Source organism: Carassius gibelio, chromosome B19 (assembly GCF_023724105.1).
Source record: "Carassius gibelio isolate Cgi1373 ecotype wild population from Czech Republic chromosome B19, carGib1.2-hapl.c, whole genome shotgun sequence".
Taxonomy (NCBI): domain Eukaryota; kingdom Metazoa; phylum Chordata; class Actinopteri; order Cypriniformes; family Cyprinidae; genus Carassius; species Carassius gibelio.
Genome location: NC_068414.1, coordinates 15,708,225 through 15,780,313, shown reverse-complemented (window position 1 = coordinate 15,780,313; position 72,089 = coordinate 15,708,225). Strand labels below are relative to the sequence as shown.

General features: G+C 37.7%; 2 protein-coding genes across 3 annotated transcripts; one reads left to right on the top strand and one right to left on the bottom strand.

Annotated features, from left to right (window-relative positions):
* Positions 1 to 48,433: 48,433 nt before the first annotated feature.
* Positions 48,434 to 51,435, bottom strand: med10 (mediator complex subunit 10). Its single transcript, XM_052584447.1, has 4 exons — positions 50,551 to 51,435; positions 50,310 to 50,393; positions 49,960 to 50,062; positions 48,434 to 48,782 (listed from the first exon to the last, which is right to left on the bottom strand). The coding sequence occupies exons 1-4, from the start codon at positions 50,670 to 50,672 to the stop codon at positions 48,687 to 48,689; spliced, it is 405 nt and encodes a 134-aa protein (XP_052440407.1). The 5' UTR covers positions 50,673 to 51,435; the 3' UTR covers positions 48,434 to 48,686.
* Positions 51,436 to 51,467: 32 nt separating this feature from the next.
* On the top strand, positions 51,468 to 60,959 carry ube2ql1 (ubiquitin-conjugating enzyme E2Q family-like 1). Of its 2 annotated transcripts, XM_052584446.1 has the most exons (3): positions 51,468 to 52,461; positions 52,540 to 52,612; positions 56,880 to 60,959. In XM_052584446.1, exons 1-3 carry the CDS (start codon positions 51,754 to 51,756, stop codon positions 56,921 to 56,923), a joined length of 825 nt encoding a protein of 274 aa, XP_052440406.1. In that variant the 5' UTR covers positions 51,468 to 51,753; the 3' UTR covers positions 56,924 to 60,959. The 2 variants fall into 2 exon arrangements, with proteins under 2 accessions (XP_052440406.1, XP_052440405.1); XM_052584445.1 differs by lacking the exon at positions 52,540 to 52,612 and having other exon boundaries at positions 51,470 to 52,461.
* Positions 60,960 to 72,089: the final 11,130 nt, after the last annotated feature.

Here is a 72,089-nt window from a genome sequence, read left to right as displayed (position 1 = left end):
TGTGTTTCAGCTGTAATCTGTGACCACACACACAAATTAGACTCGCAGAGTAAATCAAAGGCTTTGATTGGCCTGTACCACTGTCTGCCGCCTGGTGTTAATAATGGAGCTTTGTTTTCTTCAAAGAGCACATCTGTTGTTATCGCAACGTCTCTCTGTCTCTCTCACACATTTTCCTCTTAAACAAACAAGTCGAATAGAGAGAGTCATGCAGCGGATGGCAGTCATTGGTTGAGTTGCTGGTTGTTTGGTGGAGATCTGGAGGACAGCAGCAAGGTCAAAGGGTGGAACGTCCTGTGAGACCTTTCTCTCTGATCATCTGCTGCCGGACTGAAGTCACACACAGACAGATGGCTGGACCCCAAAGACCACTGGACCATTAAGCCTCATATTGTCCCTCCTCACTCCAGTATCTGATAGAATGAATGTGTAAGATGTAGGTGAGATTTACCAGGATGAGACACATCTGACAATAATATGATAAAACAACTCCACAAAGGTTTATGATCATAGCCACACTGAAAAAAAATTAATAATTACAATCATTTCAAAGACAAAAACATTCATACAAAGTAGAAAGATCATCATCAATATTTTCTTTAAACATAAGCCAACGTGTTAATTAAATGCACCAAAGGTCAATGTAATAATGTTTTGGAAATTTACAGCTTAATTTCCCCATAAACAAATTTATTTATTTATTTATTTATTGCAAGAAATTCAATGCTAAGTTTAAAGCAAACTGTATTATAATTATTTAAAATGGCATACATATTTCATGTGATTACGAAATTTCAAAAACATGAAGGAAACAAAAAGTCTGAATCATCTTAAAGCTAAACGAAAACAATAGGGAAATATGTAAATAATATTTTGTTTTATATTAATAATATGAAGATGCAATATATATATATATATATATATATATATATATATATATATATATATATATACAGTATATATATATATATATATATATATATATATACAGTATATATATATATATATATATATATATATATATATATATATATATATATATATATATATATATATATATAATGAATTGTTAGTATTAATATTATTATTATTATTAATAACTATAATAATTATTATTATTATTGTTGGTGTTGTATTTTTTATATATATTTATATTATATACATATTTATTTTTTTTATTTTTATTTTCTTTATTTTGTTATCTCCGAAAATGAAATACTTTCTTGAGAATTGCTTGAATAATTTCTTCACCCTCTCGCCTTTTTCACCAGCAGAAGTTGATTTTCAAGGAAACAAATGCTGATTTTTAATGCTATAGTGTTGTTTTGAAAAGCCCAAGTGTTTTTCTTAGAAGCACCTGCTTATGCTAAGAAACGGCAGGGAGGGGAAGTGTTCTGTTCTCATGCACCACATCAGCTTGATTTTGTGCCTTGTATTGGCACAGTTACTATAGAAACAGGGACACGGAGTGTACAGTCAGTGTTGGCCTAAGTAGCACTTGAGCAAAGAAAAAACCCTTTGGAAGATAAACACGACTATTGAAATACAATCTATTTGCTTTGTGTCCTCATTAGTATATAAAGTGCATATTGCAGGGTTATGAAATTAATTTATTATGCTCCACTTGCTATTTTGCAGACAAATAAAAAATTGACTTTATTGATTGTTGCACAATCAGTAACAGCAGCCAAAGCAAACTGTCCTGAGAGCTCTTCATCACGGCCTGGAGCCACATTTGCACAAGTGCTCTTTACCCTTGAGACAAGGTCAAAGAAAATAGACTTGTGCTTATTTCATGACGCAATGACCAAAAAATTCACGACTTGCACTGAGCATCATCACATTGCATCATCTGCCACAAACACTCATCTCCCTTTAGACAAACATTAAAAAGAAACTCCAGACTGAATGGATTCTCACAGAACAATGACGCACTTCTGAGAGAGCATGGAAATCTAACAAATCTCACACGTCTTCTGAGAAGCGCGTCTCTATACACCTGCATTGTAACTCAACTTAAAGGGTGAAAGGCAGGTTGATGAAAAGACGAATGGACCTCCTCAACACGTCACTGTCATGTTAAAACAATCTGTACATGCAAACACACTTTCCTGAGTGGCGGAAAATGAGCTGGAGCACTTTTCTTCAAGGCAATTACAAGGCTTTCTGCTTTTGCCGCATTTTCTGGCACTCAACCTTAACCCTGTCTGAGAAAAAGGACCCTCCATTTACAGTTTCAATACTAACAATTTCAGAACAAGGACCATTGATATGTATTTATAGCCATTCGCTGGTGCATTTCTTAACCAATTACACCTATAGAAAAAATAACAACAAAAAGCCACTTTGATGGTTTGAAGAGCAGCTGATGTTTTTTTTTTGTTTTTTTTTATGCTGATGCAAATGATAATCGTAAATCATACAAAAAATAAAATAAAATAAAATACGTCTGCAAATTTTTACAATAAAAAAAATATTGGTCTAACTGAGGCTATCTGCCATTTTTATCTGCTATCTGCCAAAGTAGAAGCAATATATATTGATAATTCTAAATGTGAAATTCCCCAAATTTACACTTTTATGCATAACTGATTTTAAATCACATAAGATTTATTTATTTATTTTTATTTTTTTTTTGCCTGAGGAACTTTCTCTTAAAGTGATTTGGCACAAGTTGAAGTCTTGGAACTTCTTCCATATTGATCTGCCAGGTGGACGCAGACGGGTTTTATCTGCACCCCCTATGGCTTACACATATACCCCTCATCTGCTACCCACTATCTGAGCCCCACCCCGGCCAGCTGTCAGCGGATGACGGACACCAGAAGGGGTCCCAGTCACGCCTAAATGCATGTCATCATTGGGGTGCATCCTAAAGCCTACGGTCCATATGTTCTTATCTGCTTTTATGACGTGATTTCTGAATACTGTGGTTATTTATGCTTTTTATGTCTTGGTCACCCACTCACATGCTGACGCCATACATTATGGCTATATGACTCTTCTCTATATAAGCACCCACATCTTGAAATGAACATATTCCATTTATTCAGTCTTTTTTAAATGGAAAATAGGCTATGCATTATTTTTCAATCATTTGTTTTACATAATCTAAATCTGATGTTTCATGACCTAAAAATGGGTCACATACTTTAAATACAGGTTTGTTTGGTAAATAGCTTTTCTGCTGTTGTTAGGAAAGGGATTATGTAAAATATAAAACTATTGATTTAAAGTGTGTGTGTGTGTGTGTGTGTGTGTGTGTGTGTGTGTGTGTGTGTGCGCATGCGTGCGTGCGTGCGTGTGTGTGTGTGTGTGTGTGTGTGTGTGTGTGTGCATAATACGTCATTTGCAAAAGAAAAGTTGAGATAATATGCACTGGTGGCTTAAACAAAAGTGCATAACATCTAAGTTTAATAAACATGAGTCAAAATCTGTTATCGCATGGAGAAAATGAATGGGACTTCTACTTCCAGGACCCGACTGTTGCACACTATTAGAAAATATTTTAGCATTGCGAATGGCCAATCAGAATCAAGTATTCTACAGAACCACATGAAAATAAATCTTTTAATGAAATTTTAACTGTTTTACAGTACAGTTTTGGGTGCTATGAACTTATTAATTTCTATGTAATTATCATAGTAATTATAATAACTGGGTAATAACTAGATAATAACCCTGAACCGAAACCTAAATGTATTTACTTTATATTATCCAGTACTTTCTTATATAAGTACACTATAAATACAGGTAAGTGCACTGTAAAATAAAGTACAACTACATTAGACTTATGATCATATTGCATATTGTCATGTTTAAGGGTCATATGTAGGGAAAAACACATTTTATTAATCATTTTTAATCTTTTATTTCAAGGGATTTTTTAATTAATTTTATCAATTAAATTTTAAAATTACTACCACATAGGGTTAATATTTGATGTCAATTGTGAAGTGAAACCTGAACTAAATCTCTGCAATGTGACATCACAACGTTCATCAGCAAAAACTGACTAAAGCAGGGGTTGTGTATTAAATCAGTGTATGTTAAATGTGTCAGTCCAGTGAGCTTAAGGTAGGTTCATTTTGTAATAGGTGCCTTGCATGGCATGGACTCTAGTCGAGTCTGATTCTTCTCAAGGTTTGTCTCCCTCTACACCTAAACATATTTTTTCTCTTGCTAGCTTTAAGGTGTTTGGTTTAGTAAAGCTGCTTAAAAACAACATGCATTGTGACAAATGGTACATAAATAAGACTTGAGTTTAAAGGCAAATAAATAGATGTAGACAAGTTTGTTTTTAACTGAAAACTGCCATTTCTGGCCACTATTCATAAAAAGTGAATACACTATAATAGTGCTTACCTCCCCAGATGTCATCTCACATCAACATCCACCTACTTATTTACCCAGAACTGTTTTGGACCATTAAAAACATTTTAATTATTGCTTTGTTAACTGATGGACTGGAGTGGTGTGGATTAAGTGTGTATTTTTGTGATGTTTTCATCATCTGTTTGGACTCTCATTCTGACGGCACCCATTCACTGCAGAGGATCCATTGGTGAGGAAGTCATGTAATGCTAATTTCTTCAAATCTGTTCACATCTTGGATAAAATGTAAATACAATTTTCATTTAATTATTTTATTTAACATTAAAAAATAGTGGCAATATCTATAATACTTATAGCCGGTATTTTTTTTTTTTTTTTTTTTTTTTTTGCAACAACCCCTCTGTCCATTCTTCCTTTAAAAAGACCCATCATCATTACAGTCCAATCATTGCTGCTTCGCCAATGTAGACCCTTGACAAATCACTCGACGCATAAGAGGGATAGATTGCTTGTTCAGGTAAATGGAAACTGATTTCTTCACTTTGTACTACTAGTCGTTTAGCTATAGTGGAGTGTGTGTGTGTGTGTGTGTGTGTGTGTGTGTGTGTGTGACTGTGTGAGTAGCTACAGCATCCCACAATCCCTCTGATCCTGCTGTGGTTAATGGTGTTATCTAACGCAAATCCAGGCCGGAGAGCATTAAGGCGGTGATTCAGCCCTCTTCATACACTAATGATTCCCTCTCATATGGGTTACCTTCCCTCCATTTAAATCTATCATGTTCTCTTTCGTAATTTGTACTTAACTGTCCACTAATCAATGACAGAGGATGAGGGGAGGGAGGAGAAATAATGCATGACAAACTCTAATGATACAACAAGGCAAAAGAGAGAAAGTGAGATGGAAGGGGAGTGTTTAAACAGAAGGGAATAATTAATCCCTCATTTATTTATTTATTTATTCAAGATAAGATACCCAGTACACACCTGAGCGATCTGCTTGTCTCATGATGACAATCTGTGGTGCCTCAGTGGTGAATCTGTGCTTATGAGGTCAGCGGAGGCCGAGCCAATCAGAATCCACTTATAATTCCTCTTCACTGTAGACTTAAAAGGGCAATACATTTTACCATACATCAATGTTAAATCATTGTTTTTACCCTATAAACGTGGTGAAAATGTACAAAGACAATAAATGTAATTTTACAATAATACAATGTTATTAATTATATCTTAACCAATATTATTTTATTTAAATAAAAAAATAAAAACGATAAGTAGTTTACTGTCAAACTATCTTTTTTTCTCGTTCCCTCTTGATCATATACTGTACAACACAAAAGCTCATCTCAGCACTTTTGGTAAATGTCTACGTCCATGCTATTTTTATTATGTCGTTTCATCTCAATATAAACTTTTATGAGATTTAGTCAGACGGAATAGGTTTGAGGTTAATCGACCAAATGCTGGTGTCTCTGGAAAATAGTGATCTATGACATTGTATTATGTTATTCCTAGTGCTATTATTTTTAAATCTAATGGGTATTGCAACTAATGGAGTTATTATTCTGTATGATTAATTCCATGGCCTAGATGAACATCTTCACTTTTCATTTAAACCTATGACGTCTAATTACATAAAATCAATCAGTTTACTATGACATTGCAATGACAGAGTTTTGCTATGACATCTCAATTAAAAATGGGCAATTAAATGTTCATTTGAATAATTTTACATTTTGTGCTGTAACACATGAATTAGCAAACGTTTCTGTTTAACTCATTGGCTGATGCATCTTCATTCTGCACATGCTAAACGTATCTCTTATTATGTTACTATTTATAAATAAATGCATATTGTTCTCATATATGCTATATTTAAAGGGCCAAACTTTTTTATGTGTGTAATTAGATTTTAATAGGTCAGTTAGCATTTAGAACTATTAGAATTTCTAATAATATATTTAACCAGTTTTTTTTTTTTTATTATAAATTTTCAATTTGTAAAGTTTCTTTATAGTTTAAATTTTATTTTCACTTTTAGTTATTTTAGTGAATCAAGTTAAGCAATCATTGCCTTGGCAACATATATTTTATTTCAGTTTTATTTGGGTTCTCATTTAACTAAAATAACCCTGCAACAAACTACAACAATTCCAGCACTTTCCAGTTTTGCTGCATCACGTTGCATCATAGAGGCAGTAAATCACTGTATGATGTAACATAAACGTCCTGCAGAGTTTAGCTCTAACCCAAATCAAACACACTTGAACAAGCTAATCAAGGTCTTCAGGATTCCTAAGGCTACAGACAAGTGAGGTTTTTTTTCAGGTTTGGAGCTAAACTCCAGGACTGACGTTGCCTACCCGTTCTAGAAGAAACCGTCATAATCTATAGTTAATATATGTGACCCTGGAGCAAAAAACCTTAAGGTTCTGTTTGTAGCAATAGCCAACAATACATTATATGGGTCAAATTATAAATTTTTATTTTATGCCAAAAATCATTAGGATTTTAAATAAAGATCATGTTCCATGAATATATTTTGTAAATTTCCTACCATATATATCAAAACTTAATTTCTGATTAGTAATATGCATTGCCAAGAACTTTAAATTCAGATTTTCATATAGTTGAATATTGCCCAAATATTTCCCTACCCTAACAGACCATACATCAATGGAAAGCTTATTTATTCAGCTTTCAGCTGATGTATAAATCTCAATTTAGAAAAATTGGTATATTGTTTATTGCAGCTTTAATGCTATATTAACCAATCAGCATCCAGGACTGCAACTACCCATTTTAAAATACCTATATTTTACAGGTATTTTTATATGTGTATAAGGATGCAAAATAGACACACAAAACAGCAGTTGCAGCTGCAGAGAGCAGTGAGCCTTAAATATCATGCAAAATCATGCGCTATGTATGTAGGGTCCATTTGGCATGCAATCATCTCTATAAGAAATCAGCGGTGGCCAATTGTCCGAGAGAAAACAGCAATGATTCATGGAACCTGTTTAGCAAACATGAAGCTCACTACAGTGAGACTGCTTCATATTTCTCTGGAATCTCAAAAATGAATCTCACTTGTGACCACAGTAATAACGTGTTTTAATCTGCGCTAGTAACTGATGGTTTGGGTCACTCACCACCTGGTCTGTGGTGGTTTTGAACTAGAGCAGGTAACGTACAGAATGGGTAATTAAAGCGGATGTCAAGTGGGTGATATATGTTTCATTAATCCTCCTCCATAATCTTTTGATCAGCTCATTTATCTTAAACTAGACAAGTGTTATAACGCTTTCACGCGGCTGCAGGAATCTAATGCACGGCTACAGACAGAGAAAACTGAAAAAATGAGAGTGTGCTGACCAGTTGAATTATTAAAACATGTGTGTACTGCCAATGTACAGTTTACTGCAGTCCAGACAAAGGAAAAGAAACAAAAATCATGTACTAAGGAAAAATCATGACAGAAAACTGGTGATTATTATAAACATTATATCAATGTTATTATATCAATTATATCATTATATTCTTTTAACAAATCATAAACAGAAAATTCACAGATGAGTTATATGCACACATAAATAACAAACATTATATAACCTGGCACATTTCACAATCAGTTCTACCCATTCACAAATAAATGAAATGGTGATTTTGAACATCTTTAACCTTGAACACTGACCGCCTTGAGTGCAATAATGAAGCATTGAGACATTGAGTGATGTTCTTGTGTTCACTGCACGACAGATTCAATCTAACGTGATCAATAAAAGAGGTTCAATAAAAAGCACTGAATAAAATTGATGACATTTTATGAATTCATGGCAGGACTGTGACTAAAACCTCTGAATTCATTTGTGCCATTTTTAGCCATTTTTGTAGTCAATGCAAAAAGTCATTATTTTAATTTTTGTGCAATCTATACCTTTAATGTAGTTTTGTAGCTATTCACTCCTTCAGTTTTGGTTCTTTTCTCTTCAGTAGACGCTGTAATGAGCAGATGTTGTGATATACTCTTTGTGCTGATTTTAGACGGTCACACATTGCTCATTGTGTTCATCTGAATACACCTCATCTGCTATCCCAGCAAAATGGGTCAGAGTGATATATGATCATACAGAGAGAAAGAACAGTGCCTGCCTTTCTTCTTTCTGTCTCTCTTCTACCCCGTATTTTTTTTCTCTACATTTGTCATGTTTATTTTTTATCTTCCCCATGGCTTTGATAACATTATGTATCTAATACATTAATGTAATATATATATATATATATATATATATATATATATATATATATATATATATATAATCCAGTTTAGCTCAAACGATTCCAATGCATTATACAATTATTTATTTATCCATTTATTAATCAACCAAAATAGAATTATACTGTATAATTGTTGAATTCAAAATTCATGATCCGAAGATGAACTAGACGAGATTGAGTAATTAATAACAGAATTTTGGCTGTGAGTTCTGCAAGGTTTGTGCACAAATCTAATGTGTTTTTGACACTTTTGTATAAATGTTACATCAATTTCAGAATACAGTGACAACAATTTCATGTTTTTAAAGCATTCAAATAAGGGTTTGCAACATATGGCATCCACCCTGAATACAGCAGATGAATAGACCACATGAAGAGTGGTGGAGTTTCCCTCGCCAATTTTCTCAGCCTCTTGAGTCTTCCCTCCTTTCTGCACACACAGACCTGTGGTTTTCTCTGTAGACCCTCTCTTGTCCCTCTGGTCCGACACTAACTCAGCCTCTCTCTCTGTCTTCATGTCCCATCTCCCTCAGACTATCATACAGCACCTCTTGCTTATCAATTTCTGCCTTTTGTGGGGCTCATACAGAAGTGTTGGACTGACTGAACCTCCACTTAACATGGAGATAGTCCTGCTATAAAACATTAGCATATGCTGGTGCTTAACTAAGCAAGTCTAGACAAGCACCAAAGCAGAACAAACCATCTTTGAGCAGCACGTCAAAGCTAGAAACCAATAATCTGTTTCAAATCCAATATTCACCTGCAACAAGCAAACTACAATGCCCAGGCATAGTAACATATGTATCTCAGGGGATTGTGGGAAGGAGGATGGTAGAGGGAGTGACTGGAAGAATGAAGCAGAATAAGCGAGGGACTATTTTAGTCTTTCCTGACCTTTCAGTGTCTCCTGATTGTGTTAAACTAGGTAATGTAGGTGGCAGGGACAGATAGGGTGATGGAGACACGGTTTGCTTCAAGAGTGGCAGATGTTTGCTGCAGCTGAGTGCACGTTTCCTACATCACCAGGACAGGCCTCATTGATTTCTCCTTTTGTTCTCTTCTACAGTAATATATCTGGAAATTGGCAGCGTGCCTGATTGCTTTACTATACTACCAAATGTATTTGTGGCTACAGTGTGTATTTTATTTATAATACATAGCAGGGTTTAAAAGGGAATAACAACAATGAAAATCTGGACTTTTTTCATTTGAATGTTTCAGGATTTTGATTTTTTTTTTCAGGATCTATCTATCTTTTTATATATATCAGAATCAGAAATCAGAATCAGAATCAGAATCAGAAAGAGCTTTATTGCCAAGTATGTTTGCGCATACAAGGAATTTGTTTTAGTGACATAAGCTTCCAGTACACAGAGACACCAACACACAGACAAAAAAAAAAAAAAAAATGTAGCGAAATAAATAAGTGTATAAACAATTGTGCTATAAATGATAATGGGATAGGATTGAAAAAGATGCAGGGATGTACTAGGATGGAGGGGTAACAAATAAATATAAGGATGTTGCAATTTTGTTTGCATAAGCATAAGTGGGGAACATTTAACTGTTCATGAGGTAGATTGCCTGGGGGAAGAAACTGTTTTTGTGCCTTGCTGTTCTGGTATTTGCGGCTCTGAGACGCCGGCCAGATGGCAAAAGTTCAAAAATGGGGTGACTTGGATGTGAGGGATCCAGAGTGATTTTATGAGCCCTTTTCCTCACTCTGGATGTATACAGTTCTTGAAGGGTGGGCAGGGGAGCACCAATAATCCTTTCAGCAGTCCGAACAGTTCTCTGTATATATATATATATATATAATAAAAACTGCAGTTCATACAGACAATGAGCAAAAATTATGTCCTGTAATTATAGTAATTATAATAGTGTTATGTGATTCAAATAAAGAAACCTCTATAGTCATTAAAATAATATATGATATACGGTATGTATGTACAAAGTATATATATTATAATATTTAATTTTTCATAATGTTAAACCATATGAAGTGATGGCTCTGTTATATATATTATCTATAACTGTGTGTGTGTGTGTGTGTGTGTGTGTGTGTGTGTGTGTGTGTGTTTGTATAGATAGATAGAAAATATATGAATATGTATAAGGAAATTGTTAGAAGTTTATCCACTTTTGTGCCATGCCATTTAAAACAAAGCATCATGAAATATCTTTTATCATCATTAAATTATTATTCTATTTAGGATATTACTCAGAGCCTTGAGCTTATCTTTTAATCCAGCTTTTCAAACTAGCTTCTCAAAAGTATTAATAATAAATGAAAAATCATAATTTTCCTTCTTGGTGGTGGATGACAGAACATCTACTGTCAATGCTGGAGGGCAGCGCAAAAAAAAAAAAAAAGATTTCCAGTGATGGTGTAATTTGAAGACACACATGCAGAACACTCAAACCCTGGTCGGTTTCAGTCCTGAATTAGGCATTTTGTAGCTTTATCTCCCATCAACACAATAAAGAGCTCATGAAATTCTGATGTGATGCAAATGTCACTCTCAGTAGAGTTCAAGGACCCACTGAGTTCATCCACTAACAAAAGCTAACATAATAAGTGACAAATTCATTAGAGGCACTGTAAAAACACTGCAAGACGTGCTGATGCTTGATGCAGTAATTAAACGTGGATGTTACTGATTGTAGGAGGAAAGTCACTGCCTCGTTACTCTACATCACAAAGACAGAGATTCAATAGAGCTGTGATTTTTTTAATGTCTGGACGGCACAAAATGTACGAGGGCGCTTTATCAAGAGTACATTAAATACCTTCAAGACCTTCGTCCTTGGACAACCGGAACAGTAAGTTACAAGGCAACCGATGGTTTAAAAGCGAATGTGTAAGTGGTTTTGGACACAAAGGCCTTCTTTCTCGCCTGGATAGACTTGAGAGGTTGAATGAGCACCTGAATCCACGCATGACGTCATTCTTCTTTGTACAGCAGACAGATCTAGTCTCAGTACTGTTAATGCTATAATGGCAATAAAAGGCCACGGATCTGAAAGGGGAAAGACGAGGAGTCTGTGGGAGGAAGAGAAAGATTATTCCGATTATCTTACTGATCCATCAAATATTATATATTTTCAGTTTAACGCATTGACATGCCAAGCAGAAGAACATATTTGGGAATTGAAGAATTTTGGAGCTTTCAGGCAGACTTGAAAATGAACCAAGGGCCTTTTTTTTCTCAGAGGGCATAAAAGATTCACTCTGTACCAGCTTAATAATACATTATCTATAACTCATCTTCTTGGTGGAGGGAGAATATTTCAACAAAAGCCAGTCTTATGAGTCTATATATAAGTCTCTAGTAGTTATATATGTTTTTCCCAGGCCTGTTCAAGAGAAAGTTGATATAGATGCCATGTTTGACTGTCTTCAAACCATATGGTGTAAATAAATGTAAATACAATAATGTGCAACATGAAAGAAGAATATAGTATTAATAGAACACAGTCTAGACAGCATTTAAGAAAGTGATACAAATCATAATAAAACCAAATGAAAAATACATAATTGTCTGCAACTGTTGAGTATGGCTAAAAAAAAAAAAAAGATGCATTTACATTGATACTTTGCATCTCAGATAATTACATTGCTATATATAATTATAGGACATTATGCATAATACAATTATTAATTGTGAAGCTGTGATGCAAAGCTGAATTTTCAGCATCATTAATGAAATGTCTTTAATGTCACATGATCTTTCAGAATGTGGAACATTTCTTATTATTATAAATGTTGAAAACAGTTGTGCCGCTTAATATCCTTGTGGAAATTATTATTAATATATTTGTGGAATAACTTTTTATAAGCTTCTTTGATTAAAGTTCAAAATAAATTTTATTTTATGTGTCATTGGCTGAAAAAAAAAAGGTCCCAGCCCTATGTGGATCATCTGCCATTTCATACAGTTGATTGATGACTAATATGAGGCAGAGCAACTACTGACTGCGTGATGGAGCCCAGAAAATATCCCTACAATTCAAGTTGTGGGGCAAAATGCCCCTGTTTGAAATTGTGTCTCATATTTACATCACATTTAAGAAATATCACACGAGCTGTAGGCTAAGTGCAATATCACACTAGTGCAAATATGATACTCATCTTATAAAACAGTTCATTAAGTTAATACTGTGACCATACTATGGTGATTTAAACCAAAATATAAAAACAAATCAGAACAGTTCATCCCCGAGCAACCCACAGCGGCATTTCATTTCTTAATCCACGTTTTGAATGAATTTGGTGAACCATTTGGCGTGTTGAACCATTGGCATATGCGTTGGCTTTAAAGTGGCACTGCACAGACTGATCGGTGTATGACATCAGAGTACTGCGAGAGAGATTCAAAAGCACAAAGAGTCGTCTGCTCTCTAAGATCTTGTGTTTCTTTGATGTCACACACCGATTGGTCTGATGGTGATGACCCGCTTCAAGTCGAACAAGTCGAATGATTCAATGAACCATTCATAAAGAACTATTTACTTCACTCCTGAATGAATCAGCCATTTGAACGAATCAAATTAATGAATAAATGAGTCGATGACTTAATCATTAAGACATTTACCACCACCTACATGCAGTTTTAGTTTATTATTTAGAGTATCATTTCATTAAATAAATAATTTAATATGTTCATAGTAATAATAATAAAATTAAAAAAATAAATTACTTAAGTTATAGTTTACCCAATCAAAAATGACAATACTGTCATCATTTACTCATATGGTTCAAAAGAGTAAGCTATATGTAATGCATTTTATCAAACAATATATTTCTTGCTGAACCTACTTTTTGTAATCTCTGTTTGATGCTTTGAACATCAATGACTTTAAATGATCTTTTTAGAGTAATTTCTCCAAATTTGATGTGCGATTCATTAAATTAATTAATCACCACATCATGTAATTAATTAATCGCTTACCAGCCCTAATATTATAGCCTGACTACGTCAGACTTCCTACTTCTGCTCAATTTCATTTCACTTCTGTACTCTGTCTACGAAGCAAAGTGAAGTAGCAGAGTCTGGTATTACCAGGCTACTAATATTACACCAAAATGTTTGAACAGCATATTTGGCATCAACTGATTTAATTAATTAATTGTAATCAGTTTTAGTTTTTATAACTAACTTAAATGGGGCTACTCACGTTGCTTGACATTTACTTCTTTTACTTGTTTTTTATCCCTTTTATTTCAGTAGTCCAAACTTTGTTGATTCACACCACAGACCTTTTTATTATGGAGCGATCAGATCAAAATTCAGCAGGGTGTCTGGGAAACTATTGCTGTGATGCCCATTGAATCAAATGAACCTGCCTGGAGTCAGACGATGAGCTTCTTGGAGATTTCTAACACTTTTCCTTTCCCTTTATCAAACCATATAAATTAAATATCAAGTACCCAAATGGGTGTTCTCAGTCAGGAGGGAGAGAGATTGATTCAGTCTTCATCACAGTGAAGTAAGGAACACCACAGAGACAAGTCCATCCAAACACCACTATATATGGATCGGCTGTAAATCAACTTCTCTATAACCAAAACTTTAGACTGAATTTTTGGAGACTCTGTCTGCAATTCAAAGAACTGGTTTGAGCAACATGATCATATAATATCAAGCATGCTCACTGTCTTTGGATCATCAGAAATGAAACGCATTACTGGTTGTTGTTTTTTTTTTTTTTTTTTTTTTTTTTGCTGCTGTTGTTGTTGTTGTTGAAATAACATTTTAATTTTCAAAACTCTTAGTACTAATCTCAGAACAAATCAAAAGTGCACTTTTTTCCAAACATTTCAGCATATTGTCAATTGTTTTAGTACAATACACACAATCACAAAATATCATTTTCACTAAGCAAAATAAGTGTTTCATCTATATAAATGTTTTATTCACAGTAACTTCCTTTAATAAAGCTCTTATGATCAAACTTTTTATTTGCATGACTTCTCCTTTAGTTTAATACATTTGTCTGTTATTTAATCTAACTCATCTAAATGAATCATAGATATACATTAAATAGATTGTTTATATAGAACATTATTGCAGTTTAGGGAAAACCAAATGCAATTAGTTATTTTTACACTAAAACTGATTTATCTGATGATATTTTGCAAGGGTGTGTGGTTCAGGTGAACTCTATTTTATGGAGACAAAATGTCCCAACAAAGAAGGCAATATCTGAAATCATTGTCCTTTTTTTGGGGTACAATGAAAAAATAAATGTAAGGGTATGTTTAGGAGCAGTGTTTGTGTAGGGTGAAACAGTATATAACCCATTACTCTTATGGGACGTCACCATAATGACAGGAAACCCTGTGTGTGCGCATGTGTGTGTGCCTACTTATCATATTTTGGGAACAAACTGGTACCCAGGAATAAGCAAAACTTCCTAAAAACAAATCACCTAAAACCTTCCTTAGAGGACATCGTCATTTGTAAAACCATGTGTAATGCTATTTGTGAACATACAGGACACAAGAGAGAGGAACTGATCAGAGCTGTATCAGAAGAAGGGAGATAACATTTTACATTATGCCACGTGATACTGTATATAGAAGCATTACCATGGTAAAGACTGTACATTACTGAAACTCATGCTTCATCTGAAAATTCAAATGAATCTAGAATATAGATGGAGTCATCTGACACAGTGAGGACATTTACTGCAGTGACAGTAAACTCTGTTCTCATGGCCATGCAATACCTTCATCACATCTTTTGATAACACACTGAATAAATGCTTTTACAAACATGGATTTATGTGAAATATGCAAGTTAGGAAATGTAAGTGTATTTTCTAACATGATGAGTACATGCATCTAGATGGATGGATGGATGGATGGATGGATGGATGGATGGATGGATGGATGGATGGATGGATAGATAGATAGATAGATAGATAGATAGATAGATAGATAGATAGATAGATAGATAGATAGATAGATAGATAGATAGATAGATAGATAGATAGATAGATAGATAGATCTGACATCTGTTGAATATGTCAGCTCTGACCTGTTATAGGAGGTCCTTCAGTCATATCAGGCTCTTCACAGCTCAATCGATGTGACCTTACAACACTGTCATTGTCTTTCATTGTCAACAGCAAAGCAAAGAAAGAAAACCTCCACAGATTCAGGAATGCTCATTCCTAAATTTCTTTGAGCACTTGCGGGGGTTTTGTGTGCAGGTGTGAGTTTTATGTTTCACTCGCTCATGCAGGAGTTTCAAAGACATGGGCAAATGACTAAGTCAGAAGGTAATGCAGTTATAGCCGAGGTTTGGAAAGAGCGCAGAAGACACTGTACACCAGGTGAGATGTGACTCAATCCCACACAAGTTTTAACAAAGAGGATGAGGTCAATATCCACAGCTGAACAAAACCTACACAACACTACTATACCATTCGAAAGCGTTTTTGTTGTTGAAGCAAGTTAAAAAATCATTTATTTGAGGAATAATACAGTAAAACAGCAATGCCATTAATTAATACAAAGTACTTTATTATTTGAATATATATTAAAATGTATTTTTTTTTAAGGGTCATATAATCCTTCAGAGACAGTGTCATTTTAGCATTATTTATATACTAATGTATTTTTTTAAGAATATATAGACTTTTATTATTATTTAATTATTTGTATATAATTAATTAAATTAAATTAAATTAAAAAAAATTATTAAATTACTTATGTTTCATTTTGTTTCATTTCTAGCAATTGCATGTGATTTTATCTCAAACGTTAATATTTAGGTTGATAATTTTAGTTCAGTCTTAGCTTTTTTAGTAAGTAATTTTAGTGCTTACTTCAGTCAATTTTTCACTTCTACTTTTTTACTTCTACTCTTTTCTACTGAAATTTTTCATCTACTATTTATATTTAGATCATTTAAAATCAAGATTTTCTATAAATAATATTTAAAGCTATTATTGTATTTCAGCTTTATTTAAAAAAGTATAGTTTCTAGATAGAGCTTTTTTTTAAAACTATGCCTGTTCTCCCCTGCAGCTGTATTCAAACACATAATCTCTGTACTTTCTCAGTGTGTACTTTCTCATCAGACAACCTGTGACGTTTAGGAGGGACAAAACAAAAAACACTTATCTGGAATGCAGAATAAAAGAAATTGCTTTATGAAGGCAGTGCCACTGCATTTGGGGGAATGTGGTGAATAGAGCGTGATGAAAGACTATTGACACACTGACCACACAAACACACACAGACACACACACTGAATGCCACCAGCCTTCACAGAGGACTGTTATACAAAACAATCTGAAAAGCCAAACATCAAAAGGATCTCTCAACATTTAGGTCAGTGTTAGGCTCTCGACTCTCAGCCGCCTCTCTTTCTGAAATTAGCACATCTCTGTGAGTCCTGTTGCTCCGAGGGAGGACAGCTCGGATAATGATCTTATGATCTATAAGTGAGACATCCCTGAACACTGCTACAGGCTTACAATACTTTATTATCACCACCAGCCAGTCGTGGCCACCATTAGTGCCTTAGACGGACCATTATGACCATTTAGCAAAACGTCAGCAAATCTGCCACAGGCCAGAACTGCTCTGTGTGAAAGAAGCCATCAGTGAAGACACCTGGGGAATAATGCTGCATTACAGTCAACTGCCAGAATATACATCGCCCCGATTGAAAAAAAAATGATGACTTCCAATTACCAGGAAATTGTGGTGAAAATCTAGCCCTAATATTCACAAACATTTAAAATAAGATGATTGATGTCATGTGAACATGGTGGCACTCAGGTAAAGGGATGCAATAATATGAAAAGGCTATATTGATAATTGCTCATTTTCAGACTCATTTTCAACTGCTCATTTTCAGATCTGCAAATAACTATTTAAAAAAATGCAATTGAAAAATGACTGAAAACTACAGCTCACCAACACAATAAAACAATAAAAACATGATAACAATAATAATAATAAAAACTTTATCGTTGAAAATCAAATCAAAGTAAAAAATATAATATTCACACATTCTGACTTTGAATGCAATGACAGCATTACTCATAACTTAACATTTCCGGATACTTCTTCAGACAATCACACTTTGAGGTTATTCCTTCTGTGCACATATGCTCTAAAATCTGTCTTTTCATTATTCTGTCATCTGTAGGAGCAAAGCTAAGCCTTGGATTGACAGCTGACGTCTGCGTCTAAGTTTCTAAGGGAACACAAACAACCTGTACTCTGAGACCGTTTCTATAAATAGCCAGCATCAGTTTTTTGCTGTGTCACAAGCTCTCGTACTAAATATAGAAGCTTGTGACGCATTATGGAGACACATAGCATGATTTACATAATCGCAGCTGCATCCCACAATTCCCAACACATAGATCTTAACCTTCATGAGTATGTAAATGCAATCCAGCAGTAGATGAGTACATGCATGAGTATATTAGAGATTGCGGGGTCATTTCATTTAGGTTGCTTAAGAGATTGTGTTAGTGTAGCAGGAGGAGAGAGGCCAAGGGGAGTTATGTAACTGCGTGCTGGAGCGAATTACAGAAAGAGCAAGTGCTTCATTGTGACATTTTCCAGGAATGCAGCACTGATGCTTTTGTTACGATCCCTCACTTAAATAAGCCCTCCTGTGCAAAGCTATGTACACAAAAAATCTGTGCACAATGGTATGGTTAGATACACACACATGCACAAATAAGATGAAATTTAAATGGTAATTACATAATACTTTCATGTTTCTGGAACTCTCTGGAACATATGTATTTCCTGACTGTGCATACAGTACTGCATTGACCACAATCCATGTGAGGTTTATTACTCAAACCTGACTGTCATATTATCTTTGCATATGCATTCTCATCACATTCACAAGCCTCACATGCCAACACATTCAAAACAGTGATGGAGTCAAGACCAAATTCAGACCTATTCTAGAACCTTAGGACCTGTTTACATGGTATTAAGATGTGTTTTGGTCGACTGGATCACAAGTAGATGAATGAGACACATCTCTTTTGACCACTTCGTCCATTTTTTAAAATATATTTTCTGCTTCAGCCCAGCAATTGTAAATCTTGTCTGATTAGTGCGCTTCCCAACAACATGTCCCTGTTACATGTTCAGCCAGTAGGTGGAGAGTAAGTGGTCTTTAGTGTCTGTTTGAATGCATTCGACCTCATGAGCGTCCGAGTGCAATCTGAACAAATGTCATTAATCACCCTCATGCCATTCCAAACCCGTAAGACCTTTAAATACATTTTGTGCTCCAAGAAAGCAAAAATAACGACTGAACAATCGTTCTCTTCTGTGTCTGTCTCTGCTGCACATTCACAAGAGTACCAAGTCTAAAGTCATTAATAAAGCTATGAGAATACTATTGTTGCATTGTTTTTTGTTTTCTTTGAGCACAAAAAGTATTCTTGTTCAATTAAGGTCAAAAGTTTACACCCCCCTTTCAGAATCTGCAAAATGTTCATTATTTAACCAAAATATGAGGTATCACACAAAATGCATGTTATCGTTTACTGACCTAAATACGATATTTCAAATAAAAATGTTTGCTCATAATCCACAAGAAAAAATAATAATTGAATTTACAATAATGACCCCATTCCAAAGTTTACACAATACAAGACTTACAATAAAGTTTACTGACTCTTAATACTGTGTTGTTATCTGAATTCTGAAACTCTTTGCTTTTCCTGCATTTTTGTGTATTTGAACCCTTTCCAACCACGACTGTATGATTTTGAGATCCATCTTTTCACACTGAGGACAACTGAGGGACTCAGTATGCAGGTATTACTGAAGGTTCAATGCTCACCGATGTTTCAGAAAGAAAAACCATGCATTAAGAGCCGATGGATGAAAACGTTTTGAATTTGAAGATCAGGGTAAATTTTAAATTTTAAGTTTTCAGCCCCCAGCTCTTAATGCATATTTTTTTCATCAGAAGAATCAGTGAGTGTTTGAATCTTCTGTAATAGTTGCATATGAGTCCCTAAATTGTCCTCAGTGTGAAAAGTTGGATCTCAAAATCCATACATTGTTGGAAAGAGTTCAAATACACAAAAATGCTTAAAACCAAAGAAGCTGTGAGATCTGAAGAATATTTATGAAGAACAGCAGGCAGTTTAACTGTTCAGGACAAACAAGGAACTCATGAACAACTATCACTTATCACTGATTTTCATTTCATTTCAACTGAATTTTCATTTTTGGGTGAATTAACCCTTTAAATACCAACTATCACTTTATGAGTAAATTATGTGATGTAAAGCCAAAGCTTGTGATTTTTGTGTTCACACTATATCAGTGGTCCTCAAACCAGTCCTAGGGGACCCCAACCACTGCATTTTTTTATGTTTCCTTCATTTAACACACTTGATTCAACTCATCAGCTCATTAGAAGAATCTGTAAGACTTGAACTGGGTGTGACCTATGAGGAAGGCGTACAAAATATGTGTTGGTTGGGGGTCCCCAGTCTTCACAACTTTACACTTTTTATAAGTCCTTTATGAGTTATTTGCTGGTAAACATGATACCACCCTATGTATACACTCCCAACAAGTGCATTTATCCAAGCACAAAGTAGTGTTTAGTTGCTTAAGTTCTATCTCAAAACATACATCATAAAAGTTGTCCAACCAGTTTGTGACTACATCCTAAAACCTAAAACCTTATGCTTTGTATCTTTAGGTTCTGTGTTGAAAAGGACAGTGTGAACAGTAAGCAAATCAGAAGAAAATGTATCAGTTTCTTTTTTGCTCTTGACCAAAAGAACAAGACCTAGACCATCTTATGCACATATTGTTTTGCATTGGCAGAGAACATTAAGTATTTGGGTTTGTTTATCGATATTGTACCAATCCTGCTCCTGGAGTTACTCCAGAAATTGCTGCTGACCCCAGGACAGCCTGCTAAATCATCCACCGGCATCTCTCACTTCTCTTGCTCCGTTCGTGTTGAACTTATGAACCTCCATTTCAGCACTCGAATGCCTGAGACATCAATCTTCAGTTTTCTTGTATAGAGAATAACTCACATAGACTCAAACACAAAAATGGTAACATCTAAATTTACTGTTTTCAATCCAAGTCAAAAATATTATTTGACATCACAGAATCACTATTAATACATTAATGCATACCAAAAAAAAAAAAGGTAACAACTTCAGATGAAAATAGAAAAATATACAAAACACTAATTTATAGCTTTTTCAAAATCCTAGAGATTTGCCAAAGTGAGGTAGTTAGATTCAGTTAACCCTTGGAGACAATCATACACCCAGTATGATGTTTTTTCTTGTCATAGGACACAGAAGAAGTCATTGGAATATAGGAATGTCCAAGCTGCTCTTTCCCATAGAAGTGAACAGTGACTGTATGGTGAGATTCTCAAGATTTCAGTGATTAACTTCAACAACTTTAATTCATGGTTCATTTGTCAAGAGGATTTTTCTTTAGTTTTTACAGTGTTTTTTGTCCATTTGGAAATTCAGGCACCCTCTCGGATTCATTTCTTTTTACCATTCTTTGAACACCCCCAACATCGAAATGCACTAAACAGACAACACAGTGCAAACACATCATGCATAAGCAATGATTCCTCATACATATGAAAATATGAGCTTAATAGAAGCCCACCAAATAATGCCTGCCTGACAAGCCATTCATAATCAGGAGGAAAGTATGAGGCTGAATGAAAAGCAATGAAAGACATTATTATATCACCCAGGACTGGGTTATTTGGGGATAGAATGATCTCATAATACCCACGGCCAATGCAAAATTACCTCTAAACTAATTGAAAAACCATTCAAATTTATTACTCTAGTTAAAGGCTGTGTGTGTGTGTGTGTGCGTGTGTGTGTGTGTGTGTGTGTGTGTGTGTGTGTGTGTGTGTGTGTGTGTGTGTGTGTGTGTGTGTGTGTGTGTGTGTATGTGGCTTAAGCAAGCTAAATCACTATTCTGTTTCTCCATAATGATCAGTAATAAATGGCAAACTATTGCCAAGCAATTTTCTTATTAAAGTGCAAACATCCATGAATAAATAACAGTATTCAACTGCAACATTCCCATTTTCTTAAATGTGTTTCTATGCACGTTAAGATAAAGAATATAAATAGAATGTAAAATAAATAAATAAATAAAAGTAGTAAATAAATGTAAAGGTAAAACAGCCCTTGTTTCTCCTGAGAGAAAATAACCTTATCTTGACATATTGTGTTGTTTGTTTTTTTTCTAACAGAAAAACAATATATTACGTCAAGACAAACGGCAGAGCAGAGGCTCCCACGTCATTCGTGAACCGCTGTTTGTGTAGAAGGTCAGATTGTTATCAGACAAGGCCGAATTGAGAGGACGCCTGACACAAACACATTCACACACACCTAAATGATGATCATTCTGCAGGAAACTTCAGAGGACGTGGAGAACAACTGGCACAGTCTGCATTTCTCTAAACGTCCTCCTCACATTGCCCTTCAATCATACCTCCTCCTGAGAGCCATAATTACAGGAGGTGTTCTGCTGTTGTGGTTTTGTACATTTGTCCCCTGAACATGTGCTCTTTTGTCATTTGAACACCTGTGCTAGAAGGGGTGAGACTGAACATCACTGGATTATGTCCATGTCATTGGATAATCCAATACCATTATAGCAACCACCAAAGAATGATCCCTTGCTACAACCTAAAAAAATTCTAGCAACTATATGCCAACACCCTGGCAACAAATTTTGCATGGGCAAGCTTTCAACCCCGTGAAGCCTGGCATATGAAGATTTTTAGCTCATATAGTATGCTATAGTGAAAATTAGGAGCTCACATTCAAAAGAAATCATGAGATATGGATTTAGAGAAAAAAAATCTGAATCGCTAGATGGAAACTCAGAATTCTGAGGATCATCATAAAAGTTGCAGCCTTAAAATTCTAAGGATAAAATTCAGAATTGCAAGATGCACATTTACTGTAGAATTATGAGGGAAAAAAATCTGAATTCCAAGATGCAAATTCTAAATTCTGATAAAAAAAAATTCAGAATTGCAAGATGTGAAATTAGAATTCAGAGAAAAAAATGTATTGCGGGATGCAAACGTCAAATTCTGAGAAAAACAGTTAGAATTGTGAGATGCAAATTCAGAATTCTGAGGGAAAATATTGTAATTGCAAGATGCCAACTCAGAATTCAGGGTGGGAAAAAAATCTGAATTGTGAGATGCAACCGTCAAATTCTGAGAAAAAAAAGTCAGAATTGTGAGAAGCAAACTTAGAATACTGAGGGAAAAAAATCTGAATTGGATATGCAAACTCAGATTTCAGAGAAAAAGGCAGTACTATGAAATGTAAACTTGGGAGTCAATGGGAAAAAAAGTCAGAATTGCGAGACGTAAGCTTTTTTTTATCCTTTGGTGGAAATGGGCTTATATACTTTCCTTTACAGGTTCTACACACTCACACACAGGAAGAGATGTAAGTCTTACCTACAAACGAGTGTATCTGTCACCGAAGCACTACAGTTGGACCAACCAGGAGCTCAAATGATTATGTACTAAATGATTAAGTACAGCCCCTTCAGCTCTTTCCGTCAATGAAACATTCAGAGGCTGGTGTTACGTGAAGCTGAGAAAGGTTGACACACTGATGGACTGTGACTCACTTCAACTGAATCCCTCACATTTATTAATTATGTGATTTGAGGTAATTTCCTTTTCTAAATTCAGAAGAATTTAGTTCCTGAAGTCCAGTTATTCTAATTTCTGTAGTCAGACTACCTTATACAGTACATGGCTGCATTATTAAGTCTGTTGTAAACAGTGTGTACTGTGCATTAACAGGATCGCTTCTATTTGTATGTGAAGTATATTCTGTCTGTGGCACATTTTTCTTGGAAAGAACAATGTCACCTGCAATGTGACAAAAATTCCGTTCATTTCAATTTCAACTAGAAATCAGATTAATACACATATTTGTGTATTTAAACTATATCAGTACATTAATATAATAAACTTCAATGTCTTTTCAAACCAACAAAATCAGACACTTAGGACTAGATTTAGAGCCTGTGTCTGCGCGATGGTCAATTTACTGGTATTTGTGCTCTTATTTATGCTCTTATTTAACATGTTTTGTTTTAGTTTGTATGTGTGTGTGTGTGTGTGTGTGTGTGTGTGCTCACATAGCTAACTAACAAAAGTGATTTTGTAAAAAAGTGTCATCCCTCTCTAATGAAAAAAAAACATACATTTCCTATTGTCTGTCTTTTGACTACAAAGATACCAAAGTGTTTATTTTTATTTTTTAACTTGAACATATCTGAATCATGACAGTAGTTTTTTTTTTTTTTTTTTTTTTTGTAGCTAATGCAACTAAATTCATCTCATTCCTATGAAGCAAAAAAAAAAAAAGTAATAAAAATTCTTAATGTTACATTTTTTGGTCACTGAAATGACTGAAGAGGATTTAAGTAGAATGACTGAAATAGTATTTTCTTGTCAAAACGACTCCAGTAATCTGTTATCTGTAATTGAAAAACTATTTTTTACAGTGTACTCTGCAGTATTCAGTCAGTGTGCAGTACTCTGTGCCTGTAGTCTAGTGAATGATAACCAGTTTAGACCGCAAACAGCTCATGTATAGCAGCATTAATCTCTCCTCTCTCTCTTCCTGGAATCTGCAGTGGTTAAAGAGCTAAATCTTTTAACTTGCTACCTCACTACAGCACACAGCCGTGACTCACCAGCCCAGCAGCCAATCACAACACACCAGCTTATTGCGTTCTCCACACTTCCTGCTCATTCGTCACTTACCCTTCCCAGAGGGGACATCGTCTTCATCGGATGTTCTCTCTCTGGCAGGGAATAAAGCTCCTCATACAGTAAACAGCTTTAGTTCAAACACGCTAGACACAACAGATTGCCACTGAGGCTTATTTCAATGTTGTTAAAGCGATCACGGACAATTAGATCAGTCAACTACATGCTTCACAATGTAAACATTGGCACAAAGCAGGCCATGCGTATTTAGCGCTGTAGTATTTCTGCAGCTGATCAACAGCTGTGGTCTTTATCTTGGGTGTCTGTCATCAACACCCCTAAAAACCTGTTCATCATCTCCTTATCACAGTCTGGCAGTCACAAAACACAGTGTATGGCCCTTTTTAACAGCAGATATTTTGACCTGCAGCCTATAAGCCTGGATGATCTGCTTAGTGAGTGAAGGCCAATAGTGAAACAGTTATGAGTCTTGAGGATAGATACCAGGCTCATTAAATTAGCTTTTAAATCCAGGTTAATTGAAGCTGGCTTAAATCATGTATTTAATTTGAGAAGAAAGCTATGACCAAAAGTTTGGAATAATTTAAAATTAATTCAAATAAATATGAAGATGTTTTGATGTTTTTGAAAGGAGATTATTATGTTCACCAAGGCTGCATTTATTTAAAGCTGCAGGCCATAACTTTTTTTGGTTACAAATTCTCTGAAATCAATATTTGAGCGAGTACATAACCAGCCAGTGTTTACCCCAATTCACAACAGTTAGCTTATAATAATGTTTTCTAATCTTATAATAATGTTTTGAGTGGTACTGGTAGGTTTTCGCAGGAAAAATTGCGCATGTTGCTGCGTCATTATGTCACATCTGTAAACATAAAGATTGAGTCTTGGCTAGTAGGCTACCACAAGAAGTGAATGTGACATACAGCCAAGTATGGTGAACCATACTCAGAATTTGTGCTCTGCATTTAACCCATCCTAAGTGCACACACACACACACACCCGGAGCAGTGGGCAGACATTTATGCTGCGGTGCCCAGGGAGCAGTTGGGAGTTCAGTGCCTTGCTCAAGGACACCTCAGTCGTGGTTTTGCCAGCCTGAGACTCGAACCCACAACCTTAGGGTTAATAGTCATACTCTCTAACCACTAGGCCACAACTTCCTGACAACATGTGAGGATCCTGCAGGTGAAAGATCATTTATAGCCTTTTCTCAAAGCAGCTGGAATAATTAAATGTATCATTTTGATGGTGGATTGTAATCCAGAAAGGATTATTTGTTTATAAAACACGTGAATTAAATTTAATTATTCCAGGTTTAGTGTGCTTCTGATTATTACAGATAGCCTGGGTTTACACATATATTATATATATATATATATATATATATATATATATATATATATATATATATATATATATATATATATATATATATATATATATATATATATATATATATTGTGACGAGTCAGCTGCCTCCTCCCTGATTGTCACCGGCACCCCGTCCTAAATCGCCGCCCTTCACCAGGCTCCCGACTGGAGTGGGTGTGTGAGAGGAGGGGCGCTGGACGAGTCAGGGCTGGCGGCGTGTGATGGGGCACACCTGATGTGAATGGAGCCTCATCCCCGCCGCTGTTTAAAAGCCCAACGCGCCTCTCCTCGGGAGACCGGTCTCTTCCCCGTGCATGCACACTGGTGTCCTCGTGGGTCCAGGAAGGGTGCGTTGAGGGACTCCCGCGCCACAAGAGACGTGAGCAGCCGGACCCGCGATCCGGAGGAGAACCGCACCCGTTTACACGGCCGACGGGCCAGGATGCCGGGCCGTCCATCCCCTACCAGCGCCGCGGCCGACGAGAGAGATGCGGCCGCTAGAGGAAGCCGCCGCCCCTCGCGCCCCGGACCAAGGAGGGGAGCGCGTGCGGCCGCCGGACTCCGCCCCTTACCTGGACCCTTCCTCCATGAACACTGCCCGACCCACACGAACCCCGCAGCACAACGAGGACACCAGATTCCCTGTTATTTTGGACACTTTCCCCTTTTGGCCACTTTTATTCCCTGTGTTTTATGATTTCTGTTAATAAAAGCCTCTCCGAGGCCTGACGCCACGCCCACTGTGTCTGTCTTGTGCTCCTCCCGTGACACTGGTGGAGAATGCGGGCAGGCGGAGCCTAGACAGCGCAGTTGGGAAACGTCTGGTGACGTCACTCCCTCTCGCTTGCAAACGTTCGTGAGAACCCAGACTGGGACGGAGGAAAACTGGGGACAGCCTCCCAGCCACGCAAGGGGTAAGTGACTTTTCCATTGTCATTTTACCCTTTGGTTGGTTGAGGCTGTCACTAAAACCCGGTTTCTCTGTCCCTGTTCTGGTGCGCTGCGAGAGGGAGGACCGCCCGGAGAGGAATCCCCGCCCACTCCGACCGTTTGGAGTCTGGTTGAGGATGGTAGCACTCCCGTGTGGGTGGCGCTCTGGGGACGGGGATGTCGCTTGGGAGGGGGAATGTGACGAGTCAGCTGCCTCCTCCCTGATTGTCACCGGCACCCCGTCCTAAATCGCCGCCCTTCACCAGGCTCCCGACTGGAGTGGGTGTGTGAGAGGAGGGGCGCTGGACGAGTCAGGGCTGGCGGCGTGTGATGGGGCACACCTGATGTGAATGGAGCCTCATCCCCGCCGCTGTTTAAAAGCCCAACGCGCCTCTCCTCGGGAGACCGGTCTCTTCCCCGTGCATGCACACTGGTGTCCTCGTGGGTCCAGGAAGGGTGCGTTGAGGGACTCCCGCGCCACAAGAGACGTGAGCAGCCGGACCCGCGATCCGGAGGAGAACCGCACCCGTTTACACGGCCGACGGGCCAGGATGCCGGGCCGTCCATCCCCTACCAGCGCCGCGGCCGACGAGAGAGATGCGGCCGCTAGAGGAAGCCGCCGCCCCTCGCGCCCCGGACCAAGGAGGGGAGCGCGTGCGGCCGCCGGACTCCGCCCCTTACCTGGACCCTTCCTCCATGAACACTGCCCGACCCACACGAACCCCGCAGCACAACGAGGACACCAGATTCCCTGTTATTTTGGACACTTTCCCCTTTTGGCCACTTTTATTCCCTGTGTTTTATGATTTCTGTTAATAAAAGCCTCTCCGAGGCCTGACGCCACGCCCACTGTGTCTGTCTTGTGCTCCTCCCGTGACAATATATATATATATATATATATATATATATATATATATATATATATGCTGTGCACCTATGCAAAAACCCACCTGCAGCTTGAAAAAAAAAAATAATAATGACCTACACAACTTTGAGGAAACCCTTGGCGCAGACAGGAGAATCAGAACAAAAGATAATTCACACTGTGAAGACAAAGACCAATGCCCTTTTCAGTCTGTGAACACATGCACTTATGCCATCAGATTGTTATCAGCCTGTCATCAGCACAAGCAGTGGGATTGCACACATGGCAATGATGAAATGCAAAGCTCTGTAAATCTTCATGGGATGCATGAAGGTATTTTATGAGCTGATCCCTTAACACGTGCCATATATCTAGAGATCAGAAGAGGATGCTGAAATAGTAACTCTGACCATGTTACGAATACTGCATACAAACATGGGAAGAGACAGCTGAAAATGTCATTTCCAATCTGATTCGCTAGCTTCAGTTCAGATTTACTCACCAGTGAACAACAGGTTGGTGTCACTAGGACAATTTATTAAAGCGTGCTTCTTGATCAGCATAAAAGATGATGATTTAAACAATTAAAAATAACAGCAGAATACCAGTAAAGAAAGTATATGAAATATGTGTAAAAATCAATCAATCAATCACCTTTATTTATATAGTGCTTTAAACAAAATACATTGCGCCAAAGCACTGAACAACATTCATTTGGAAAACAGTGTCTCAATAATGCAAAATGATAGTTAAAGGCAGTTCATCATTGAATTCAGTGATGTCATCTCTGTTCAGTTGAAATAGTGTCTGTTTTAATTTGCAATCAAGTCAATGATATCGCTGTAGATGAAGTGACCCCAACTAAGCAAGCCAGAGGCGACAGCGGCAAGGAACCGAAACTCCATCGGTGACAGAATGGAGAAAAAAACCTTGGGAGAAACCAGGCTCAGTTGGGGGGCCAGTTCTCCTCTGACCAGACGAAACCAGTAGTTCAGTTCCAGGCTGCAGCAAAGTCAGATTGTGCAGAAGAATCATCTGTTTCCTGTGGTCTTGTCCTGGTGCTCCTCTGAGACAAGGTCTTTACAGGGGATCTGTATCTGGGGCTCTAGTTGTCCTGGTCTCCGCTGTCTTTCAGGGCAGTAGAGGTCCTTTCTAGGTGCTGATCCACCATCTGGTCTGGATACGTACTGGATCCGGGTGACTGCAGTGACCCTCTGATCTGGACACAGACTGGATCTGGTGGCCACGGTGACCTCGGAACAAGAGAGAAACAGACAAATATTAGCGTAGATGCCATTCTTCTAATGATGTAGAAAGTACGGTGTTATGTGAAGTGTTCCGGTTCCAGTTTACCTAATTAATGCAGCCTAAAAATCCTTTAACGGATTTGGATATTAAAAGCATATTAGTATGTTATGTGTATGCCAGGTTAAAGAGATGGGTCTTTAATCTAGATTTAAACTGCAAGAGTGTGTCTGCCTCCCGAACAATGTTAGGTAGGTTATTCCAGAGTTTAGGCGCCAAATAGGAAAAGGATCTGCCGCCCGCAGTTGATTTTGATATTCTAGGTATTATCAAATTGCCTGAGTTTTGAGAACGTAGCGGACGTAGAGGAGTATAATGTAAAAGGAGCTCATTTAAATACTGAGGTGCTAAACCATTCAGGGCTTTATAAGTAATAAGCAATATTTTAAAATCTATACGATGTTTGATAGGGAGCCAGTGCAATGTGGACAGGACCGGGCTAATATGGTCATACTTCCTGGTTCTAGTAAGAACTCTTGCTGCTGCATTTTGGACTAGCTGTAGTTTGTTTACCAAGCGTGCAGAACAACCACCCAATAAAGCATTACAATAGTCTAACCTTGAAGTCATAAATGCATGGATTAACATTTCTGCATTTGACATTGAGAGCATAGGCCGTAATTTAGATATATTTTTGAGATGGAAAAATGCAGTTTTACAAATGCTAGAAACGTGGCTTTCTAAGGAAAGATTGCGATCAAGTAGCACACCTAGGTTCCTAACTGATGATGAAGAATTGACAGAGCAACCATCAAGTCTTAGACAGTGTTCTAGGTTATTACAAGTAGAGTTTTTAGGCCCTATGATTAACACCTCTGTTTTTTCTGAATTTAGCAGTAAGAAATTACTCGTCATCCAATTTTTTATATCGACTATGCATTCCATTAGTTTTTCAAATTGGTGCGTTTCACCGGGCTGCGAGGAAATATAGAGCTGCGTATCATCAGCATAACAGTGAAAGCTAACACCATGTTTCCTGATGATATCTCCCAAGGGTAACATATAAAGCGTGAAGAGTAGCGGCCCTAGAACTGAGCCTTGAGGTACTCCATACTGCACTTGTGATCGATATGATACATCTTCATTCACTGCTACGAACTGATGGCGGTCATTTAAGTACGATTTAAACCATGCTAATGCACTTCCACTGATGCCAACAAAGTGTTCAAGTCTATGCAAAAGAATGTTGTGGTCAATTGTGTCAAACGCAGCACTAAGATCCAATAAAACTAATAGAGAGATACACCCACGATCAGATGATAAGAGCAGATCATTTGTAACTCTAAGGAGAGCAGTTTCAGTACTATGATACGGTCTAAATCCTGACTGGAAATCCTCACATATACCATTTTTCTCTAAGAAGGAATATAATTGTGAGGATACCACCTTTTCTAGTATCTTGGACAGAAAAGGGAGATTCGAGATTGGTCTATAATTAACTAGTTCTCTGGGGTCAAGTTGTGGCTTTTTTATGAGAGGCTTAATAACAGCCAGTTTGAAGGTTTTGGGGACATATCCTAATGACAATGAGGAATTAATAATAGTCAGAAGAGGACCTATGACTTCTGGAAGCACCTCTTTTAAGAGCTTAGATGGTATAGGGTCTAACATACATGTTGTAAGTTTAGATGATTTAACAAGTTTATACAATTCTTCCTCTCCTATAGTAGAGAATGAGTGGAACTGTTCCTCAGGGGGTCTATAGTGCACTGTCTGATGTGATACTGTAGCTGACGGCTGAATGGTTGCAATTTTATCTCTAATAGTATCGATTTTAGAAGTAATGTAGTTCATAAAGTCATTACTGCTGTGGTGTTGGGAAATGTCAACACTTGTTGAGGCTTTATTTTTCGTTAATTTAGCCACTGTATTGAATAAATACCTGGGGTTATGTTTGTTTTCTTCTAAAAGAGAAGAAAAGTAATCAGATCTAGCAGTTTTTAATGCTTTTCTGTAGGATATGCTACTTTCCCGCCAAGCAATACGAAATACCTCTAGTTTTGTTTTCCTCCAGCTGCGCTCCATTTTTCGGGCTGCTCTCTTTAGGATGCGAGTATGCTCATTATACCATGGTGTCAAACTGTTTTCCTTAACCTTTCTTAAGCGTAAAGGAGCAACTGTATTTAAAGTGCTGGAAAAGAGAGAGTCCATAGTTTCTGTTACATCATCAAGTTGTTCTGAGGTTTTGGATATGCTAAGGAATTCGGATACATCAGGAAGATAACTTAAAAAGCAGTCTTTTGTGGTAGAAGTGATGGTTCTTCGATACTTGTAACAAGAAGTAGAATTTACAATTTTGGCTATATGAAGTTTACACAGAACTAAATAATGATCTGAGATATCATCACTTGGCTGAATAATTTCAACACTATCAACATCAATTCCATGTGACAGTATTAAATCTAGAGTATGATTTCGACAATGAGTAGGTCCTGAAACGTGTTGTCTAACACCAATAGAGTTCAGAATGTCTATAAATGCTGATCCCAATGCATCTTTTTCATTATCGACATGGATATTAAAATCACCAACTATTAAGACTTTATCTGCAGCCAGAACTAACTCGGATGTAAAATCACCAAACTCTTTAATAAAGTCTGTATGGTGCCCTGGTGGCCTGTATACAGTAGCCAGTACAAACATAACAGGGGATTTATCATTAACATTGGTTTCTCTGGATAATGTTATATGAAGCACCATTACTTCAAACGAGTTATACTTGAAGCCTGCCCTCTGAGAAATCCTGAAAACGTTATTATAAATTGAAGCAACTCCTCCCCCTTTGCCTTTTAGACGCGGCTCGTGTTTATAACAATAATCTTGGGGGGTGGACTCATTTAAAATAATGTAATCATCAGGTTTTAGCCAGGTTTCTGTCAAGCAGAGCACATCTATTTTATGATCAGTTATCATATTATTTACAAAAAGTGTTTTCGTAGAAATGGATCTGATATTCAATAAGCCAATCTTTATCATTTGTTTATCCATATTGCATTTGTTTTTTATTTGTTGAACCTCAATTAAATTGTTAACCTTAACTTGGTTTGGACGTTTTTTGTATTTTCTAGTTCGTGGAACAGACACAGTCTCTATAGTGTGATATCTAGGTGAAAGAGTCTCTATGTGCTGAGAATTAACTGACCTCTGTGACGGGAGGCAGCTAGCAGACGGTCGGTTTAGCCAGTCTGTCTGCTTCCTGACCTGGGCCCCAGTTAGTCAAGTATAAACACTAAGACTATTTGCCATATTTCTAGACAGAAGAGTGGCGCCACACTTAAAAATAATTCATAAAATTAATAAAAAGCATGTTTCTATAAAAAATATTGTAGAATTTCAGTATAAATAAAATATTTGTAATTAATGAAATAAATTAATAAAGAGTATTTTAATATAAACGTAGAAAAGAAAAGAAAAGAAAAATGTGTCAAAATAAATTGCTACTTAAGTATAGTAATACATATAATATAGATTTATAATATTAATAAATAGTGTATTTATATAAAAATACTAGAATAGTGAAGTAAATAAATAAAGAGTGAGTATTTTGCAGACGGCCAGCACGTGTCAGTGGTACAGCAGCCTCAGGCTGAGTCATGTAAGAGATGTTGATGGTGAGGAGTTGTTCTGGACTGAAGCACTGCTCTGAAAGCCTCATGTCAGATCTGATGACTCATGCAGTGAAACTACACTTCTCTCTTGGTTTCACAGTGTACACCACGACATAAATCTTTTACACTGCACGTCAGAGGGCACTCAACTATTAACTGACTAAAACAAAATACAGTACACAAACCTGAGAGCATAGAAAAACAGAGGACAGTTGTTGCCGCAGCTCTGTAGATCAAATTGCCGAGGGACTGGCGGTCTGGCAGTGTTGCAGTAAAAATAAATGCAGAGAGGAGGTAGGTTGATTTCACAGTGTTCCCTCTCTCGTTTCAGCCCTTCTGTTCATAAAAGGACAATTTGCTGACTGAGGATTTACAGTACAGTCAGCGCTTTCAACCAATCTAAATTTGGCCAGCTTCACTGCACATGTAAAACAGCATTAACAGTCTCCAGGGACAAACAGGAGGGACAAATATTACTATGGCGGGATGAAGAATATGTAATGTATGCAGAGCTACATGTGATGCATGTGGACAAATTTTATAATGCAACACATGACTGACTGTGATATGAGAATCTTATCCCTTCACTCCGAAACACATTAAAGGAATAGTTCCCTCAAAAATGAGTTTTTGTCTCAATCAGAATAGATCTGGAGAAATTTGCATTACATCACTTGCTCACCAATGGATCATCTGCAGTGAATGGGTGCCGTTAGAATGAGAGTCCAAACAGCTGATGAAAACATCACTGTAATTTACAAGTAATCCAGACCATGCAAGATGCTCAAGAGGTGCACTTTAACATACTTTTATAAAGATATAATATAATTTTATTTACTTTTATAGTTACATATGGAATATATTGATATTCAATGACTGTAAAATGTATTAACATCGAACAGCAAACTGCAATTAAAAGTATGAAAAGTACTTTACAAGAGCTTCACTGTAAGCATACTTTAAAGTCAACGCTATCTCACGGCCAATTCGTAGGTATTTTACGAGGTGGCTTATTCGTACGAATTTGTACGACCTCACTAGTACGACCTCACTAGTACGATTTTATACAATTTGTCTAAACCCCAGTGACGGTTAGGTTTAGGGGCGGGTTTAGGTGTAGGTCATTCGTACAAATTCATACGAATTGTGCAACTCTTAAAATACGTAAGATTTGGCAACAATGGTATGAATTTGCACGAGTGTGGTCGTACGAATTTGTACGAATAAGCCACCTTGTGAAAGATTTATGAATTGCCGTGAGATCGGGTTGATTAAAGTTAATAATTAATATTATTAAATGCGTTTTAAAATAAAACTTTTAATTTGACATTACAAAGTGCACAGTATAGTGTACTTACTCTACCTGCACTTAAGTGGGCTTTTGTTTAAATAACATTATATCATCTGCAAGTACAGTTTGATTATTTTTTTTTTCTTAGAAGATTTGAAGTACACTACAAGAATACATTCAGTACAAATAGCGCTTCTTTTTTTCACTCAAGGGCAGTGAATGCAGAGTTTACATAAGCTTAATGCTTCAAGGTGCAGACAGGATCTTTGTTATTAAGCATATGACTCCAGACTGCACAGAATGCTTCACTGCTTCCAGCAGGTGTTGTTTCAGTCTGTCTCACTCAATAACATACAGTCCTTCAGTCTCCCAGGCCTCTGAAATCCTGTCTAGCAGCACAGACTCTCTTTCCTAGGCTTGAACAAATGATGCATTGCTTTCCTTTATGCTTTACCTTGTCTCCGCAGTGCAGTGCTGTAAGTTATTTATGTCTGGCATCTATCGACTGCATTTAAAATCACATCAGAATGAATTAAGGTTTACACCTACATTTAATAATCGGTTTCGCTGCGTCTGGTAATGCTGTTTGTCCACGTCTTATCTTTATTGATTGTCAGTCCATTGTCAAAGTCCTCTTTCTCTCTTTTAAGCACATTAATTGAATCTGACATCTCCATTATTTTGGGCATGTGCATAATTGGCTTTGCAGGCAAATAGAGTGGGATGTGCACACATGCAAGAAGAAGCTTAATGGGGATTAATTGGATTACTGCAGTTAAATCAGAAAGCTCGAAATGATGAGGTCTTCATAAGAGAATCCTATTTCAGTCAGTTAGAAAGGCTAAATAAAGGTTATATAACATTATATAACCGAGTACAGTTGCATTGACCTCCCGCTGGCTGGAGGATGCAAGTAAGAGCATCATCCTCATTGCTGGAGTTAATTGGTTTTATTCTTAGAAGCTTAAAAATCACTGACTGCGGAATGACGAATAGAGCAACTATAAATAGCCCAGCTAACTGTAGACTGCATCACAGCTCACTTGTGACACAGACTGAAAGCATGTAAAAGAGTATTCTTTTGAGTAGACGATGTAGACAGCATGACAGTGTTAGGATACTAAATTATGTCTTGACACCATCAACCCCTTTGTTTCATGACACTGCATGTATCTGTTAGCATTTAGCTAATTTCATTTCCATAAAATGTATTATTAAGTCAACATGAAACAGCATTCACAAATGTATGTAACATGTATATGAATAAAATGGGATATTCAAAGAACAAACAACTTGTTTCTTGATGTTATCCTTCAGGAGTTTGATTATGTTACCATTAGCCATTAGCTTTTGCAGCTTTGTTTACTATTGGCTTTGGTTAGAAAACATGTTTCAGGTTGACCAAGTCATGACACATTTATTTATTTTTTAATTTGTATTTCTTTTAGTAGCAAGCATGTTTCTTAATATGGACCGATGAATTATTCACAATAAAATCATAATTAAGCTGTAAATAGTGTGCTGCCAGGATGAAGTACTTTTGTAGGCCTAGAGCCGAATTATAATTAGCAATATAATCTTTCTTTGGTTTTCTAAATGGGTTTTTCATTAAATGCATGAAATAAGTTGTTGTTAACTTTCTATTCTACAATATATAATATATGCTTAAATAAGCCCCTTGTGCTTTTACTTGTCTTGAAAATGTTGCTAGCAAGTAGATAAATAGGACCATAGAGATTGTCATTAAATCTCATCACAACAAAGTGACAAAGTGTCCACTTTTACAAACACATTGTGACTGTACTGCAATAATTAAAAAGCCAATGGAAAAAAATATTGTAGAGGAAACCGGTATGCTAACTTCTTCGTAGGCATATGAAATGTCATAAGAAAATGTCATAAAATCCTTCTTGTGTGTGACATTAGACCAAAAACCATGCACACGTCAAAAATCTACTGGAAAGGCTACACTAGCTGAACTCTTTTAAAATATTTTTTTCTAGATGCACTAATCCTATCTCAAACTGTGATGGACAGTATGCAGATTTAGATGGAACCTTTATACACTAGAATTTAAATAGTGTTCCATCTGACCTTTCATAAGAGCATTCCATATCAGCATTCAACATTTATACAACTATCTTTTCTTTTTATCCTTTCTCCTCTTCTGAACTTCCTAGTGAAGGGAGTCCTATGTCTGTTCATTGTATATACTCCACACGGAGGAGACTGTGCAGTCTTGGGCAGAAATCCCACCTCATGATACATTTGGCAAACAACAGAAGCACAACCAATAGTGCACCACTGGAGATGTGGAACTATCATCCAACTGGGGCACATCCCACTCAGAATAAGTAGATTGATGGCAAAATGGTGTCTGAAAACTCAGTCAATACTTATCAGTAGAGCCATGGCTATAGTTATCTTACAAAGCAATTAGCTGCTTGGAAAGGAAACCTTGAACAAGGGAATTACATAAAAACTGGCATTGAGGATTAAACCAGGATCAGAAGGAGAAAAGAAATTAAAGCTAGGGAGTGATTCAAAGAAAGAAAATAGTAAGACCATCCTTTTAATACAATATACCTTTTACAATACGATGTATGGAAATATGAGAACAATGGAAAGCAAAATGAACTACTTGTTTTAGACCGTACACAATGTAGGCTCAGAACGAATGGGGAAACTCACTAGAAAGTGTAGAAGCACACTGTGTTTGTAATATGGGTCTGTTGTTGAGTAGGATTTAAATGAGGACATCTTACTGCGCACCTACATCAGTGTAGGCAGCTGTGACCACTGGTCCTTGAGTTGAAGAGATGTGGGTTTGAGTCGTGCATGTGGGCATAGTGGCAGGAATCTCTGTTTACAATTCAAAAAATATCTGAAATGTCTGAAAATCCCCTGCAATATCCACATAAATACTGTATTTAAGACTCACCATTTGTTTTTAACTTGTTTTGCATCAGGGTCCATATTACAATGTAGTGAATCAGCATAAATGGGAAATATGAATAATCAATCATAACTAGTAATGATTCATTATAAATATTTAGATCCGCTGTAAAGTATTTACTTCACATCTCGGTGTCAACTGTCTGTCGATTCTATGAACGTTACTTTCCTGTTTAAGAAAAACAACTTCCCTATTGTTTAAAACCACTTAGAGCATGTAGCAAAAAAAAAAAAAAAAAAAAAAAAATCTGTGTTTAGGGACTTCAGTTATGAGCAAACAACGAACAACCTCAAATTAGATACAAGTAAGACTTTATTAACTACAGAAAAACTTAAACTAGCATCTGTATGTGTGTATAACATACATGCATACAGTTGGCTTAGGAAAAAGGGTTAAAGCTTAAGCAGTAAAGAGAAGAGAAATAAAGACATGATGCAATGGTACAATTTGATATTCAGCAGATCTACAGCCTGAAGGAAACATCAGATTCTTAGTTCAAACACATCTTTGTAAATGGTGCATATGATACTTAATGCATCAATTAATAAGACTAAGTTTGATACTTACACATCTTGCCTGCTTGAAATAGAGTCCTGATGCACTTTGGGGCTCCAGTTGGTCTCTGCTGAAGTGAGTTGATGAGAAAGACCAGTTTGAATCAGAGGATCTTGATGAATACATAGTCAAGGTCGAACCCTGGCACAAGCTTAGGGTGGTTTTTAAAGCCCGGGACACACCAAGCTGATGGATCTGCCATTTGCCACCATCAAGCCGACGGGCGAGCAACAGTCGGGCTAGTTTATTTGGTGTGTTCCACTCGTCGGCTCTTGTCGGGCTCACATCGGTGCCAGTTTGCCTGATTCAACATGTTGATTGGTGTCGGGAACATCGGGGCCATCGGCGAGAGTGAGAGCTCTGATCGGATGTTCAGTCCAGCGAACGAATCAGTGCCGAGAATTTTGGTAGAAAGTGATGAAAACAAGCATGTGAATGAAGGCGGTACAGACAGAAGGCTGTTTTTGACCTTTCTTAATCATTCTAATACACAAATGTTTTCATGAAAACATGAGCTGCATGCTTAAAATTATTAGTCATCAACGTTCCTGATATTCAAAATGGTAAGCAAGCGCTTTTTTGTTTACATTTCGTATATCTGTATTTATCTCCTATATCTTTTTTCGTATATCGTATATCCTACTTCTTTGAGGTCGGCTTGGTGTGTCTCGGTCTTAAGGCTCTCAGCTCAACATCTTCTCCTGGAATTACTCAATCTAAAGAATTGTCCTGATCTGGTGATCAGTGATCTATAGGGTAACAATATCACACCCTCGGAATTTGAGTGAGTAAGTGAGAAATTATACTTTTTGGAGGGAAGTTTTACAAATCTTTGTCTCTAGTCTGGTGTCCTGCATATGAAATTAGATTCAAGAGAAGAATCTTTAAGATTCTTATAAAACTTATGTGTTGCATAGGCATCAACATATAATATACACTCTCATTTAGATCATGAAAATACAAACTCATAGATACCAAACATCATATAGAAGAGGTTATATTAACTAGTGATCCATCAGATGCATGTATAAAACATATGCAATACCCAAAAGACAATGTACAAGAACAGTAACAGCATACACAATGCCCTGAAGTATATGTGATTTCATTCAAAGAAAGGTTTTTCTATTGATTAGAGAAAGGTCTCTTTTTATTTGCATCATGTGTCTGTTTTTGAGAGACTTGAGTTAAGAGATGCTTTAGCCACATTCCTGGGCGTCATAGACCTAGTGTTATCAGATAGTGTGCGTTTGGTTGCTAGGGAACCAGAGGCTTGTTCTGCATTTTACGAGGTGATAGTTGCATTTTGGGGGAAGGGTCCATATACCCTTTGGTTAGATGAGGGGGCATTAGATATTATTTGTAAAATATAACAAATAGTTGTGTGTCTGATTGCTCCAAATGCTAAAGAAGTCTCTTGTCTTATTTGATCAAAAACAGTAATTCCTGTGATGCAAAGTTGAATTTTCAGCGTCATTCCTCCAGTCTTCAGTGTCCCACGATCCTTCAGAAATCATTCTAATTTTTTCTAGGGTTTTTCTAGGGTTTTTCTGATTTACTGCTCAAGAAACATTTCAGATTATTATCAATGCTATGCTGTACAGTTGCGCTGCTTCAGGATTCTTTAATGAATAGAAAGTAAAAAGGAACAACATTTATTTTGAAATAAATGTATTTTGTAACATTATAAATGTCTTCAAACTTAATGTAGGGGTGCGCAATAAACATTGTCCGATAATTAATGAGCATCTTGTCAGTAAAGCCGGTTTCTAATCAGCGGTAAATTCCATCAGGTGCGTGATTTCACATCGAGGAGCTGTTACTACACAGAGCCGTTGTTAATAGAGAAGATGCACAAATCCACGTTCATTTTCAGCGTTTATTGGCGCATCTTCTCAGTTAACAGCGGCTCTGTGTAGTAACAGCTGCTCTATGTGAAATCACGCACTTGGGTCAAAGACGAAAAAGTGTTTAAGCATAAAAAAAACATGTAATACTGCTTTAAACTGTTGTAGTCCCCCCCCCCCCAAAAAAAAAATGCGAAAAAAAATTCTGTTTTATTTAATTGCAAATTTGTTTTTGTTTTTCTGAGCAAAAAATAAATATCATACATTTTCCCCTGATTTATAGAAGACACCCAGTAAAATGTCATTCAGTGTAACAAGCTTCTCAGGCATATTTACAACAAAAATCAATTTATGACATATTAAAAGACTAATTACTTTCACCCCAAATACTAATGAGTTGTAATTTTACATTTTTAACATTTGCCACTATCCTAGGTTTTGCCCATTTGTCAGTAAGAATGTTTTACTAATTTAAAACACAATAAAATTTAGTATGCTCCATTATTCTTTTAGACATTTTAATATGTACACGTCAGAATAAGCATGTTGTTTGAATTTTTGCATAAATATTGTGTTACTCTGAATGACAATGTAGATTATTTTAACCAAATTTAGACATTTTACTTACATTTAATGTGCTTTCTATTGACACAAAATCACTTTTGTACATTTCTTTTGATGCGGACATCTTAACGTCTTTGACCCATCTGCTGGAATTTACCGCTGATTAGAGAACCGGCTTTACTGACGAGATTGCGCATTAATTATCGGTCATCGGACAATATTTATTGCGCACCCCTAACTTAATGTATCTTTGCAGAATAAGTATTGATTTCTTTTATTGTATTGTCTTTTTATTCAAAGTATCATCGGTCACTTTTGGATATCTAGTTGTGTATTCCTTGTTTATTTTTCATTAAGACCTTTTCTGCCATCTAGCTTTGCAGGGAACAAATTAAAGATCAAAACGTGTCTCCCATCAATATCTACGCTGGTTACTGCCCTACTTCTGCAGTTTCAGGAGCAAAGGGAACGACAAGGAGATTCATGTTCCCTCCTCCCTTCCAGCTGAAGCCATAAAGACTTGATGACATTCAGATCTGTGCAGAATTAAACCGAGGTTGCCCCCCCGCACATCCTCCCTGTGGGACACATGTGCAAGTGTGCAAAGACACAGAGACGGGCTGTACTGATGATCTGGGGGTTAGAGAGCAGAGGAGACAGAGATTAATTATGTTCAAATGGCCATGCATAACTCACATCTGCTGCACCGAAAGATCCCGAGGCACGAGCTGGATACAATGTGCCTGTTTCAGACTATTAGACCAGGAGGCGTCCATATCCTCCCCCCAGCTCTATTCATGCAGGGGTCCCGAATCATGATGGGCGACCCCCTGCCAGCCACAACCCCCCAAACTAGAAATCTCTTGAATTAGATTTTTCCGTTTTCTGAAGGAAATGCGAAGGTACCTGCCTGCTAGGTCATCTTGACATCAATAAAATCTTACATTAAATACCTTAGAAAAGCAGTACAATACCTTTCACCATTAAGGGAAATTACCTGAGGTAAATATTGTTTCTAAGATATTTAATGGAAGATTTTATTGCTGTCAAGATATATGGCATTGATAGTTCCATTAAGAACCTTTAAAATCCATGGAGCCTTTCCATTCAACAAAAGGTTCTTTATAGAGGAAAAAGGTTATTTAGATTTTTAAAATGTTCTTCACACTAAGAAAATTGGTTCTTTTAAGAACTGGTTACAGAATGGTTCTTTGAGGAACCTAAAATGGTTCTTCTATGGCAACATGTTTCATTTAATGTCTGCAGTTACTCAATTACATTTAATACATGATAGTCCCTTCCTCCTCTGTCCTCCAGGTCTCTACCAGGTCTCTCCTGGTTGAGGTGGAACATGGGGTTTATGTCCCAATTAAGGTGCACACACATACACACACACACACACACAATCACACACACACACACACAGACACACAGACACACACACACATCTACAAAGGGGACTAAAGTGTGGGACAAATGGCAAGCCAAAGTCAGGGTCGTAGAGTTTTATGAGGCTTGATGTACGTCTGGCATCATCCTTCCGGATCCAAAGAGGACACTCTGCTCACATAAGCGTCTGTCTTACGACACTGTGGAGTTATACGCAAAATAAATTAGCATCCAGTTGGCATTTATAGCATGCTAATTACAACCCCTTCTGCTGGAGACTTCTAAATCAAATCAGAGGCTTTACTTTATCGTTTTAATGTAGAAAAAAATTTGGAAATTGAACAGAACATCAATGCAATGAAAGTAAACAGGGATTATTTCCACATTGAAAAAAGGAAATAATATAAAAAAAGTTAAATAAAAGATGGGCATGTAATATTCAGTAGCTCTGAATATTCTATCACAATATACTGATACACTATATTACAGTAATGTGAAGTAATAATGCTACACATTTGATAACATTAGAAATAATCCAGCGCCAGAACCTGATCCACTTGATACTCCAGCACCATATGTGGCAGTACTGCGCCCACTGGTAACCAGCCATCATAAAACAGAAAAGAAAAGAAAGGTTGACAAAGATCCAGTGCTAGGGGAAAGCAGAGCACAAAGTAACACTTTCTCACCTTCTCAGTTTGTGTAAATCCACATGGGGTACAAATATGTTGCTTTGTTTCATAATTACAGTTTATACGTTTTTCTTTATTTATCCTATAAAAAAATGGAAGTTAAATATGATAACATGCCCCGTCCCGTAGGTGGGGTACATTGTGACAACTGAGGGACACGTTGTAACATGATCACATGACCACTTAAATGTGATCTGATCAAGTGAAAAAAAAAATATATACAAGACAAACTAAAATATTTTGTTAATAATATAATGTATTTTTTTGTCAAATAAAATAATGCTGTTTTTTATTGATTAAAAATAATCTGATTTTGGAGTTTGACAATGGGTGACATTGCTTTGCAAAAATGCTTTACATGTCTTGAAGTAATAATTTCTAAACATTAAACACTGACTGTCAGTCTTTATTCACTTGTTTCTTATTGAAATTCATTAAAGTAAATAGTGTAATGTCACTAATGAGGGGTCACTAACCCCTCATCGCTAATGTCATAGAATAGCACATAGTAATGCAGTGTTACACTGTCCATGCCCCAACTGCGTAACTGGAATTTAAAACTGGTTAGTATCATCTGCTAGTTATCAAAGCATTACAATACGCTCTGAACTGATAAATAACAGATTGGAGATTAAAATAATAGCATATATGTCTCATTTTAAATGAATAATAAAAACTTAGATGAAAAGTTTTCTTGAGCCAGAATAAAATTTTTACTTTTTTATTTTTTTATTTTTATTTTTAAATTTTTAATTTTGGCATACATTATTTTCTATATAATGGTTGATATGGTAACTAATAAATACTGTACATTTTGTTATGCTAACATGTGTTGAAATATTCAAACCAAGTGTGTTACAACTAACCCCGCATTAGCCTACTTTGTGCCCCGTGCTCCCCTACTAAAGCGGCACAAAATCATATTAAAGATGACAGAAGAAAGCGAGACACTCTAGTCTCATCCAAAATAAAAAAAATAAAATAAAAAAATCAATAGGTATTATGACTTTTTTTTTAGTTTGGCTATGATAATCGTACAGTAAAAATCTGATATCATGACAACCCCTGTAAACAAGATGTATGACTCTTCCAACACAATCTTACATTTTCTGTTTTGGCAAATTGGTGACTAATTCGTACAATCTTATTCAAGAGTTTCTTAAAATTGGGTTACACCTCAATAACAGTTATTAATAAAGGTGGGGTGGGGGGGGGGGGGTTATGAAAGGACATTTATGCTTTTTTCAAAAACTATGCATATCATAAGAATTCATATGAAATTGGTACAACATAATATAGTTACACTTTCCCCATGAGATCAGGTAGGAAACATCATTGGTTCTTGGCGTCTCTGAAATGTTAACAGTTCTCCAAGTTTGTATATGTGAACGTGCGAATGAATTGGGAATGTTTTCAGTGAATAACAACTTCAGTTGTTTGGTTTCTTGTTTGGTTCCTCCTTGTATATCACACAATTTGGTATAGATTACTTTTATGGAACTCACAGAATCAATCCCAATTCACTTCCCTTACTGTAGTTAAAAGAGCAGCGTGAACATTCTTCAAAACATCTCCTTTTGTTTTCCACCAAAAAAAAGCATTTGAAATGACATACATGACATAATTTTCATTTTTGCTTTTCATTTTCCTCCAAGAACCTGCTTATTTTCACATATTGAACAATATGACCTTGCAATCCCTTAAAATCTTCATAACTTTCAACATTAACTGGACACTGGTTCATTCACTGAGAAAAGAACAAGTCAGGACAACATCCTGAGAATGCCTCTCTCTGTGTATATGATATCACATTTGTGAGGATCACATTAGGAGGTGTGAGGATGTAACACAACCCAAGCCGAGCTGCTCGGATGACAACAAGCACACAAACAGTAGACCCCATATTAATTATCCAGCTACCAACATTACTCATCTCCAAGTACCTGTGTGAAACAGGGATGGGCACTGATACATTTTACACTGGTGCAACAACCAACATGACACCATTATTACTCCTACAGGAGGACAGTGGTTGAAACCTGAAAGCTGTCAACAAACAGCACTAATTAAGCCTGTGGGAGCTCAAAGAGCAGCGTAAGCCTGTGTGCTCTGTCCCTGTGCAATGCACAAGATGCTTGTCAGGAAATCATGCTGATTGTATATTAAATAAGAAGCCCTGGGGCTGAGGGAAGACAGACAGTGAGGAAGGGAAGAAATTAGGTTTGAATCCCAATGGGCCTGTGATATTCAAATGAATGCTTCAGGATGAGCAAATGAAAGCCGCTCTCCTTCTTGGAAAAGAGCTGGAGGTTTCTAAAAACAAGCCTCACTTTAATGTCTTAAAGGGAAAGTTTACCAAAAAATGTAAATTTTGATTACTTGCCATCACAACATTCCATGTTAGGGATTGTTTGTTTAGTAGACGATTAGCTTCATAAAATTAAGGTTGAGGCACTGATGTCACATGGACTATTTTAACGATGTCTTTACTACCTTTCTGGACCTTGAAGGTGTCCGTCGCATTTCTGTCTATATGGAGGGTAAGAAAGCTCTCAGATTTCATCCAAAACATCTTAATTTGTGTTCCTAAGATGAACAAAGGTGTTACGGGTTTGAAATGACATGAGAGTGAGTTATTGACAGGACTTTTGAGTGAACTATCCATTTAACACTTCTCATTTTATTTCCTCCTTAAGATTAATAGTTTGTAAGTGTCTTTGGATATAAATGTCTGCAAAATGAATAAATGTAAATGTAAACAGGAGATGTGCTAAAATTAAACCCCACCCCTCTGTTTTCTGATCATTCAATTTTTCTTTTTACTTGTTTTACTCAAAAAATAAATAAATAAATAAAATCAGTTGCAACTTCTAATTCCAGTTTGCTGCTGGAACCAAAACTAATTATGACAAACACTTGCCTTTTGCACTATTTACCTCAACATTCATTCATGACAAAGGTGTCCAAACGTCCTGCAGTTCAGCTCCAACCAGTCCCACTCCCAACACACTTACACAATCTGGTCTGATTCAGAATAACACTGCTTGCAGCGTCAGTGTGATCGAGAGAGCCAATCAAATCAAAGCAGGAGTGTTTCTTCAGAGAACCAGAGTACAACACTTTAGTTTTAACACTGAAGGAGAGTGAGAAGCAAATAGCAAAACATTTAATGCTTGATAACTCTTTCATGATAGAAAAGTTCAATAATATTCAGAGAAACTACTCAACTTTTCTCCAATATGGCCATTTTGAATTGAAAATATGGTGTCATTTACATGATACATTAGATTCCTGACTGAATGTGAGGAGACATTATTAATCATTATTTGTATTTATTTTATTTTTTTTGTCATGATAGCCATACAAATAAGAGTAGATGTGTGGCTATTTTAAAATATTATTTGCAAACTGTTAATTATTGTCCAACTAGAATTAGACCTTGAATATAATCCACCATTCTAAACATAAATAAAAAAATAAAAGAAATCCCCTCCAATGATGCAATCAGACCATGGATTAATTCATACTGAAAATATTTATTTAACTGTAAAAAAAGATAGATTAAAACCATAAAAAGTTATTTTTTGACCAGTTTTTTATGAGGAAAGGAGCTGCATGAAGACTTGTCTATATTCTCCTTTTGTATTCAATGACAGCATATAATATATATATTATATAATGACAGCATTTCAATTACAGTTGAACTATTCCGTTCGTTCAAGTAAACATTTACATGGGCAATTTGGTAACTTCAGGATTGGTTGTGGTCAGAGAAAGGAGGTAATACAAGATCACATGATTGTCCGTGGCTTTGTGCCTTGCTGTGTTTTAATGAGGAAAGGCTTGAGAGAGCAAGACGTCCATCTCCATGGAGACTAGAGAGATCCACAGCCTTGCCCTTTCTCTCAGCAACCCTCAAGGCTACACTTTCTACCTTCACATGAGTCCACGGTCGAGAAAGTCGTACATGCTGACCAGTCGGATTAATGCATTAAAGCTGAACAACCACCACAGAAAAACTTTCTTTCTGTAGAGACCTTGCATTTGAAGTGAGTCAAAGTCATGTTAAATGTAAAGTTTGAGTTGATTTTTTGCACCTAGAGTATGACTGCGCTACAGCTGCTTTGATATTAGCATACACGCCTGCACACATGCACTAAACTTGATTCATTCAGATAATTGAGAGCTATTGAAACCTTTGGCCCTAAAGGGCAAAAAATGCATGACAAACTCAAACACACAAGGGATGAGCAGTTTGCTCAGAACATATGTGTGTCTGCTCAATATGCATCCGTTCCTTTTCTGACACATGCCCCTCTTTCTCGTCCCCCATACGGTGGCTTTTGTCTTCGTCGCCGGAAAGGCGGGGTCCATTGCCATGGTGACTACTGCTACAGAAGGCTGAAGGGTTTGACTTCCTCATGACCTTCACAGACGGGGGTGATTGCCCTGAAATACAGCCAGCGCTCTCCTTTATTTGGAGTATCCAATCAAGAGGAGAAAAATGATCAAACCGTCCAGAGCTCTTAAGGATTGCACGCACAATTGCAATCACAGTCGGTCTGAAGCACCTTTCATTAGCATTACAAAGCCATTATGATAACACTATCAAAGGTAGAAACGGGTTGCCTGCTAACTAAGAAAGCTGCGTGCACGTGATACTGACTTGCTCGTGCTGGCGTCAAATGTAAGACGAGGATCAAAAAACATATTTGCAGTGGGTTACGCCTCTAATAGAGCTCTACATGCATTTGTGGAGAACCTTTTTTTTTTTTTATCCGGTTCATCGGTATGAGTCATCAGAGCAGCAAATGTGGGTTTTCTAATGCAAGGATCAGTCTTAATAATAACGACAGACAGACAGATAGATATATAGAAACCGCATAATTAGTGATATGGTTAATTTCTTCAGTATGCACACTGCTCCTCAGTGAGAAGAGGTGGAAGGTGTTTGGTGAAATGAAGGTCATACTATAGAAAAAAAACATGATTCATCTCATGAGTCACAAGATGAGTTCACTTTTCACCCACAGAAACATCACAGCTCTGAACAAAGCCTGGAGGAAGCCATGCATGAGAAAACACACACACCATCGCTCAAAGATGTACCTGAGAAACCAAATAGGAAATTGTGTCCTTTATAATGTCTCTTTGTGCACCGCTACTACATCTCTCCTCCCACTCCAGGCTTTTTGTTTGCGATCTCTAAGAAAGAGGGCGGCTCAGAAAACGAATAAGGATTGGAGAGATATGCTCCACACATTTTTTATCAATCTATTTATCTATCTCTGAGATAACAGACTACTTATCTTTTGGCTAAATCTACTCAAAGTAATATTGGAATAGTAATATTACCTTCTTGACTATGTAACTAACCTGACTAATACGAATATATGAATAGAAGAAAACTGGACTGCAAAATAAAATGTTTTTACATCAAACACAAAAAAAATTAACTCTTGCTAAATTAAACCTCAATTTACAAGAAAGTAGCAGACTATAGCTACAATGTAGCATTCTATGCTTGTCATTGCGTTATAAACTTCCCATACGGTTTTTAAACAGGCAGTGCAATAAGCATTTCACTAATATTAGAGTCCAAACAGTGCAGAAAAGTGAATAATCCCACAGCAGATGTTTGACCAGTCTTGAAAGGATAAACCCTCACAAAATATTTACAAAACCCTCCATCAATTAGACCAAAGGTATTTAAGAAACTTCTTTAAACCTCCAGTCTGTCACCCATGTACAAAGCTTTGCCATTCTAATGGCCTACAGTGGAGCACTACTATTTTCACCCACTAAAAAAGTGGTTTTAAGTCAGTTATTTCTATCTTTTGCTGTAGTGTGTCAGTAAGAAATATGCGTTTACATTCCGAAACATTTGTTTTGCAATTAATTGTAATTTTTGTCTGACAGCAGCCAGTGGTCCACACAGAGATCTGATCTGATCATCATTCAGTCTGTCTGGAATAATATGAAGAAACAGAACAAACTAAATCCAGAAGATGAGACCTATCTGCAAAGCTACCTGAAAAACTATGCACAAGTGTAATTAGGGCAAAAGCTGCTTTAGACACAAAGGATGCTCACACCAAATGTTGATTTATTTTAGTTAACAGAAGATAATGAATAAATACTGTTTCTTCATGTAATTCCGGACAGACTGGATGATGATGAGATCAGATCTCTGTGTGGAGCATGGGCTGTTCTCAAGACAAAAACAATCTTACAGGATTATTACAATTAATGGCAAAATGAATGTTCCTACAGAAACACCACAGCAAAAGACCACCACAGTATCTTTTACTGGTCACAGAGACATTCATCAAGAACACCCGAGTTCTCATGAGTTTGTCATCCTTAAATTGTTAACTAGGGTAAAGTCTCATGGTCTGTCCACAGTTCAGATACAGGACTCATTGTGGACGATTTCATGTGGTTAAAGGAGGACGCTTACGAATCAACTCCATCTTCACAGCACCAGACAAGTAATGCGAGATTACAAGTCAGGGCGAAAGAGAACACAGCGGGAAGTAACTTGAGGCCACTGGAACCAATCCAACCAAAATACACATGAGAAAGACGTTTACACATTCATATCAGAAACAGAGTGGTTGATCAAATCAAAAAACACGACTGTTTACCATTGCACAAAATAATCATTTATTCAATGAAAAATAAAGAAAATATGCTGTAAAAATTACAATGCATGAGGAAAAAAAAAACTTTGAAAAAAAGCTGTTTCAAGGATACCCCAAAATGTCCCTCAGTTTTTAAACTTTAAGTTTATGGATTACAAAGGCAAATACAAAAATGAAAAAGCTGTAAAAAAAAATTGCATTAATATCAACATATGTACATCTTGGGTTTGAAGTGTTGTGTCACTGGTAACTCATGAAGGAGGGTCATCTCCATGAATGGCCTTATATTTAGCCATCTCTTCAGGAAAAACCTTCCCCAGCTCAGAAATGAGGAGGCTTTTAAATTTCTGGAGAAGAAAAAAGAAAATCATCCATCCACAACAGACATCTATAAAGCAGGAGAACTGTCTAGCATTTTTACCCTAGGATTTCTTTAATATACACATGCATACTATAGATCTCCAAGGAAATAGACTTCTACTAATTAATAGGCTTATCAATAATGACATACAGGTAAAATAAGTCAGTGCTGCAGCTTTATTCTGAATCAATGAAAAGAAGGCCTGTTCAGATCAAGAATAATAACTATATAAACAGAAAAGGTATAATCTAGGGCTGCACGATAAATTAAAATGGAATCGAAATCTCAATTCAACATAAGCTGTGATTGTCATGCATATCTTTCAGATGCATGTGACGCATATTATACCAAGAGATATCCGTGTTTATACTTGTATTGTGCATGTTATGTGCTATGCACTTACACACTATTGCTACAGATGTGTTACTTTGTACATTCTTCATATAACCGTCCTGCAAAGATGAAAGCAAATTCACTCGCGATAGCTATTTGTGGCAAAACATGAATGCAGTTGCGTTTCAGATCAGACATACAATCGTGAGTGTGTGCGACCTGTATGTGTCAGTGAATGGTGGGTTATTTTCCTAAGTAAAAAAAATCCTGTCAGAAAAACTGCATGAAAAGGTCTCATGTCTGTTCCATGTGTATCATTTGCATTGAGCTTTTTTGATGCTTTACGCTGTGAAGAACGTGAATTTAACGTTTTCTAATGTGTGGATTAGACACTTTTGGAAAACACTTGAAAATGCTAGTGTGGATGGAAAGCATTTTAAAACGAAAACGCCGTTTTCAAATGTATCAGGATTAATGTAGACGTAGCCTGAGAGCAAACAATTTCTTCGATTTCATAATCGCATAATAAAATCGTCTGCTATTATTTTTTTGCGGAACTTGTCAGTGAACTGCAGCTCTCTCTGTGTAGTAAATGCCGCTCCATCTGAAAGCACATGATGATGATATACTGCTGATTACAGAACCAGCTTCACTAACAAAATTTGTGTGTTGATCGCATTTGATTAATCGTGCAGCCCCAATAGAATCTGTGAAAATAAATATATGATGTCCTTTTGTAGCAAATAACCTGCTAGCACTTCCAAATTATTCAGTCATTTATAGTGATGGTAGAACTGAACTCTGAATGCAAACGCTGGACCAATACTCACAGTCAGTGTATCATTCTTTCCTTTGACCTGCTCATTTTTAGCCAAAGCTCTTTCTAAGCACTCCTTTGTGTACAGTTGAGGGTTACGACCCTGATCAATATACCTGTGCAGAACATCAATAATGGCAATATCTTTACACAGATGTAACATGTCACATTTATTGACTGTAACAGCTAAATGAGTGCTTACAATCTAAACAGAGTAGAAAGGAGAGTAAAAGAAGGTAAATTTGATAAAGAACATAAAAACGTTCGTTATCTGACTACCGTGAGTGGACAAAACCCATTTTGAAATATGTCTAGGCTAGAAATATGTATTATGCATCTTTTTTTATGTAATGAAACACTCACTCGAACACTTCCAGCGGTACGTTGATATCATGAAGCTGCTGTCGGCATTTCTCAATGTCCTGAAGTCCTGAGATCATATAGTTCCTGAGGATATAAATAACCACATTTGTCTCGGCTTTACAACAGTAACGTTACTGACAACAAGCCAGGAATGGCTAAAGCTCGCAATCTTACTAGATATAATTTGATTAACCCAACATAAAGTTTCAGTTTCGTATTTAACGTTACAGAATTAACTCACAGTTTCTGGTTGAGTCCGGTTTGACTGCTGGGCTGGAAATCGCTGACAATTATCCCAAGCTGTCGTATGTTTTCGACAAATTTCTCGAGGTGTTCTTCGAGGTTATCAAACTTTTCGGCCATGACGTGCTGTATTTTGCAAACAGGTGAAGCGAGCGGTCGGTTTAATTGCGATAAAACAGTAAAATTGTCAACAAAAGACGGGGATCTGTTCGCGGAACGCAGCTTCCATGACAGCGAACAGCTTTCCGGCAGAGTTTCATCGAATAGCGTGCGAGTATGGACTGTTACCCTGGCAACGGAATCCTTCGTTGTGCTGTAAAGCGTTTCGAATTGCGGCAAAGTCGCTGTCGTTGGAACAACATATGGGTGACACACAATGCGTTGGTTGATGGTTCGTGCAAACACAAACGATTTTATTTTTTTAGTAATGCCGATGGCATCTTACATGTTATATTACAGCGAATGTAGAAAAGCCAGAGATAGAGATACACATACACCAAGTTATACAACGAAACTAAATGTTAATTTATCGTTCCTGTAACGTCATCCGACAAAGATGTACAGCAGTGATTTAAATGAACAAACGACAAGAGTGGAGCGTTACACTTTAATAACATGTATGTGAATAAAATAAATAAATACAAATAATTACAAATAAATAGACAATATGCCAAATTTGCTAAACATAATGGTGTGCTAACAGAAAAAGCGTTAATATAGACGTCGAGCAATGCGTTATTTATTTTCTCCACCACTATTCAGACAAGCCCCGACTCCTGTGCCAGGATTGGCTAGCGTGAGCTCTTCGCAGCCACCGCCGCTCTGTGATTGGACACTTTAGAAGTCAATCACATAGCTGTGGCAATTTCAGCAGAGAGCGCTTAGGCCGAGGGAGGGACTTGTCGGAATACTGGTGTGAAGAAAAAATAACTCGCACTGGACCCTTGATTACTCATTCCGTCCAGGTACAGAAGAAGCCAACCGACCCGAGGTGCTCCGCGTCCGCTGTTCTTGTGTGGCTGCGCCAGATTACCGGTTCAATTCGAGCCGCATTATCGTGTCTCACAGGGAATTACAGGAGTGGGAATACGTATTATACGAACGTGTTTCAGTGCACTCGCGCGGGGAAATGATGCATTGAGGACTCGTCTTGTCTTCCGAGCTCCAGTACACCCACCTCGATCGGCGAGAAGCATCACAAATGGCTACTCTTTTGCGGAAAATCGGTCTAATTCGACTGCACGACCGAGACACGGAGGACCCGAAGCATCACCACCAGGGCTCACTGAAAGGGACTAAAGGCAACCAGAAGAACAACAACATGAAGCACTGCAACACCAGCAACGAGACCAACAACATCCTCAGCACGCCCGAAATCAAAGCTAGGCGCTTCGACGTGTCCGGCAAGGACAAGCCCGCTGTTAAACCGGACAAACCGAGCAAGGACGCGAAAGAGAAGCCGCAAACTGGAGGCGGCAAAGCGACGAGCGGCTCCGTGATGCCCCCGCCGGCGGCGCACCGACAGCACTGCACCCAGGTGCGGACGCGGAGGCTGATGAAGGAGCTGCAGGACATCCGGCGGCTCGGAGACAGCTTCATCACGGTGGAGCTCGCGGACGATAACCTCTTTGACTGGAATGTGAAGCTGCATCAGGTGGACAAGGACTCCGCGCTGTGGCAGGACATGAAAGAGACCAACACCGAGTACATACTGCTGAATGTCACCTTCCCCGACAATTTCCCCTTCTCCCCGCCGTTCATGCGCGTGCTGACGCCTCGGCTGGAGAACGGGTACGTGCTGGACGGCGGCGCGATCTGCATGGAGTTATTAACGCCCCGCGGCTGGTCGAGCGCGTACACCGTCGAGGCCGTGATGAGGCAGTTCGCTGCCAGTCTGGTCAAAGGACAGGTGAGGGTGGCTTCTTGCCATAGCGGCGTTGATTTCCTCACATCTCATGTTGCTTGACGCCATCCTCCATTTTGGCAGGTGAATCGCGTAAAAACGCGCAACATCCATTCAACGCGGGTCCATTTGGTAGTGTCTGTTACATATATTGCGTGTGAGTTTAATTGCATCCTAAAACACGCTAAGAAACATAGCCTACTCATCTTCATGATACCTTTACTTCTACACAACACGAGATGTCTCCGTTCACTTTTATTGCATCTTTTCCCTTACAACGAAAGTAAATGGTGGCTGAGGTTGCTTTTGCGTTCCATGGAAGAAAACGTCATGAGGTTTCGAACAAATTGAGGTAGAATTGTCTTTTTTTTTTTATGACTTACATCTTCAGCAAAGAACACTTGTTATCTAGCCAACATAAAAGGCTCGAGTTGGCTGTTTTGTTCTTTGGAGATTATGGAAGTTCTTGATACACCATGTTCTTCTGATCAGTATTGGCTTCATCCATTAACAGAGCAGAGCAAAGCTTTCGTTGGTTTGATGAAGCACTAGTACACATGTTTATTTAAAGCATCATAGAAAGATTATCATAATGCACTGTAGCAAAAAAGGGTCTTTTATGTCATCAGGCTGTAAAACCTGCTTTGGCAGGACATTTATTTTTAAGAGTCTTGGGTAACCAAAATAAGGATTTCATGACCACATATTGCTTTAGTTTAGTTTTTGTTTTTTAGGGTGTTTCCTACTACATTTCAGATTCTTCACATCAAAATATGGGGTTTTGGATATAGTTTCTTCTATAATATAACCATATATATATTGATATCTGCAGATAAAGGCTGTTTTTGCATCACAAATGGTCCTGCTATTGTTACAATCATAATCTGGTGCTATTTCAAACCATTTTTCTTACAAACGCAGTGCAGCCTGGATCTTAACTAATTTAATTAGATGGGCTCCAAAGATAGACCACATTAGATAGTCCTGTTCGAAGGATGAATGCAAAACCCATCCTGGGTCGTGGAAATGGATGAGAATCCATAATGAAGCTAGAGACCAGCCATTAACCCTGTTCTGTAAATCTGAGAGGAAAGACCCGTTCATCTACGCTTACCTCAACTTGTCAAGAGCTCTTAAATGCCAAATTCATGATGAGCCTGAGGCAGCGGTGACTAGATAATCATTTTCCCCCGAATGACCCAAAGCACTCAAGGGTAATTACCATTTTAGCTGCTGCTAACACAACAGACCCCCCCCCCCCCCCCCCCCAATTAACATGCAGCTATTGTATTATAAAAGGAAACGACTGGTCATACTTTGGCTTTTGCTGCAGAACTTTCATGGTTTATCCCATTGCTTTAGACTAGAATATGCATTGACCAGTAGGCTACGGATTAAAAATGAAACAAATTCCCAAAATGTCTAGTGATCAAAAACTGCTTTGTTGAATTTACAGACACCTTCCTTTCAGACATAAAACAGTAAGTGGCATCAAACAGGCTTTATGTGATGCTATGTTGCACAGAGCAACTCTGTTTACCCTTATCTGGCACGTCGGTTACATAATCCCTACTGTCTGTGTTGTCCCAGAATGCACAGAGGCCGAGCGTGACCATTGACTTATCTCCATTCACAGGATTACCCATCAGGCTCTTCACATGGGCACTGTGTTGCGTTCGATATGCACCAAACCAAAATAGCACAGTGAGACACAGTTGATGCCGTTAGCATGCTGCAGGGAAAACGCAGTTAACATCGGAGCAGTTCCCTCCTTAGCACTCTCCTCCGGTGCCTCTCAAGCGTGAGAGAAGCGATTTCCAAGAGAGACCGTAAACACAATAAAGCTTAATTAAGGCTCCAATGGTTCCTTTTAATCCAAAAATCACAGGCTTTTCTGAAGGGATAGGGCAGCCTCTCCTCGATTGAGCTCATGTGGTTACTTCTGGGCCATTAGATCTCATCCTGACTGATAGAGCCTGAGGGAAGTGCTGGCTATTTCTGTCTCACTGTCCCTGCTGTCTTACATCAGCATTGGCACTAGACTGACCTCAGTCCTGGGGCATCTGAAAGCACATCTTTTTGCTCATTTAGTGGATGCTGGGTCTGTGGGATTGTTTCTCTCGTATGTAGCCTGAAGTGGCATATTTGTATGGTTGTGCTTTGCTCGCAGAAACTGATACTTTTGCTGGTGTTAAAGGAGAAGTTCAGGCCAAATCATGCACTTTTAAAAAATAAAGATTCTAGAAGGGGTATTTTGTAATACTAGGGCCTTTTCCACCGCTTTAGTTCCAGAGCTAAATGTACAGTACTAAAGTACTGGGATAATTTTTTACTCCGTAACCATTTAAAGGGTTGCTTTCACACCGACAGTGTGTATTAGGGAGTGATGTAAGCCAGTCGACAGTGATATCATTTGTGCGCATCGTTCATCAACGTTAACAAAGATGCTATGATCGGAGCTGTGTTTTTGTTGTCTCGTGGGTTTCACAATAATGGGCAAGGAATCTCCAACGACAACTGGCAGTGTTACATTTTCTACAAGTGCCTGCACTTCACCATCCGCCCATTTATCGCTGTTCATCATACTTGCTAAACAAGTTTGACACAATGTTTACACTGTGTTTTAAAGCATGGCGTGTGAGGGCGTTTTGAGACCAGTTGTGCTGGTTAGACCCTGCTCTGGAGTAGGAGCTAATTTAATTCTCGAAAAAGGCAGTCCGGTACTCAAATCACACCCAGTTCCTGTGGTGCAAAAACACCCAAAAGTGGGAAGTTCCACAATTTGTTCTGGTACTATGAAAAGGATCCTGCGGTGCGAAAGGCCCTTATGCCATAAAAGAACCATTTTCGGTTTCCTAAAGAACCTTTCGGTGAACAATTCTTAAAAAGAACATTTTAATATTTATTATTAAATTATTATTATTCATATTATTGATTATTGATATTGATTATTGCTATTAAGCGCAGGGTTGGGGGTTCAATTCCCCGGGAACACATGATAGGTAAAAATTGATAGCCTGAATGCACTGTAAGTCGCTTTGGATAAAAGTGTCTGCTAAATGCATAAATTACTTGCATGGGCCACTAGAATTTAACCTTGCACAATATATATAAACACCAACTTGTTACTTAATCTTTCATGATCCAATTTCTTGATCAAAATCAGAAATTGAAACCAAAATAGACTCTGTTTACTTCTTAATGCATATTCCTGGTCTTATTCCGAATCAGAATCAGAAAGAGCTTTATTGCCAAGTATGCTTACGCATACAAGGAATTTGTTTTAGTGATTGGTATTAATTAAATAATAAAATCTGGAGTTACAAACTTTGAGATCTTAGCGAAGGGGATTCCATATTTTGCATGTGCAGCATTGAAAATCTGATTTTTTCATACTTTGAAATGGTTACAGCAGTGGGCGAACTTCATACTCTCTGGACGTTTTCACTGTGGGATACTGCAATCCTGGATGCACTTTTACATCATTTCTATTCCCATTATCCTTTAGCAGTGATCAAAATGGCTGAACCTGGTGTTAAAATGCTCTGGTAGCTTGTTTAAATAATTCAGCCTGAGGTTTTATCAAGCACAGCTTCCCGATTTACTGTGTCTTCAAAGCCCAGAGCCAGTCGGCTTTGAAATTGAAAATGGGAAAACCTCTGAAAATGGAGCACCAGGACCATTTAATCACGCCACAAGCCGTCATTCACACATCTGCATCTGCATTTCAGCTACGTAATATATGAAAAGACTCAGGAAACTGTAAAAAAAAAAATAATAATTGGTGTCAGAGTCAGTCAGAATCCACCTACACACATTCCCTAATTTTTTATTTCATATTTAAAAGTCGATTTTTGACTCCTCTGACCCAAGCTTCTTTGATCCTTTATAGCAAACCTCAGATGGCTTTTTAATAATCACCTAAAAACCTAATCATATAATGGCTTACTAATAGTTGTTTGCACATTAAACTGGCATAGAAAGCAGTTTATTATAATGGAATTACATTTCACCCTTAATCCATTAAGCCTAAATTATATTTGTTAATTAAATGTTGCGTCCAGCAGAACATGTCAGTATATTAAGATCATGTATAATTTCCCTCTTGGACAAACAATCCATACACTGCCCCTTTGTTTAAGTCAAGTATATTCTAAAGAATGAAGCTTTTCTGCTTATATATTATATGTATTATTTATTTTCATCATAATATATTTATGTATTCATTAATAATGCTATATGCAATAATTAAGTATTAAACTTAATTTTTATTCTTACCATTTACCAGTTAATATTCATCTCTCCATCCCATTTCCTCTATTCATTTTAAAGGTCCTTCAATTCATTATAGAATCTCTCACTAGTTTTTTTTTTTTTGACACGTCAAAATTGTCATTGTGCTAATCAATGCGTTTTCTTTTTAGGGTCGTATCTGCAGGAAAGCAGGCAAGTCAAAGAAGGCCTTTAGTCGTAAGGAAGCCGAGGCGACCTTCAAGAGCCTTGTCAAGACTCACGAGAAGTACGGCTGGGTGTCCCCTCCCGTATCCGACGGCTGATGTCTGCATCTTCGACGGCGATCCCGACATGGCTTTTTTCAGTTGGGTTTTCTTCTTTTTCATCATCAAACTTAACTACGAAAAAAATAAAACAAGCTAGCGCATCATATCCTACACATAAACGTGGCACATTCACCAACACTCCGTCCTTCACTCTTCTTCATCGATGTGCCATGGACCGAACACTCGCTGCGACATCACAATTACTCATGAGTGGGCGTCACTGCGGCTACATGGACTCTGGATATGATTGAGGCTCAAAGCAAAGTTAAATGTGCATCATCTCCACTCTATATCCTGTCTGTGTTTTTCCCTCCATCCATCCCTCTTTCCTTTTTATAGCTGACAAAGCATTGCACTGAACAGCATCAGACTTGCCCCCATTTACATGCAAATGACTTTGTTAACACCTTAATAGATAAGCAGAACATTACACTACATTTGAGGTTCAGTTTCTCTGGTTTCCTCGTCATTGGCTGTGCTGTTTTTCATGGTTGGATGCAAATTGATTGTAATTTATGTAGAGCTGTGCACTTTCTGTTCCTCTGTACGCGTGGCAAAATATAGACATCATTGTGTTGCGTGGATGGTCATTGATTTCCAATGGAGAAGAAAAACACTAGGGCTTGTTCAAACACACAACAAATATCAGATTTCTTTTTTAACCACATCCAATTCAATTTCTCAAATTCAATTGTTTTTTAAAGTCTGAACACATTCATACATGGTTTGAAATCCAAAATGTTAAGATCGGAATCATCGTTTTAGCTGATATTTTCTCAACTGTTTGATAGTGAACGATTTCACAAGTCAGCTGTTTTGGATTCTGTATATACATAAATGCGAAAAATGCCTCTTGGAAGTCTAGCACTGCCACAAAATGCCATGATAGACTGTGTGCAGAGGCGAAATTCCCAGTTTTCCATCCTGTCTTTCCACACTGACAGCTGCTCTCGGTTGTTATATGAGAAAGTCTGGCATCATGCTGACGCTTCCATCACTAATATGGCAAGTAGATGCATTGGATATCGACTACACAATCTGAACAAACACACCACTTACAAAACAATGGATTATCAGTCCTAAAGATGGGATTTGAAAAGTTGGATTGATATGCGGAGTGAACAAAGATTCATTGCATATGCAGGGGTCTAAGATTAAAAAATGTGAACCACCTCTGTTGGTCATTCTAATATTTGTTTTTGGAGAAGACCAAAAGCTCTTAATTCGGATGATTTAGATACCAGATGGCATTAACGAATGTCAGTGTCCCAATGGGATCTCAGTATTGGCAAGAGAGAGGCATGTGACAGACATACTGATTTTTGCAAACGAGATGTAGAGCGTTTGTCCCCATGGAGCACTGAGTGACAGGACAGCGCCGATCACTCAGACCTGAACCCTTGTTGGCGAACTTCAATGCCACATCTGATGCCCCAAATATTAATTGTGCTGATTCGCTTCTATGTTGGCTCATAAATCAATACGCTTGTGGTTGTGGGCCTGATTCCTCCACCTTGCACTGACTCTGCATCACTGTGCTGATCAATACTAGACTAGAACAACAGGACAAAATGGCAAACGGCCCAGGAAATAAGATCTCAAGACTGTAAACGTCGCTCTCGAATCACGGAAATCAAAGCTTAAGCTCCATTACAGCTCCAAACCTGGACTCTGGTAGCTGGTGCCGCCACTGTTCACAAGAACCAGATGAAGAAGGACAGAGGTGGGAAGAGAGAGAGAGAGAGAGAGAGATGCTGAGGGGGCGACTCCTTTGTTCTGAAACCTTGAGGAATGAGGGCGTCTCGTTTAGTTGCCTGATTGATGCTCCGAGAGAGCCGCAGCTCCATGCCTTGAGGTTTATTGACTTCTCCTTCAAATGTCAGCGTGAATCCGGAACGCCCCAGACTGCATCTTGTGAGCGATGAGATGTAGAAGAGCTCTGTTTATTTTAGACCCCACCCAACCCACGGGGCTCTCCACATGGTGTGTGAAATACAAATGACGTGACAGCTTGCTTTGTTGACACATTTGGCGTTTTAAAGGAATAATTCACGCGGAAATTGAAATTCTGTCATTTTCTTACCTGTATGGTGTTGTATCTTTGGTGAAACGCAAACGGAACAACGCCGAAGTGTGTATTTGATGCTCTTTTCCCTAATATTGTTGATCTTAAAAATAGACATTCAAGTAAAAAGTAGTGCGCTGCGCTGTCTGCTTTGTTTCAAATTTGGTGCATTTAAACTTCATGAGTCATACTTGATGTCAGTGGTGTCATCAAATCATCAACATGATCAGTCCTTGTTGGTTTTGGAGTATGAATATGTGGAAATGCAAATGAGAGCTATGGGGAATGGGGAAATAATACCCCTTTTTTGGAATTTTGGATTTTGTTGGCCACTCATTGTTATAATTAGACCAACATTACGATACATTTATGGTGCATTTGTTGTCATTTCGAAGCTTGACAGACAGAATCAGTTCTCATCAACTTTAATTAAATGGGAAAGAGCAGCGATTACATTCTTCAGATTATCTTCTTTTATTGTTTTATAAATTTAAGTCAAATGTCTGGATGCATAAACTGTGATCGAGTTTTCATTTTTGGGTGAATTATTTTTAAATGATACTTTATGGTTGGAAAAATCAGATTTCCTTCTTGTGAGATGCGGTTCATATGATATATTGAGGCATGTGCCAAAAGCTTAATGTACATTGTCACCATTTCCTCGTGTGTTTTCTTGTGTGTAACTGCTGTGCTCTCAGTAGAAAGACTCTTTGCTGTCTCTGATGATTTCAAATGTCACACAAGAAGCTGCTAATTAATATGGCATTTGAACAAACAAACAAAAAAATGATGAAGACATTGATGTATAAATGATAAAAACAGAAATGCTGATGCCCTAAAGGCAGATGGAGGGGAAACAACACTGTTGATCCGTTATTAATATTTATTATTTCTGTCTAGTAGCTTTTTGTGTTATTGATATTAAGGTTATCCAATATAATAAATGGTGACTGTGCAGTGCTTCAAAAAGCAATCCAGTGGCAAGCACTACATTTGACTGTATACAGTGATCATTTTATCTTGGTCATTGAAATTAAATAATACACATTGTTCACCGGAGAACCTCTAATTCATGTTCGTATCACGGCAGCGATTGTAAAAACATTTATTGCAGATTTCTGTGTCTGGTCGCAGATGGTATCTCTTATCACGACTGAAGTGCATTTGGTCTTCTCCAGACTTGGACATCATTGAAAAGTGGTCGTGCATTTTCCTATTAAGAGAGAGGAGATACTGTACCAAGGACTTATTATTATAACCAGTTAAAAATATTGAGGAATTGGATGTTTTCCGGTTTAAATCATAATTTTGTGATATAGTTTAGATCAGTAGATTGCAGAAACTAACTAACAGAGTTAATCGTCCAAACGAGTGAGATGATTCTGTTGTATTATATCTGCATGTGGTCTGTGATTGTTAGCTAGCTAACTTGGTTTGTTTTTCTGTTTTTCAACAAAAAAAAGCAAGAAAGTTACAAAAAAGAGCAGAAGCCGCTTCTTTGTATTTAAATTTTTTTTGTTTTGTTTTGTTTGTTCAGTCCTCATTTTCTTTATTATTGTCCTTAAATGTCAAATTGTGTTCTCTGAATGTGTTTTAATTTATTTGTAGTTTGCCAAAATGAAGATTTTGAAGCATGTTGCAGGCATTGTCACTGATGATAAAAAGAGAAAGAAAAAATAAATGGAAAAAATATAATATATGTACCTGAATTGAGAGGAGTCTGGTATATGGAGTGATCTCAGGCTTTCACGGGGGTGAAAGGTAAACCTACAAGACAATGTGTTTTCTGCACTGCATAAACATCATGCCAGGATGTGGTCAGAGCAAAACCAAACAGGAATGTGCAATAAAGGCTGTTGGCTGATTCCACCCTGGAACAACTTTGTGCTTGTCTTCCTTGCTCTCTAGGCTCTCTGCAGGCACTGAGGTTTGGAACATGAGGTTTTGTTACGCCCTGTGGGTTCGAGGATATCAAATCACCCGTGACGGTGAATGATAACACCAGCTTCTCACCAGAACACCATCAATGCTGTGTGCACTGGTCACATTTCCCCTCATTAAGACCATATGCACATTTCCAGAATTTCTCAGTATATATATATATATGTGTGTGTGTGTGTGTGTGTGTATGCTCTTAAAGGGCTTAAAGAGGCTTCTGCCTGTAATGTGAATTCAGGCAATTTCAGGTGTTTAGGCATGCAATATTTACCTGGTTGAATATAAAAAATATGCATAAAAAAATCCTTTAATAGATTAAAAAATGGACACAAGTCAATAACAGAGAAAACAAAAATAACAGAGACCTGGTAAAATTACATTTACATTTACATTTACATTTAATCATTTAGCAGACGCTTTTATCCAAAGCGACTTACAAATGAGAACAATAGAAGCAGTCAGGTCAACAGGAGAACAACAACAGTATACAAGTGCCATGACAAGTCTCAGTTAGTCTAGAATAGAACGCATAGCCAGGATTTTTTTTTTTTTTTTTTTTTTTTTTTTTTTATTAAATGAACAAAGACAAGAAAATGAAAAGTACTGGTGTTAGTAGGTTAAGTGCAGGCGAAAAAGATGAGTCTTCAGACGTTTCTTGAAAATTAGTAAAGACTCAGCTGTACGAATTGGTATTGGGAGGTCATTCCACCAGCTGGGCACAGTCCAGGAAAAGGTCCGTGAGAGTGATTTTGAATTTCTTTGGGATGGCACCACAAGGCGTTGTTCACTTGCAGAGCGCAAACTTCTGGAGGGCACATAGGATTTAACCAGTGAGTTTAGGTAAGTTGGTGCCGTGCCAGTGGTCGTCTTGTAGGCAAGCATCAGTACCTTGAATTTGATGCGAGCGGCTACTGGTAGCCAGTGTAACCTGATGAGGAGAGGAGTAACATGAGCTTTTTTTGGCTCATTGAAGACAACCCTCGCTGCTGCATTCTGGATCATTTGCAGAGGCTTGACAGTACATGTAGGAAGGCCCGCCAGGAGAGCATTACAATAGTCCAGTCTGGAGAGAACAAGAGCTTGGACAAGAAGTTGGGTTGCTTGCTCTGACAGGAAGGGTCTAATCTTCCTAATGTTGTATAAGGCAAACCTGCAGGACCGGGTCGTTGTAGCAATGTGGTCAGTGAAGCTTAATTGATGATCCATCACAACACCTAGGTTTCTGGCTGTCCTCGAAGGAGTTATGGTTGACGAGCCCAGCTGTATAGAGAAGTTGTGATGAATCAATGGGTTAGCTGGAATCACCAGGAGTTCAGTCTTTGTAAGGTTAAGCTGAAGGTGATGGTCATTCATCCAGCTAGAAATGTCACTCAGACAGGCTGAAATGCGAGCAGCTACCGTCGGGTCATCTGGCTGGAATGAGAAGTAGAGTTGGGTGTCATCAGCATAGCAGTGATAAGAAAAGCCATGCTTCTGAATGACAGATCCTAAAGATGTCATGTAGATGGAGAAGAGAAGTGGTCCAAGTACTGAGCCTTGAGGAACCCCAGTAGCAAGGTGGTGTGACTTTGAAACATCACCCCTCCAAGACACACTGAAGGATCTGTCAGAGAGGTAGGACTTAACCCACAGGAGAGCAGTTCCAGAGATGCCCATCTTTCTGAGGGTGGACAAGAGAATCTGGTGATTAACAGTGTCAAAAGCAGCAGACAGGTCCAGCAAGATGAGTACCGAGGATTTTGAAGCTGCTCTTGCTAGTCGCAGGGCTTCAGTAACCGAGAGCAGAGCAGTCTCAGTTGAGTGGCCACTTTTGAAGCCAGATTGGTTGCTGTCCAGGAGGTTGTTCTGTCCAAGGAACATAGAAAGCTGGTTGAACACAGCTCGCTCAAGTGACTTTGCAATGAATGGAAGAAGGGATACCGGTCTGTAGTTTTCGAGAAGCGCTGGATTTAGAGATGGTTTCTTGAGCAGTGGGCTTACCCGAGCCTGCTTGAATGCTAAGGGAAATGTTCCAGAGTGAAGAGAGGAGTTGATAATGTGAGTAAGTGAAGGTATGACTGAAGAAGAGATCGCTTGAAGGAGGTGAGTGGGGATTGGATCAAGTGAACAAGTAGTAGGATGATTGGACAGGAGAATTTTGGAGACGTCCATCTCTGAGAGTGGGGAGAAGGAGGATAAAGTGTGTGCATCCGTCATTGTGACGTTGTCCTCGGTCTGCGGTGTGGAGAATTGGTCACTGATGGATCTTGTCTTATTTGTGAAGAAAGCTGCAAAGTCGTCCGCTGTAAGAGTCGATGGAGGAGGCGGAGGCGGCGGATTAAGAAGAGAAGAGAAAGTCTTGAAGAGTGTCCGAGCATCACTGCAGCTGTTAATTTTGTTGTGGTAGTAGGATGTTTTAGCTGTGAAGACATTTGCAGAGAAGGAAGAGAGGAGAGGAGAGATTGATACACACTGAGGTCCGTAGAGTTTTTTGATTTCTGCCATTTCCTCTCTGCAGCCCTTAGTTTAGAGCGATGTTCACGGAGAACCTCAGACAGCCAGGGGGCAGATGGGGCAGTGCGTGCTGGTCTAGACAACAGTGGGCAAAAGTTGTCCAAGCAAGATGTTAAAGTGGAACAAAGAGTGTCCGTAGCACTGTTCGTGTCCAGAGCAGAAAACTGAGAGAGTGGTGGAAGAGAGGATGAAACCACAGCAGATAGGCGAGATGGAGAGAGTGAGCGTAGGTTCCGTCGAAAGGTGACCTGCGTTGGAGTGTGTGCCACTTCAGGAGTAAGTGCTAGGTTAGCAGTAATGAGGAAGTGATCAGAGGTGTGCAGTGGAGCAACTGAAGAGGTGTCCACAGAGCAACAGCGCGTGTAGATGAGGTCCAGTTGGTTGCCTGATTTGTGAGTTGCTGTAGTAGACACTAGCTTGAGATCAAATGAGGTGAGCAGAGTTTTGAAGTCAGCAGCCTGGGGTTTATCTAGGTGGATGTTGAAGTCACCAAGCAGTACCAGAGGAGTACCATCTTCAGGAAAGTTTGATAGCAGCACATCCAACTCCTCCAAGAAGTTTCCCAGTTGACCTGGGGGACGATAAATGACCACAAAGTGGATTTTAACAGGGTGGGTTACAGTAATGGCATGTGATTCAAATGAACCAGTACCTGTAGGTGATGGCTGAAGATCAAATTTCCATTCTTTGGATATAAGGAGACCCGTACCTCCACCCCTCCCAGTGGTGCGAGGAGTGTGGGAACAAGTGAAATTAGTGGAGAGGGCTGCAGGGGTGGCAGTATCTTCAGGTTTGATCCAAGTCTCTGTCAGTGCCATGAGGTTGAGACCGGAATGAGTAGCAATAGAAGAAATGAAGTCTGCTTTGTTAACTGCAGACTGGCAGTTCCAGAGACCAACTGGAATAGAGAGCATAGTAGTAGAGGTCAGAGGGACATGGCGTAAGTTTGTCAGACAGGCCTTCCTGCGACATACATAGAGTGCTCTCCGAGTGTTAGTAGTGATAGTAGAGATCTGAAAGCACATAGTGACTACAAGTGTAAGATATATTTGAGAGGCTATACAACAAAGTAAATAAAGAGAAAAGCAATACTCAAGTGCCCTGTCAGTGTCCTTGCTCGGTGGAGTTGCGCAGGTAGAGTCGATTGTCTTTACACTCGTCGGTCTTCACACGAGGAGGGTTCACACGAGGGTTGCCGCGACCGCTGCCGCGGTGAAACCTAGTGCTTTGTATTAGCCTGATTACCTGTAATTTAAGTCAGCTGGACACGCCTCACTATTTAGCAGATCGAAACCAGGCAGTCCCGCGATAGGCAAACGCTAAACCAAGCACCACTTTCAGCACGTATTTAACCAGGGTAAGACACACACAATTTAAACCAAAAACTTTTCTAGCAATGATGATCACACACTAGTCTGATGAGAAAACAAGACAAAACACTCACAAGCTGCTGTCCTTCTATGTTGCTCGACTGTTTCTTCTTAGGGCTCTGATTTGAGTTAATTAATTGTGCAAAGCAATGTGCAACAACCACTCAGATCAGCAACATGGCTGTAAGTGTTGCATGGGCTGCAGTGCTCATTTCCTTCAAATTGAGTTAGAAAATGTAATTAGCTCCAGTCCCAGATTAGACAGAATACAGCAGTTGCGTTCCAGATGCAGGAACAGTGTGTACAGGATGAAGGAAGGACAGCAGGTCTGGGCTGCTCTGCCCTGGGGCTCACAGGGACGCTGATAATTGCGTGTGGACAGGTCATGAGGTCCAAACACATTTCTCACCCAAACAAAACACACTTCTCACAAGAACCGGCCTCAGTCACAGTCTGTCTGAGCTGAAAGCACCTCTAATTGATCCCAGAGCACAAAGCAGTTTTCTCAAACCTTACTTGCCATGCAGAAAGTGTGAGAGTTTGGTCGCAAACTCTTGTATAAGAGAAATATATTTGGATCCTTGGATTTAATTAATAAACAGCTTCATTTATTTATTTGACGATATGCTGCAAACAAACATAGTTTAACAGTATTTCTCCGTAGAGAGGTGATTAGCATTGCTGTTTTCTTTTTAAATCATGCAATTCAGCCAGGTTTTTACATTGTATTGACAACATTTCAGCAATAAAGATTTTTCGACTGTTTCTCAGTTGGCTAGTTAGAATGATAACAAGCTATGTCAGTGACAGAAATCTCTGCAATCTTCATCTTCTGGATACAAATAAAAATGAAAGCTAACTTGAAAAAACACTTTAAACACACTAATATGATGAAATTGACACAACAATACATGTTAGGAGAGAAACTGTGCATTATTGTATGCATACAGTCAAACCAAAAATTATTCAGACACCAGATATAATTTATGATTTTTAGTGGGTGCAGGACACTAAATGTAACTAAATAAAGTGAACTGTTACATATTATAAGCCAAAAAATGTCATTACCTGTAAAATTTGGGATCAAAATATATATTCAGACACTGACCATGTTTTGCTTAAATGAAGCATTGCTTGGTAATTGGTTGACCTAAATTGGTATTATCTAATTGTGTACTTGCTATTATTTTACTCACCTTCAAGCCAATATACAAGTAATATAATATACAAAATATACAGGGAAGAACCGTTTGCACAGACTGTTGATTAAAGGTAATGATTTTCTTTCACAGACTGATCGTTTCGCTTCATAAGACCTCAGTGTATCATCTGGAGCCATGGCTATTGATATGGTCTTCTATGCATATGTTTTTTTGATCCTCAAAAACCAGCAGTCACAGATATGCAGTTTATAAATCACCATGGAAAACAGTTTCACCTAAAAATCTTCTTTACTGTTCTACTGAAGAACAAATGTCACCTACATCCTGAATGGTCTGAAGGTGAGTAAACACAACATTTTTTATTATTGGGTGTCCTTTCCTTTTAAATTATTTTTCTTCAGAGTAGTTTATAGCTTTTTTTCCACAACATTGAAAATTCTTTTAACACCATGTCTCTGTGTTCAGGATAAACATAGATGAAAAGCCTTACTGCAAACGATCAAAGACTAAAACGGTTTCCTTTGAATAAAAACAGATAATCAATACCATAGAGAACATCTGAACAATATAAGAAAGAGAACATTTCATCTACGGCATTAAAGGCCCGGACTGCAGTGCGGACCAGACTAGATTCACTTTAAACGCAGTAAACAAATACCGCTGGATGGCAAACAGCAGATATAGCAGACAATACAGCTCCGGTCTTTTTCTCCAGCCCTCTAAAGGCTACTTCTTCAAAGAGCAGACAAAATAACAACAACAAACCCCAGTTGGCTGAGATAAAGGAGTGGGTGTATTTCCATTTGAATGCTTCTGGGTGGAGCTAATTTGGTTTGCACATCCCAAAAGACAGCCGCAATTCTGATTTCCTCCTGACCTTTGGGTCACTACGACGGTGTCACGGCTGGCGAAGTGTTATGATCAACACGCCGTGTTTCAAATCATACTGCTCTTTAATACCGATATAAATATTAGGCCTTCAGAACACTCCAGAAGCTGTGCAACCCCCACCGAGTAAATGCTGCTCATAGCAAAGACATAAGTTCAATTATTAATGGAAAAGGCGTACATACATTTACATATCAGAGATGAGCAAAAACGTAAACATCCAGAATGTAGAGAAGTGAGCCTATGGGAAATATTTGTTATTTTGCTCTTATATTCAAAGCTTTGGACTTCAAATTAAATGAATTGATATTAACGCAAGTTTATCTAGTAAAAAACGATGCTGTGGTATGTAGCAGTCTTTTGCACAGAAATACCATCCATGTAAATCTCACATCTTAAAGGAATGGTCCGGGTTCAACACAACTAAACTCTACTAAAAGTACGGCATGCTATTGCATAGAAAATTATTTAGACATCTCTTAGTCTGTAAAGGAAAATGTGTTCAGTAATGCACATAATGTATGTACACCTCATATTTTTGCAATTTATTTATTTATTTTTTCCCCTTTGGTTTTGTAGTATTTATTAGTGCATATTACGTATGTATTGATAATAACAGAAAGAAACAAAAGTAAATATAGTAGACATTTAGATTACATGTTTAATTTGTTCCGTCCTAAATATCTTGTAATGCAGTTTTGTTAATTACGTAAAACAGCAGCCACATGAATGTGCATTTAGTCATTGTCTGACCTCTGTCTTGCACAATGTAAAGCTGTGCGTTTGTACGACTGCAGAAAGGAAGAGAGATCGACAGCTTGATATTGGCCGTGGAGACGCGTGTCTAAACCTGCACCCTCATCTCAAGACTGCGGCTGGTGTATTATGTAAGCACATCATCTCTCTTTTTCTCCTCTACCTTTTTTCGCAGAGTTCTCTTCGAGCCAACAAGTCAGAAACCTTGTGAATATTTCAAGGCTGTTGCATCAATGGCAGTGTAGCAGATTGTGGTGGACTATAAATGTTTTATGGCACAGTGCATGTGGGAAAGATGTATTTTTAGAGCCTTTTTGAAAGCTCAGTTGGAAATCGTGAACATACTGTATGTACATCTCTCTTTTTTTTCAGCCAGGATGAGGACAGTAATAAATGAGTCGCTGTCCCGCTGCATCATGCAGGAAATCTCGCTCAAGGTGAATCCAGGATTCTTCAGTTTTCTGCTCTACAGAAGGATTGCCGTGATTTATGAAATGCTCCAGTTTGAGTAGGAAAAGGACACAGAGGACAGGAAGGAGGGGGATTATAATGACATCACATAAGCAGAGCTAGAACACCACGATCTGGCTATGGGTCATAACAAATATTTTCTTTTCGATGTGGTACCAAGTACTTTCAAGACCAGTTTTGATATATTTATCAGAAAGTATTTGCAATATACAAGGAAAAATGTATTATGATTATTTTTTTTTTAGTAAAAAAAAAAAAAAAAAAAAAAAATATCTGTCATCAATATACTTACAGTCATGTGTCACTCCAAATCTGTGTAACCTCTCTTTTGTAAGACACAAAAGAAGATATTTATCACAATGTTCAAGCTGCTCTTTTCATACAGTGAAAGTCAGTGGGAACCAAAGCTGCTCCTGGTCCTAAAAGAGCAGCTAGCACATAAATATTATCTCCTTTTTCGGTTCACAGATTAAAGGCAATCTACATGATGACAGAATTTTCATTTTGAGGTGAAGTCTCATTTTAAATAAACCTAAATTGCAAATTTCAGACTTTTTAGTTGTTGTTGTTTTCATTAAGTAACTTCTATAACTTTATAATAAATAGCCTATTTCAATATTTCAAATGTTAAATACAGATGAATTGAAAGAGAAGGCATCAAAATGTCATTGTCAAATAAAAACTTTCTGATATGTATGAAAGCATATTTATAATAAGCCAATAAATAAATAAATGAAAAGGTAATTGTGGCTTTTTACTTTACAATTCAGACAATTTCTGGATGTGTTACGTTAACATCTTATGTGCAAGATGTTATTTAACATTTGTGACATAAACTTGAAATTCTCAACTGTGAAAAAAAAAACTCTTTTTTATTTTTTATCTCATGGTGGAGAAAAAAGGGAGATGTAAAGTTCACAGAAAAAAAAGTAAAAATTGCGAGATACAAATCCAGACCCCCCCCCCCAGATATGCCTTTTCAGGGTAAATAAATAATGAAATACCTTTTATTAAAAACACTTTGGTATTATTACATAAGGATCCTCCCATCCAAACAGTCCAAGCATGCTCAGTTCAATATTTGCAAAATACATTCATGCACATATTGAGCTGCTGATCTCAGCAAACATTGCACCGTAGGGAATACTCCATGGATCAACATAGGCAAAGGCGATCATCCACACTGCACCTGTTGACATTTAGGTTTCTATAATGGCTCTGCGGTGTTGTTGAGTAAGATAATAATCCAGGGTAATACAGGTCAGGATAATCTGGGGTGGTTATATTGGGCAAATAATCTCAGTGCATCAATGTGCTGAATAATCCCAAACGATTCTGCTCTGTAATCTTCAGCGAGGTTGAATCAAATGGGAGCTCAGAGAAGTGAAGTGTTATAGGCTTATGTCTCCAACAATAGAAATGTCATACATTATTGAAGCAATAATCAAAAAAACATGCACAAATTGTATTTGTTATTATTAATAATGCAATACAGTTAAGGAAGTTTTGGAACTTATTGTCCTTCATTAGTAAAATTGTGACAAACCCAGAGTTCAGTTGAGGTCAGTGCAGTTGTCAGTAAGGGTAAACCAAAAGCTGATTTCCATATGTAACAGTGAACAGGTTCACGCAGAGGGTCACAGGGCGACCATCACTCATTAAGATGCATTAATATTCATATGCTTTGGAAAACATAATGAACATTCAAACAATAGTGGACACACTGACTTTATGATGACCTTAAAAATAATCTGATGCTCATGGGGTCTGTAATTTATATATATATATATATATATATATATATATTTAAAAAAAACTAATTTCGTAAAATATTATTACAATGTAAAATATCCATTTTATTTTTTTATATATTTTAAAATGTAATTTATTCCTGTGATGTCAAAGCTATATTTTCTGCATCATTACTCCATTCCTCAGTGTAACATGATCCAGAAATCATTCTAATATTTTGCTGCTCAAGAAACATGTCTTATTATCATCATCAATGTTCAAAACAGTAAGTGCTGCTTAATTTTTTTCAGGGTTTTTTGATGAATATAAAGAACAGCATTAAAAACAATATTGTGTCACATCTTTACTATCAATTTTGATCAGTTTAATGTATCCCTGCTAATTCAGAAAAAAAGAAAAAGGACTCAAGGATTAAAACTCTCCTCAGAGAAATCTGAATTTGTTACCAGACATGCAAACCCATGTCAACATGCAGGCATTAGAAACCTGTATGCAAAGAGAAAGTCAGTTTAAGATTTGCCTGTGTTAGTTCAGATGAGGCATGAATGAATGAATAAATCATCAGAACATGACGGCATGCAAACTGAGCTCCACACACACAACCCTGTCGTTGCTCATCTTTCTTTGTAGCCTCGACTCCACTCTCCTCTTTTTGAAAAAGATCCCTTCACCAAGGCCTCTTGAAATATCAGCGATATCTGTGAAAATGAACACTCTTTATTCCTCTGATGTGGCTCTGGTGCCACCCCTGGAGTTAGTCAGAGGGGAGATGGGTCTTGGGACTGAGGGTTTGAGGGGTTGAGAAGCTAGTAGAGAGACTTATGTCCCCTCGGGCCTCCAGCCCCCAACCTGTTAGTCCTCTGTTACTAGGCAACACCTGCTGGCATGTGCTAAATAAAGATTAGCACCAAGCGAGCCGCCTGGCAGCGATGTAGGAGACACAAAAGCACAGCTCCTGCTTCCTTACAACTCCCAACGTCCACCGTTGATATTACAGATTAACAGCCAAAAACACATGCTCTAGTTCCTGAGGAAACTAACAAACCCAAATAAATCAATGCTGCTTTTACCTATAGTTTGAAATAATTCCGATTCTTTTGGTTTTCGAACAAAGTCTCTATGCTTAAGGCTGCATTTATTTGATCAACAACACAATAAAAAAACAAATAAATAAAAGCAATTAACACATTTGATGCTGAAATACTACAAACGTCTTATTAATGTTCAAAACTGTTTTTGCTGCTTAATATTTTTGTCAGGATTCTTTGATAAATAGAAAGTTTTAAATGCTATTTTGAATGATTTCTGAAGGGTCATGTGACACTGAAGACTGGAGCATTGATGATGAAAATTCAGCTTTGACACCATAGGAATAAATCGTATTAAAATCAAATCAAATACAAATCAGTTATTTTAAACTGCACAAACATTAAATTATTAATTCTCAAATAAATGGAGCCTTGGTTAGTATCTGAGACTTTTTTCTAAAAAAAAATTATTCCAAACTTTTGACCAATAGAGTCTGCCTTCCTTTACTTATGAAAAAAAAAAAAAAAAAAACACCAAGGACAACCAATAAACATAAAATCCCAGTAAAAAAAAATAAAGTGTTTAGTGTTTTTCTGAGCAAACCTGGGAATCGCATTGCTATACATGATTAAAAAGGCATCATTATGCAGTTACTAGGGGTGTTCTAGATGTTCACAAGAGCCGTAATAATTGTAAATACTTATCATATTGCAATGTTAAAGTGAATATTTACATTAGGGGTCATGTGATGTTTGAACAGGTGTGACTGTTTAAAGATTAGACTATAGCTTCTCAATGTACTAACTGGGGCAAGGGACATTTGGAGTGAATAAAAGACATATGAGTGGATATAACTGCTAAACGACTGAAGACTTGGAGGAAAAATCTGTCTAATCCTCACAGAAAACACAAGCTCATCCACTGATGCTTTCCTTACGTGGCTGGTGTTCATTGCGTAACACTTTCATTACATAATCCCAAGTGTACATTCATATCAGAGGTTTATCTTTAGCGCTTTTTGGTATGAGGCATCCTAAAGTGTTCATCTGAAAGAAGGGGAGGAGAGAGAAAAAACAATACTAACACCTCCGAACGTCCTGTTTGAGCAGCAGCATCATCATCATAAGAGGGATGCTCGAGTGATGCTTCA

Excerpts from the sequence above, each read along its gene's own strand:
- ube2ql1 (XM_052584445.1), top strand. The coding sequence starts at position 51,754 with ATGGCTACTCTTTTGCGGAAAATCGGTCTAATTCGACTGCACGACCGA. Across the intron at positions 52,462-56,879 it reads CCAGTCTGGTCAAAGGACAG|GGTCGTATCTGCAGGAAAGC; the intron begins GTGAGGGTGGCT and ends TTTTCTTTTTAG.
- med10 (XM_052584447.1), bottom strand. The coding sequence starts at position 50,672 with ATGGCCGAAAAGTTTGATAACCTCGAAGAACACCTCGAGAAATTTGTC. Across the intron at positions 50,394-50,550 it reads ACCGGACTCAACCAGAAACT|GAACTATATGATCTCAGGAC; the intron begins GTGAGTTAATTC and ends TTATATCCTCAG. Across the intron at positions 48,783-49,959 it reads GAAAGAATGATACACTGACT|AAATTTAAAAGCCTCCTCAT; the intron begins GTGAGTATTGGT and ends TTTCTTCTCCAG.